Raw genomic sequence first — 60,948 nt, 5'->3', positions numbered from 1 at the left:
TTTCATCTGTTTCGGGGTCAAATCGCCTTCTGTTGCAGAAGAGAGAAATGATGACGGCATTGAGATTTTCGAAACCACAAGAACAGATTCAAAAATTATCCACCTCGAAGCTCGATCCATCTTGATTTCCGCGTACCTACTTCAATCCTTTCGCACAAAGAAGGTAAGGAACTCTCAATTTCTATTAGTAATTGTACATTGTGAAAATTGCATTTAGAATTTTATTAAAAATTTGTGATGTATTTCCAAAAATATAGAATTCAATTGGTTATTTCAAATTCACGTCAGAACTTGAATATTTGATATATTTTATTGTATTTTATAACAAATTATATGTGGGTAGGATATTTCATAGGATTATTTCCATCAGTTGGGTTCTGTGCACCGTTCCGTTTTAATCTAAATTTTGTATTTTTTCAATGTTATTAAAAAAAATGAATTTCATAGTTGAAAAAATAATTTAATATTCAGTGAACTTATATTAAGTTGATGAATATTATTTTCGAAAGATTGAGAACTACAAAAATTGGATAAAAGAAAAATGGGATGAAATGGTAAAATGTCAGAATCACACCCGAGGGGTGATGTTTGCATTTTACATCAAAAAATGGGATGTCATACCCCGTGTACGTGCCAAATTGGGCTCATGATCAGTTGGGATAATGGTGTGGTAGCAGTGCTACACATGATAGGCTCCACGAGCTGACACATGGTTGTGGGTAGGAAATACGGCTAATGAGTGATGTCTGCATTTTACATTGTGTGTTGTGTGTAGGTTGGTGAAGGGATATCCAGAGATAATAATTGATTGTATGTTTATTTAAATTCTGTTGGCGCAGTGGCTCCAAGTTCTGTTATTTATTTTAGGCCGGATGACCATAGTTGCATGTAGGAAATTGGATATCCATTCTTAATCTTATATTGTTAATTTCTCTTTTGTTTTCAAATGAAAATAATATATATATATATATATATATATATATATATATATATATATATATATATATATATATATGTAGCTATTTTGTGAGCTATTAGAGAGTTTGTAAATGCTTGAAAAGATAGTGTGTCAAATCATCCAGAGTGGTGTACTATCCTGGGATATACGGTAGGGACAACCAAACTCATATGTGGTATGAGACGTGTATGAGAGTAGAGTCACAATTAAAATCCGGGTTTATTCTTCTCTATCTTTACTAGTGAATTTGTAATGTAAATGAGGTCGTATACTAATGGATTGTATATTTGAGAATCACATGCACGCCTGATATGCATAGACGAAGATGATTAGTCAGTGATTACTAACAATCTATAGTAGTCGAATGTTCTGACACATCGAAAAGAGACCCATTGCTTATGGTCACGACAAACGGCCAGCCTGAGCAGAAAAAATGATTTCGCAAGTGTGGTAAATAGCGATCAGTCACAAAATCAGGAACTAATATTTTATTATGAAACATCTTGTCCCGACTATGAGCAATCTAATCGTGAATCCCAACTCTCTAATTCTACTACTCTACCATTGTGTATTATGTATATGTTGTTTTATTTTGATATGTAAAATGAAATGCACGTTTAATATTTTCATTTGGTCAATTAGATTTGTATAAAAAGAAAATGTTATAGTGAGTATTGTTTATGATATAATGTGAGTTTTAAAATGTTTAGTTACTCATCCTTGGTTATATGTATTAGTTAATCGTAGTTTATTTTGTAAAACTTTGAATATGTTAAAATCATTTCGTATGTTTATTTATTCATATTAGGAGAGGTTATTGGTAGAAATTATTTGCTTCTCTACTGAGTAACCATTATTACTCATTATTTCCTTATTTATTTTCTAGTTTTAAATTCGGAGCTTGGCGAGGCAGGTGTAGAACACGAGTGAAGACTATCTGGTAAGTCAGATAAACGACCAGAGTCTGTTACCTGGTGAATATTGGGGCTATACCCCCTAGTGGTATTAGTTCATCCAGGTAGTCTTATGGATTTTGTTTGGAGTGTTAGGACTTTTGTTAGTGTGATGGGTTTTGTATAATCTTGTATTTTGTTTGCCCTTCTGCACTCTGATCTATTGTACGTTATTAGATGTATATAGGCTTCTGTTAGTTATTCTATTTTGTATGTATATATACATGATATAGTGTATGTCGTTTATCAGGTGTAAGTATTAAACGCCTTCAAATGCTAACATAAACAGAGAAGACTATGCTGAAATTTTGAGATGCCACCTAGTGTCTCAAGATCTGACATGAGATTTTTGTATTAGCGTTTGGCGGGGCGTCACAGAATTCGTTCGGTCCCAAGGTTATCGTTTTATGCCCTAAAGTCATGTTTTCCTAGCGAAACAAAGTTTTTAAGTATTAATTTAGGCTCAAGGGTATTTTGATCATTTTGTTTATTTGAGTAAATGTTAGGGAGAGACTTCTTTTAGTCTTGATGTGATTATTTCTAAATTTCGAGGTCTCATTTTCCTAGCGTTGCAAGGTTTCTAAGGTTATTGAAATGAGTAGCGATCCTAACCGTTCGTACTTGCTAAATCGAGTGTAGAAGTGGTGGTGATCCTAAGCGTGTGTAATTTCTAAGTCAAGTGTGCCAAGAAAAGAGAAATAATGGAATCGTCGAAAATATTGGGAATTTGAGGAATATAAAGTAACTAAAAAAAATTGATGAAGGGCTCAAACAAGTATCTGAACTCTTGAATCATCTTGTTCTCATCCTTAGGAAACCACAACAATCGGGTGACAGATTGTCAGATCAGAAGGATGTAAAACGGGGTGTCTACACTGATCCTACAATATTAGCACTTTAGGCCACGGGTCAGGCTTGACATATGGTCTTATGATCAAACCTATGACGGTCTTATAAAAAAAAATATGTACAATGTAAAAAATACAAAGTACATAAATAAAATTTGTACATAAAAAATGACACCAACATATTAATAAATAATTTCATAATCTTATTCATTTTTTATAAATTACTCATAAAAAATTGTCACAAACACTTTAAACTTATCACTTCATCAATGTAAATTAAATATAAAAAAATTAAAATTACTATTTCATAAAATAATTGATTATAATTTAAGTAAATAAAAATTGATTAAGAGAATAGCGTTGCATTACAATTGGTTGAGTACATTATTAATATTTTAAAATATTACAGATTCTATAGGATAGTCAAATTATTCGATTACTCAAATGAATCACTTGTAACTTTGCAAGCATATTGACTGGTTTTTTGAGCGGGCCATGAGGGGCAGGCCAAAAAGGTGTGCTACAGGCCGGGGTTTCACCCGAAACAATTGGGCCAGTGGGCCAAATTTTTAAGCCTAGGTCCTCGAATTTTTTTAGTTATGAGGTTCATGCATGGTAGATTGTAACTAATATAGAGTTGGAAATCATGAGACCATTTAATTTAGTGTTCTCTTCTTCCTAAGGCGTGGTCTTGACTCTTGACCATCTCACTAACCCTAGGGGGTTTTGCGTATTTATAAACCTAGAAATGTGTCTTAATCTAAAACTTTCAAAGTGGCAATTGAATTGATAAACAAATTGCTTATAATCTTCATTGGTTATGTGTAATAGAGAATGAATAATTATTTAAGACGAAATTTTCTTATTGAATAAGTAGTTGAGATAGAGATAAAGAGAGAGAGAGAAATAGAGAGGTGTGAACTACCATCATACCAAAAAGAGAGATGTGAGAATTTAATTTTCATCACCATGACACCACACACTGAAAGATTGAGAGTGAGTTTCTTCTCTGGACTAAAATATATGTGGTACTGGCCTCATAAGACGGGAAGGAGAGAGGATGAGTGCTTAAATCACATAAATTACATTATACCAAAGATAGCGAGCAACGTCAAATATGATTTCAAAAGAGAGATATACCATCATATCTATGTGGGACTCACCTCAACGGGGCTAGGTTGCGGGTCGGGCCATGGGAGGATATTAAAGCCCGAGTCCGACCCTAAAATATTGGGACTCTTGACAGCGGTCGGGCTTGACATGCAAGCATATGAGGGGCTTATAAAAAACTTAAGTACAGTGTAAAAAATAGAATGTACATAAAAATTGATACCAACACATTAATTAAGAAATTTCATATTTTTATTCATTTTTGTAAATTGTATATAAAAAATGGCCACAAAACCTTTACACTTATCATTACATCAATGTAAATTGAATATAAAAAATTAAAATTACTATTTCATAAAAATAATTGATTATAATTTAATAACTGAAAACTAATTAAAGTACTAGAGTTGCATCTCAATAGGTTGAGTACAGTTTTAATATTTTAAAATATTAAAGATTCTATAGTCAAATTATTTAACAACTCAAATAAATCATATGTAGCTTTGCAAGTATACATATGGATTTTATGAGCGGGCTATGCAAGTAAGGTCTTTGAGCGAGCTTTGGGCCAGTTAAATCAAAGCCTAAGGTTGTCCAAGACTAGAACGGGTTTGGGTCGGGCTGGGCCGGGTTTTGACCCAAAACAATCGGGTCGAGCTGAGCTTCAGGAAGGTGGGCCAAATTTCAAGTCTAGGTCCATCGAATTTTTTTGGTTATTAAATGGAGGTTTCAGGCATGGTAGATTGTAACTAATAGGGAGTTCAAACCCATGAGACCATTTAATATAGTGTGCTCTTCTTGAGGCGTGATCTTGACTCTTGACAATCTCACCAAGCCTTGGGGGTTTTGCATATTTTCTAACATAGGATTGTGTCTTAACTTAACACTTTTAAAGTGAAAATTGAATTGATAAAGAGATTGCTTATGACCTTCAGTGGTTGTGTGTAATAGAGAATAGAATAATTAATAAAAACGACTTTCGTTTGTTGAATAAGTAGTTGAGACAAAGGTAGAGACAAAGAGTTGAAATAAAAATAAAGAGGTGTGAACAACCATCATACCAAAGAGAGAATTGTGAGCATTTAATTTTCATCTATCATGATACCACACCTTGAAAGATTGAGAGTGAGTTTCTTCTCTCGACAAAAATCCATGTGCGAGACTAGCCTCATAAGGCAGGGAAGAAGGAGAGAGGGTGAGTATTTAAAACACATAGATGCCATCATACCAATGAGAGGAAGCTACGTCAAATATGATTTTAAAAGAGAGATATGCCATCATATCCATGTGGGACTCACGTCAACAGTGCCAGGCCACATGCCAAAATAGTAACTGGTTGGGCTATGGGAGGATATTTAAACCTGAATTCAATCCTACAATATTCGGGCTCTGGATCATGGGTCGGGCTTGGAATTATAAAAATTTTAAGTACAATGTACATAAATAAAATTTGTACATAAAAATTGACACCAACACATTAATAAATAAATTTCATATTTTTATTTACTTTTGTAAATTGTACATAAAAAATGGTCACAATTACATCAATGCAAATTGAATTTAAAAAAAAATAAAAGTACTATTTATACAAATAATTGATTATAATTTAAGTAAATAAAAATTAATTAAAATAGTAGAGTTGCATCACAATAGGTTGAGTACATTTTTAATATTTTAAAATATTAAAGATTCTATAGAGTATACAAATTATTTGATTACTCAACTGAATCTCTTGTATTTTTGCAAGCATATGAACAAGTTTTTGAGTGGTCCTATGGGCGGGCCATGTGGAGCGGGCCTTTGAGTAGGCTGTGTGGGTGATCTTTGGGTCAACAAAATCAAATATTAAGGCCGTCCAAGACAAGAGCGGGTTTGGGTTGGGCCGGGCCAGGTTTTTGCCCGAAACGATCAAGTTGGGCTGAGCTTCAGACCAATGGACCAAATTTTCAAGCCTAGCTCCACCGAATTTCTTCGGTTATTAAATAGAGGTTTCAAACATGGTAGATTGTAATAAATATGGATTTGGAACTCATGAGACAATTTAATATAGTATGCGCTTCCTGAGGTGTGGTCTTGACTCTTGTCTATCTTACCAACCCTTAGGGGTTTTACATATTTCTGCTCAATCTGTCTATGATGTAAGTCATTTTAATAGGTAGAAAATGTGCAGATTTAGTAAGTCATCCACATCCCATCACTAGTTTTCGATAATCCATATATAAAATACATTATTATATGTTTCTATTTTTACTTTAGAATATGAAATGTTGCAACAATCCTATAGGTTTTCTATGTTCAGCCCTTACTTGTTGATAGGTCATACATCGATTCACATAGTAAGCAATGTGTTTCTTCATTTCTGCCCGCCTAATTTTTTTTTTCCATGTCCTAATACATCTTGGCACCATCTGGATGAATGGCAAAGTGTGACTTATGAGCTTCATTCATAATATCTATCTTTAATGAGGTGTTGCGAGGAACTCAAAATCTTTTCTTTATAAGAAGAATAATCGTCAAGTCTCTTTGTGAGAGCTTGGTAGGAATTTATATTAAATAAAAGAGTCCAATTACAAAAAAAGTTCTTACAAGTAAAAAATAAATAAAAGACTATCACTACTAATGGTGTGTTTGGTAATACTTCTGAAGTCTGAATAGAAGTAGTCCACCTTTAAAATTCAGACTTCAGAAGCTTTATTGCTGTTTGTTTCGTTTTAGATTTCAGTCTTAAGAACCAAAATTCAGAACTTTTGATTAAGTAATGGGGGATGTTGGATGAAACTTTTGAACTCTGAATTATTATTTTTTCTTGAAATACTCTCCTCAAAACATTGATTTCTTTCACTTATCTCTTCTTTATATAAATCCTAAAACCCTTATTGTTAACTTTTCTATTTTCCTTTCTTCTATCTCTTCTTCCTTTACAACTGTGCTGTCAATGTCTCTCTACTTTTCCTTTTGACTAAGTAGTTTACATCTCAATCCACTTTTCCTTTTGATTTTGTTTGTTAAATTTGTAGGTAGCACAACAAAATAAGGGGTTTTTAGAGGCTTTATTTTGGGTGATTTAGTGAAGCGTCACCTATACAGCAACATCAATGGTGGTTTTACATTAAGTGCCTTCCAACAGATTAAATCAGTGGCATTTGGTGAGAAACTCCTCCAAAGGAATGATTAGCAGAGGCAATTTTTGCGAAACTGTCGACGAAAACCCTAACCCTTGTTTTGCCTAACTCAAACCTTAAGCCTCTTCCTCTCTATTGCGATGACAACTCAGATTTCTTCTCTTCTTGCATCTTCTCTTCTATAAGCCCTAACCCCAAACCTTAGATTTGTTGTCTTCTCTATTCAACGACGACGACGGAAATGGCTTCACCTCATCTCCTCTCTTCTCTTTGTCTCGATCTCAAGCCCTAACAATTTTCATTTCTCCCATATTTGTCATTTTGATTTTGAGAAGTCAACTAGCTAAAGAGGACATACCTAAGGAAGAAGAATTGGAGCAGTCGATGGATCTCACCTTCTTTGACCGATTTATCAAACGATTGAAGTGAAAGAGAAGATATTGAAGGAAGATTTATTAAAGAATTTCAAATCTGTAAGACCTTAGACAGAAATCATAGTTTTCTTCAATCTCTTAATAATAAACTTTAACTCTTTGATTGAGTTTTGTTTGATTCGAAAGTTTGAATCCAAGAATATGTTTTTCAAATTATTTTTTATAGATAAACAACCTCTATGTTGGGTTGCAATGCATCAACAACTATTCCCTACCCAACTTACTTATTTGTAGTGATTTTCAGCATTTCAACAATTTTTTATTGTTATTCATAAGGTGTTTTTGACTTTTTTCAAAAGTACTGGGGAGATCGAAGTCTTGGTTTCTAGTATCAATGATGTCTCGATGTTTTTCGTACCCTCTTCCCTAGTTCGAGAGGATGAATGGTGTACCTGAAGAGGCCCGATCAAATCAAGTAAGGTTTGTTGAGCATTTGATTTTGCGTTTATGATTGAATGCTTTCTTTGGTTCACAAACATTGATTGGAATCAATTTTGGAACATGTAACATCAACTGGATTGTTTATGTAAAAAAAAAAAATAGTTGAACCCATTATGTAGCTAAGATGAGTAGGAAATTTCCAAATTAAGGTAAAATGTTATGTGATGGCTATATATGTTTGAAGAAAAACTTAATTTGTTATTGTTGTTCTAGATTGAAGTAACTCTTGTTTTTCCTTTCTAGTACGAGTAGGAATAACTTTTGTACTTCTGTTTCTTATATTTCTAGTTGGATTGTTCATTGCTAGCATTTGTAATAATTAAGCGATAGAATGTTCAAACTGATGAGTCCTGAAATTTTGAATGAATCCAATTCACCCCTTGATAGTTCATTCACTTTAAAGTAGACGGATATGTCTAAATAATCACAAAAAAAAAAAAAAAAAGGAATTGAAAAAAGCTTTGAAGATAAATGCATCTAAGGATCTAATCCAATCCTCGCACTCAAATGTAGCAACACATCAAAGAAAATGAACACAACCCAATAAATGCAGCACCCAACTGAAAAAACAAGAATGAATTCGTAATTTATTTTATTTCAATTATTATGTGTAGCTGATTTAGTGAAATTTGAAGTAAACCATAGATCATTTGGTAGTGTAGTTTTTGAATAATGAAAATCTATTGAGAATAGTGTCTCGGATTAAAAAGCTGACATTTAGATGACAACTTTGTTTCCAACACATCTTGTAAATATTTGTGAGTATTCTAAATGGCATTCTTAGCATGCTCTTTCGTTATATTTTATTTTTTGGTAAATATCATTAAATTCTTTCCCTTAATTGCAAGAATCTTTGCTCCATAGTTTCTGATTTACTGGGAACTTTTTTCCCAAGTTGATATGTAACCCATTTCTCAAATATTTGGAAAGTGACAAACCCATTGTAAGAAAGAACTTGCAATTACACATACTATTTGTTTGTTAGCATCAACGAAGTATGATTACTTAGTTATTTGTATATCACACCTAATTTTTATGTTTTTTAAAGCATATTAGCTGGATTGGACATATTTGTAATTTATTCATTCATAGTTAAACTCATGAAACCTGTATATAATTGAAATTACAAGATCAGAGAATGATGCGGACTCCAGATTATCCCGAATTTGACAAGTGGCACAATTGGGCAGTGTACAAAAATTAGGTATGGTTTTTTGCTTATGCTACTTCAATTTTTCTCTGCATATACATCATATGGTACAGTGGTTGTAACTTCAATAATGGCTTCAAATTCTCCAATTCAAAACTTTCGTGTCTTCATTTATTATTATTTTTGCACACAAAATCAAATTGTAGGTCCTATCAAATACTTTATTTGATCACCCTGTTTTAGAAGTTGAGGTAGCTGGCACATTGGATTAAGTACACTACTAGAAAAGGACTTATACCGACAGATAGATCCATCGCTAAATTAGTTAATTAAAACCAATCGTGCCAGCTTGGTATCGGGCATCTCCTTTTAAATCTTGTAGAGATGACGTCACCACGCTTATGGGGGAAATATCAAGTGAGTTACTCCTGAAAGTTGGGGCCATCGAAGGAGTAATCGTTAGTGATTCAATTGGGAAAAACCAATGAGAATCCCTCCTTTGCATGCTATCATCGACAATCCCCAACAAGGCTTTTATTTCTTATATTTTTTATTTTGTGAGGCCCTTTTTTATTTCCTTTTTTTATTTTTAGAATATTAATTATTTCTATTGAGTATATTCCAAAGGACATTCCTTCATGTGTCATTTATGGTTGTATTTTGCACATGTCCTCTACCAAGATTGATATTTGGGAAGATAGAAAAGTTTTTGGTTCTAGGGGAAAAAAATCTCAAGAAAGAGCTTATGAGAAGGAATTTGGAGGACACGAAGAAAAATGAGAAAAGTTCAGGCTCCAAACTGGTGAGAAACCTTATTCTGTGGGCAGATGTGTATATTTCCATATTTTTGTATTTGTCTGTGTGGCATGATTCAAGTTCAACGATTTTAATTCCTTCCCTACTTTTTTTGTCATCACCCATAATCAGTCTGTTAGAAATATACTGGAAAAAATTGTTTGAAGTTATGAAGTTGTGTATAATGGCCACGTGGATGAAGATTCTCTATTTAGCAAACGCAAGACAACTATTGGCTTTGTTGATAAAGTAGAAAAGAAAGTTGGTAGTGATTATAACTCAGGTATGGAATAAACTGGTTAATTTAATTTATCTTTTTAAAAATCACACAAACTCTTTCTTCAAAAGTCGGAATTGCTAAATAATAACAAGAACTAAATAACACGTGACATTTTCGAGATTGCAGATGTATCTCATATATTTGTTTTGTTATTCAATGCCCATCACTCTAATTTGTATAATTATTCATCAACGTTCCTTGCATTTTTTATTACAACATATAATGAATTGAACTATCAAATCTGTTACATTGAGTACATTTATGTGATTTTGGTGAATGCAATGTATAATACTAATAAGACCAACTCGTCTTAGTAGTGATTTTCGTGGTATCCACATTTTTCCCCTGTTTTGTTCTAGTTTATCATTTCCTACATAGAACATGCAGAAGACTTACTAATTTGGTTGTTATTAGAATGTTTTAGTGGAACTATTATGTGTGCTCGATTCTTATTTTTCAATAGGAATTTGTCATCTCGTATCTTATTTCATAAGTTGAGATTTCTACCCAACATCGAAGTGAGTTGACTTAGGTTTTGAACTGATGTTTTTTCATTGAAGCACTAACTCAAAAGTGTTTGAGATTGAAAAAAAAAAAACAAAAGAAAGAAAAGTGGGTGTTGTAGTAAACAACTCATTCAAACCCTCTTGAACCCAACTTCACTTGCTATCCATTAACAAGGTTTTGTTTCATTGTTTTATCTGGATTGCTTGGTATATTAGTAGCACATGTCGGCAAGACTGTCTTCCTGACAGGTATGCTATGTTTAGAATTTATGAGTTTACCATTGGCTTGATTTCTTTGTGTAAGCAATAAAATCCTTCACAAGTCATGGAATTATTGCTTTTAAGGAAGACAGATGAATGCTAAACTCTTGGGTAGCATAAGGATAAGAAACTCCAATTCAAATTTATCGCTTTTCAAATCTTAATCCTAGTCTTTATTTAAATCTCAATTAATAATACTACTATGTAACATGACCTATTCTAATATGGGAAACAGAGATCCATTACAAAGGTTTGGCTCAAATTATGATCTCAACATTACAAAACATTATAATACTTAGTTCTAACAATTTCAATAGTTGTTTACAATTATGATTAGGCTCATGTAAAATCCTAAACCCAAAAAATAGAAATATAGCAAAAACTAAAACGAGAGAGCTTCTATTGGCACCCCAACTTTTACTTATTATCAGACGTTCACTAATTTTCTTTACTTAAAATTAGGATTTAGGTTTGGAAAATCTAAGAGAATTTTGGGTTTGTCGAAAAAAAAAATTAGTGTTTATGTTTGGAAAATCTAAGAGAGGAGCAGGGAGAAATCACGGATAATAATTTCTTTCTTTGAGTAAGTGAATTACTTTTATCTCATAGATGCAACCACTGCTAAAGCACATAAATCTTGCTATGCAAAGTATTTTTTCTTTATAATTCATATTTCTTATTTTGTTCTTATCTCACATACATTATATGCTCAACTTTCATTTACACTCCATTTATCTCACTTGGTAAAACAGATTGAAAACATCTCCATCGTAAAAAAATGGATGTTAAAAATGCCTTTGTGCTTTTCTACCAACAATCCTCCGTAGTACCTCAAGAATACTCTTATGTTGATCCTGCATTAGTCATGTCAATTTTAAGTGTACATGTTATGTTTCATCATATCAACCTTATATCCATGTCATATGTGGGTATCATAGGCATCAAAGTGTAGCATTTTATTTTCTCACCATGATTCAGTGAGCACTAACGATTGATTATGTTCAATATTGGCAGTCTTTTGGAGTAGAATGTCCACCTCATGCAGAAAATAGTATACCCTTGTTTACTCCACCCCAAACCCAACCAATACTTCATGCGAGTTCACCGTATGATGATTTAGTTGTTGAGGCTTCTCTTCAAACTGGTGCTTCTAGTCTCAGGTACTATTTCATTATGATATTGGTGACCATATGGTCTTGGTTGTTGATGTAACCATCCAATCCATTGCAAGCTTCACTTCCATTCAATAATTTGTAGTGTTGGTTTCAAACCATTTAATTTGTTAATTGAACATTATTGGCCTCGGTAGAAGATTCTTCTACTTCCATTTATCCTAATGTAGAGTTGCTATCTTAGCATTTTTTCCCCATCTTTCTTTAATCTTGCAAATAAAAATTATTTTTAATTTCATGTAAATATATTGGAAGTATATCCTTAAACATTGATGGAAAGTTCATATTCGTGTAAGTTGATTTTCTGTACTATTTAATTATAATTTATTTATTTGTTTAATAATGTTATTGTTATTCGTAATAAAATAATACTATTGTCATCAAACGTGTATGAAGAAACTCAGGTCCGTCATCTTCGAAGAATTCTAAACATGTTTGGTAAAATATTCATTTACAGATTGTAGCATATTTTTATAAACATGTGATAAGTGAAATTTTGGGTGCCAATAACAGCTTTTTTTCTTTATATAATTGTATAATTTATTTTGGAATGAATATTTTATTAAATTTTTATTACAACATTAGAGGCGATTTTGAATTGCCTCTAATGTTGTTTTTTTAAAATTAAATTTATTATTAGGGGCAGTTTTTAAATTGCCTTTAAAATATAAGACCGCCCTTAAATCATATTCTTTAGAGGCGGTTTTCAAACAGCCATTAAATTATTATTATTAGAGACGGTTTTCAAATAGCCTCTAAAAATATAAAAAACACCTTTAAATCATTATTTAGAGGCGATTTTAGAACCGTCCTTAGTGGGCCACTAAAAGGAATCAGCGATGCCACTATAGTGGGCGATTTGACTAAACCGCCCTTAAATATATTGGAGGCGATTTAGTCAAAATTGGTGACAGTTTAAAACCGCCTCTAAATACCTCATATTTTGTAGTGTAGTTCACATTACTTTACGCGATCAGATTGCAATTGAACTAGAAAGTGCATGATTATTTATTATTTGAGTATTACCTTATTAGAATATAATTTTTTAAGTATGAAATCAATTTGAAAACAGTACTTTTGGGGTCTTTGATTTATTAGAAATTGAAATTAAATGTGTGGATGATTTCATTATGCATAACATGTTATGTTTTTCAATTAACAATTTATTAGAATTACAAAAGGGTAATATTGTCAAAATGGTCATTATGTTTTAAAATTCTATTTGTAACCAGAAGCTTTTAAAAATGATAAACAAATAACTTTTCCAGAATAAGACTTCAGATTCTAGATTTCAGAAAATAGAAATTAGACTATAGACTTTAGACTTGAGGAGTATGACTAAACATACCCTAAGTAATTATGACTAAAATAACACCTAACTAAATTATTCCAATACTCCCCCTCAAGCTAGGGGGAATATATCAACTAAACCCAACTTGACAAGATGAGAATTAGTGATACACGGACCAATAGACTTCATAAGCATATCGGCAAGCTAATATGAAGACGGAACGGAGACTATCTAAAGAAAACTAGATCAAACTTTCTCCTTGAGAAAGTGAATATCAATTTCAATATGTTTAGTTCTTTCGTGAATAATGGAGTCAGAAACAAACATAATAGTAGATTTTTTATCATAAAATAAAGTAAAAAGAATCAGAAATAGGAAAACTCAACTCTATTAGTAAAAATCGAAGTCAAATTAATTCACATGTATTAAGGGCCATAATACGATACTCAACTTCAGTAGAAAAATGAGATACCACATTTTGTTTCTTACTTTTTCATGAGATAAAATTATTATCATAAAAGGTACAAAAATTAGAGATAGATATCCTATGTGTAAGAGAACCAGCATAATCAACATCTGTAAAATAAGACAAATGCGGTTGAGTAGTGGAATAATAGAAAAACCCAAGACCAGGATGTGACTTCAAATAATGAAAAATGCGATAAACTACATCAAGATGAGAAGTATGCGGAGTATGCATGAACTGACTAACCACACTAACCGTAAAAAAACTAGTCTAGTATAGTGTTAGTCAACTAAATCAAACGACCTACAAGTTTCTAATAAGAAAAATGATCCGATAAAATATCGTCAAAATCAACTTGAAAATGATGATTCTGATCCATAAGAGAGGAAGTTGGACGACAACCAAGTATCCCAATGTCCTAAAGAAGATCTAATGTGTATTTACACTAAAATAGCAATATACCACGACGAGAACATGTCATTTTTATCTTCAAGAAGTACTTGAGTAGACCCAAGTCCTTAACCTCAAAATCACGACCCTATAACATTTTGACATTGTTAATCCACTATGCATCATCTTTAGTCACAATGACGTCAAGATTAATGTTGGAAACAACTGTTGCAAGGTTTTCTATTTCAGTCAACTAAGCTTGAATGAGTTTATTCTTTGATGAATATTACTCTTTGTGTTTGCGAGAATCTTTTGCTCGATGTCCAAATTTTGTGTTAGACATAACTATTCCCATTGAACCTTTTATAATCTTTACCTTTAGGACCTTGACTACCCTGATAGAAATTTTTTTTTTTGTTGTTGTGAGAGTTCGACTTAAGCCTTTATCTTCTACTACATTTTTCTTAGACTCCAAAAAGTTGTTTAGCTTTTTTCTCACTTATTTTATTGTCATTTTCAATTTGCAATCTTACAATCAAGTTTTTGAACTTCATCTCTTTACGTTTGCGCTTAAGTAGTTTTTGAAATCTTTTCATACTGGTGGTAATTTATCAATTATTGACACTACTTGAAAAGATTCACTAACTAACAAGCCTTCTGCATGAATTTCATGTAGGATAATATGAAGTTCTTGGACTTAGACTTATCACTATCTTGGAATCCAATATTTAATCTAAGAATCTTCCTACAATAAATTTTTTTAATTCGACATATTCTATTTTATACTTTTTTTTTTCTAAGGATTCTCATAATTCCTTTGAGGTCCTTTGTAGTAATGATTAGACTGTACACATTGTATAATGTGTTATCAAGTTCATTGAGGATATAATTCCTACACATGAATTTTGCATGTTTCCATGCTTCAATTGTGACAATAGTGATTGTATTAGATTCGTTCTCTTTGAGTACATGAGGATTCTCTTGGAGGAATTTCATTAAGTTCAATGTTGTTAAATAAAACAATATCTTTTGTTGCCATCTAAAGTTTGTACCGTCAAACTTCTTAGGCTTCTCTTGTAAAATATGCACTTTAGGATTCATTTTCTTTTTTAAAAATTAGATCACATAGAAATATTAAATTTATCTTAAGATTGTTAACTCTGTGTAGTTAAATTATAGAAAAATAAACAGAGAAGAAGTTGTAATAAAATAACAAAGAATTAAATAAGTTAGAAATACCGATTAGACTCAATAACTAACTTGAAGAGAACTAATTTCTTCTTTGTTTATTTTCTGTAATTTAACTACATAGAGTTAACAATCTTAAGACATATTTAACTAAAAAAAAAAATTAATTTGAAGAGAATGAGGCTTGTATTAGATACAATAGCCTTAAGACAAATTTCGCCCTTATGATGTGCTAGCAATTGATGGACGTCTGACTCCCAGAATACAACGCTCCACATGTGTACAAGGTAGTACTCCAAATGTACACGTACAATTAAACTTGTATTATGGCTGTATTCTTAAAGACTTATGAGAAAATGCAAGAAAAATCGAATGACACAATGCAAGTAAATTCAAAAATTCAATGATGCAAATGAGAGAAAAGATGAGAATTTACAGAGTTGGAAGTATTTTTCTAGACAGACACCATGATTGGTAAAAATGTCTTTCACTTAGTGACTATTTGGACAAACACTTTGAGAGGACTTTATAACAACCACCATTTGTGTCTCTTAGACCAAGTTCAAGTAGTAACTCGTTGAGTTCAACTCAATTGATAAAATAATTGAAGAAAAAAGCCTAACAAATTTTAACAAAAGTGAGTTTTTCACGCACAACCACGTGAGATTTAAATCCGATATTTGCACCCACCTATGTACGCATCCCCACACACGCACTAAGATTCTTTATACCAATGGGTCCAAATCCCTTTAGAATCCATGGGCCCTCATGCGCAAATGAACTTTATCTCTATTTCTTTCATATTCATTACATTATGTAAGAGCTTCCTTATAAGAGTTGCACTCTTTAGTTGTTTCTATTCGATAGGTGACTAAAACAATTACACCATAACTTAAAAATAGAACACTTAACACTTACACTTCCATTCAAACACAAAGGATAAATCCCATATTTTTCCAACATTTCTGACTCGACAATTTTCACTTGATCTATACTCGGCTAATGTAGTAAGGGCACATTACCAATGATCATTTTCCTTGTGTACCTCGAAGAAAGAGATATATGGTTCTGCGTACAAACCAAATAAAAAAATTTGAGTCAGGAAATACAACTCAATAAACAATGGATATACTCTTCTAAATGAACGTTAAAAGCGAACATTCGCATAAAGACATCCAACTTTCTTAAAAAGAGTGAATGAATCATATGCCGCACATGCTTTACACTTTTACTAAAGTGGAAACCCGACATAGCCCATCCAAAGTCTTTGGGACAAGGTGTTTTTTTATTGTTGTTATTGTATTTGGGGAAGTTCACTATGGTATGGTTCATATGCTTTTAAAAATAATATTAATCACATAATAAAACCGAGCAAGAGCCAGATCATTTGCACCCACCATTTGTGTTAACTATACGCATCTAAAGCACATTTTGGAGTGGGATGTGTAGAAGAAAGTGAGTATACTAAGCATAAATGATGGGTGCAAATAGAATAGCCCTAAGGGGAAAAAAAGTAGAACAGGGTTGTAGTGGACAAAATTCTATGTACTTTTTAAAAAAATTCCCAAAAAAAAAAAAACTTTATTTTTTACTGTTGAATTTTAATCTTGTTTTGCAAATTATTTATTTTTTTATTTGAGTTTTTTCATAAAATTTAGAGGTCATGGTGTTGGATTGCCAATATTGTGGTAATCCATTTGAGCAAAACGACTCTTAGTATGGCTTAATATCTTTACTAAGTTAGTAAGAAAAATATTTCTCTAAAAACAATTAAAATAAATAAATAAATAAATAATTGACTCCACCATTCTTCATAAATTTGGTTGATATTTTTAAAATATCAACCTCTTGAATCTCAAATGAACCAATTCAATGGAAGATTCACATTAACCGTCTTTTTCCAATATTTTTTTATTAAATCAGATCTAGGCCATTAATTTTGGAGGACCATGCAAGTGTTATCTCGTTTCAACGTGGCACTCTCTCAATAGTAGATAAAGTACTACAAGGAACTACAAGAAAAATATGCTACAAAGGATTTGCACCACAAAAAACAATAGTACCCATCTCCGTTGTCAAAAGCCCGCCTAGACCCCGCTTGGCCGCACTTCCCCCGCCTCCCTAGACCATTCAAGTGCTTGGGCCTTACTCATTTTAAATGGGATTTCAAAAATTGGCTTTAAATTGAAACTTTTATGAAATGATTTTATATAAATTATATTTTAAAGGGTATTTAATCAATTTTTAACTGTAAGGGAGTGTCTCAAATATTTAACTAAACTTGTGAGGTGTGTTTTAGATTAAAAAGAAAAAGAAAACAACGAGGTGGCATGTGCAAACACGCATGTATTACAAAATTTAGGATTTATGTATGATTAAAATTACTTAAATTTTTTTTTTTTAAATTTTAAATCGATAATCTTATGTTTCCAATTTTTTTATAATTTTATCATTAAATAAATTATAGAGGTCTTTTTGTAATTTAAAATATTAACTAAGGTTATTTCTAAGGTAACATAATAAAATGATATTTTAGAAAATTAAAAACTATCTAATGTTGTTATAGAGTTGTGGGATTATAATTTTATTCATTTTGACAAGGATATCCTTATAATAATAATAAGTTAGATATAAAGGTGGGGACATTTTTGATCTTTCAAATTTTGGTATCAATAAACACTTATTCAGCCTTATCTTATTATAACAAAAATTTGCGAGGGCCATCAAATTATTTCAATATTTGTGATTAAATTATTTTTATTTTTTGTTCATGGTAGTTGTGTTGATTCACAAGTTTGTTTAGTAACGGTAACTTAGTATTATTTTGATAATGTTGATTCACAACATTTATGTATATATTTTTTTTAATCTTTGCTATACATATAAAAAATTAAAGCATTAAATTTATTTTGTCGCTTGGGTCCCATCTTGGCCTTAAGGGGGTCCACATCTTAGGCCCTCGCATAGCGCTTTTGGCAACGTACCTTGGCACCCATTAATGAAGCAAAACAGATTAAGAACTTTATCCATTAAAGTAGAAGAACTAGCCTATCATTGTAGTTAAAAACGACTATTTGGAAGAAAAAATTCTTGATGAGATTGGAAATATTTTTCCGAAGAAGAAATTTTCTACTATTTTGAAATTTAAAACAGTAGAAATGCCATATTAAAATAAAATTCACACTTAAACTAGATTTTTGGAGAAACAATCAAACAGATGACAATTTTGATTTTACATGCGCAATTGAACACACTCTAACCTTTCATTGATGAAAAAAAATAATACCCATTTAAGAAACGAAAGATGGATTCTACCCATTAATTAGAGTTAAACATGAAATTACAAACAATCAAATTCCAACCCAAATACAAACTTTATTACCTCTAATATTATTAGTAATTTCTAAGAAGAAGAAGAAGAAGGGGCAGGTGACACATTAATAGGAGTTTTAGCTGATCCCAATGCTTCTTCATCTACAAACAGATCCTCAGTCTTCCTCAAAGCCGCATGAACCAAAACCACCACAACACCAATAAAAATCGACACTAGAATGTTAAGTGTCGCATCAGTCAGAAAAAGCAAAACAATCGTAACCACCGATAACACAATCAACACCACTAGATCATTGATCGTATGGAGGAGAATAACCAATGACTCATCTCGCAAGAAGTAGAGAAACAGCCAAGCAGCCATCATGATAATGAACACAATTAATGAGATCGGATGCCAAAGCAAGCTGAGGAAAAGAATCAGTAGTAAGATAATAACATAGTTCATTTGGAAATATGAGACGTTGGTTTTGATTCGAGAGATAGCTTCGTTTTTGTTGGATGGAAGGCCGAACGCGTGCATGTGGGCCATTTCTTTCCATGTCCTTCGCGTGCCGAGACCAGATATCATCCGTTCTTTTGCGCGAGAGATGAATTCTAGATTGGGAGATTCTGAGGGGGATGTAGGTATGGTACCGTAGGTGGTCATTTTTGTGTGGTGATTTGCAAGAAATTTGACTCAATGTTGGTGTTGGTGTTGGTGTTGAGATTTGAGACTTAAGAGAGCGGAGGAGAAAGGAAGAAGTGATAAGAGGGTGGTGGACTTTGATGCGTTGGGTTGATTATAATGGGGATTTTTTTTTCTATTTACGTCCTTCACCAGTATGAATTTATTAGAAATGCCTCCTTTTTAGTAAACAAATTAAAGTAGATCCTTGACTTTTGACTTTGACAAATAGAGTATTAATTATAAGCAAATTAACTTTTTAAAACTAAGAAAATAGTACTCTACCCAAACCCAATTGGTCAACCTTTTTCAAAGTAATGTAAAGATAAAAAATAAAAAAAATCACTTCATGGTATATGGGTTGCAAGATAAAGACATTGAGTGGATCAACCACATATTAGATTCGAGATAAAATGATTTGAATAAAAGCCTCTAAAATCATTTGTTGACGTGACATGTTCACAAAATCATAGATCTTTTTTCTTGGGATTGTTGGAAAATATAAGTATTGATTTCCTGTGGAAAGAAAAAGAAGAAGTTTGAATGAATTTCTGATTTCTAATTTGAATGTAACAGAAAATACTTAAACTATAAGAATGGTTAAGGCTTGCACAAAGCACTCTCTTAAAATGAATTATGCCCATGTTACGGTACCACAGTTTGTAAGAGTTCACTCTCTAAGATACAACAACCCACGTTTTAAGAGAGTATATTAATTGAAGCGTAACTTCAAACTTGAGGATATTGTGTACTCTCACAATGTAATAGGTCTATAGTAAAAATGAGCATTCGAGCGTGCCCACAAATCTTTTCGTTATGTACTGTTTAGAACAGACACCAATACAAATGTTGAAGTTAAAGCAAAAACGGGCCTTCATGTGTACTCATACTTACACAAATGCATTAAGGTTTTGAAATTGATGGATCCAAATCCCAATCGAAAACTTAGATTTTTCTCTTAAGCCCTCGTGTGTGTGGCTGAGCCCACTCATTACCTCTATCAACGTTAAAGCTAATAGAGGTACAACTATTTAAGAGTTGCAAATCAACTCTACTACTAGTCGATGTGGGATTAAAATTATACAAGGTAAAAAAAAAACACTAATAACTAAAGTTAAAAAAAAAAAAAAACATAAAGTAAAATGTGAATGCAAAATGTTTTCAAATACCCAATGAATATTAAAGTGTTTTCAAATTCAACCTTCTAAAATTCCAATAATCCCTTACATGAAAGCAAAAAACACAAAAAATATATAAAAATATAGAGAGCATTTTTGGCCAATTATGTTTAAGTGTAATAGGTGTTTTTTAGACTTGAATCTTACCTAATATAAATCTATCGAATTTACTAGTCGGTCAATGGACTTTTAAGTCCTGAACTGCCAACATTTAGTATAAATCAAAATAAAAAAGTATACTCATAGGTTAATCAATCAACTATCAAGTTCTACCGATTGTGTTCATTTTAATCTTGAACAAAACTTGGTATCCTGAGTTTTTTAGAGAGCTTAGTCCAAACTCACATAAAATCGACCTAATTCTACATTCATTTAGGCGTGCCTATGAGAAGTACTTTGCTATACTTCACTTTTACAAATATAGGTAATATTAAGAAGTTATACTTCAAACTTTCTTCTTTACAGGCAACATTAAATATTTCATAGGAATGGACTTGAAACAATATGTTCCATTAATGATTTCTTTTAAATCACATGTAACTGATTTTTTCATTAAACCTAGATTTTGGGATCTCCAATCAAGTAGGTTGGGTTTCCATCAAAATAACTTTTAATCAATAGGTTTTAGGCTCATTCCCGTTTAAGTATATGTAACTAACTCTCTAGATAATCCTTTAGCTAGGGGATCCATCAAATTTTCCTTAGACCTTACAAAATTAATTAAAATAATCTCATTATAGAATAATTGTATTTATAGAGTTGTGTCTCCATTTAATATGCCTTGACTTGTCATTGTACACATTGTTTTTGACCATCGCAATGGCAGCTTGGTTGTCACAATGAATAAATATAACAGATAATAACTTAGGCCAAATAGGAATGTTAACAAGAAAATTCTTAAGTCACTTAGGTGGTGTTTGATTGCGCTTAGATTTTCCAGCATTTGCATCAAAAAACGACGTTGATAATGCTTCCAAAATTTGCGTTTCGATATTTTAAACGTAGATTTGAAATAAAAACCAATGTTTTGAAAAGCGCATAACAACAGCTTCGCGCAATCGTGTTTTAAAATGTCAGAGTTAAATGACGAAATTACCCTTCGTTATATATCATATTTTCACGCACAGTCCGCGATAATAAAACCTCTACTGTCTTCATCCTTATCACTTTCTCTCTCTCATCGATTTCGACAACAGCGATGACCCACCTCAATGACGACAATCATATTTCCGATCGAAACCCATCAACGACGACGACGTTGTATTGAAACCTATCGATGACGAGGACATAAGCCTTGAACCTAAACCCATATTCTCCAAATTCAGCTCTTGAAACCCTAAAGACCCTAATTTTGGAGAACAACACCCATGAAGGGTCTTCACCGAATTTCATGGTCTTGCCCTTTAGGAAAGATAGATCTTTGGCCTGTTCTTTGGATTCTACCGAAAATTCCCCACCAGTTTGGAATCTGGGTTGGATCAATTTGGTTGATTTCAAGCATATTTTGGAGAATTCTGAATCTCATTTAAGTGCGGATTCATTCATCTACCTTAGATCAGAGTTGGAGAATGATACTGTTTATTGGGCGATCAATATGTCGGCCGATGGCGGTTCTGTTCCTAAATTGGATGAGAGATAGTTCTACTTTGTTGAACTGCGGACTTTAATGGTTGCCACCAATTGGACTGATGTTCGAGCAATGGGGGAATTGGAGATTGCCGGTCATGTAAGTGATGCTTTGTGTGAATTTTGGATTTTTAGTTGCATTGAGAGCATTAACAATTTTGAACAAAAATTAGAAAATTTGGGATTTTTAGTTGCATTGAGTGCATTAACAAATTTTAACAAAAATTTAGTATATATGAGATCGCCAAAGATATACTATTTTGATGAGGATGATTTTGTTTTTCTGTTCTATTATGAATTTCATCAATAGTTTTAATCAATAATGTCTAGGACATGATTCAGCAATTGATTTTTCAATATCTGATTCTCCGTAAATGAAGAATTTTAAGTTTCTACAAATATTTTTTTACAGGTAGTATTGTACTTAGATAGGCAAAGATGATGATCATTTAAATCATGTTTTATAAATCAGAACATAAGCCCAAAATTGAAGCCTGGCAAACTGATTTTACTCCCTATGGTGTCCAATCCACCAACTTATATTTGAGCATTTGTTGAAATCTTATAGGGATTTTGAGTTGAATTATGGTCACTTTAGAAGTAAGGGTGACACTACATAAGTATTGCAAATCCCATTTATAAAGTGCTAAGGTTTGTCAGTGTTGAAAGTTATGAATGGATTATCTTATTTTGGCATTAAATTAGGCTAGGGCTCTGCTAGAATGGCACAATATGTCACACTTTTGTGGGAATTGTGGAGAAAGAACAATCCCCATAGATGCTGGGAGAAGGAAGTAGTGCTCAAATGAATTATGCAAATAGAGACCTTATCCTCGTGCTGATCCAGTATGTTATGATGCTCACCGCTCTCCTTTGATTTTGATCGGTGTTTGTATTATTTATAGAGTTGAAGCTTTTTATGCTGCGTTGTTTGATGTTGCCCATGTGGGTAAAGAATTCTAACAGGTTGTAATTATGTTGGTCATCGATAAAGAAAATGACCGTGCACTTTTATGTGGAGTTGCCTTGCTGGTTTTATTAAGGTATTATTGTTATTTTCATAATATTTTTCCAATTAAATTGTCAACTTTAAATCTAACATCCGATCCAATACCCCCAAACTTGTAGTTGTTTTAGGCGATTGTGAGTTCTAACTAAACACCCTTTTGATTGGGTTTTTAATATATGTGTATCCACACTTCAATTTAATATTTCTAATTTGTTAAAAAATGGTTAGTAAAAGATTGCATCATTACCATTTAATAGAAGTTTGGGTTGGAGTATTGATATGTAACTTACACTTGTTTTTAGCGAGGAGAAAACTTGGAAGAGGCTGTGAGGAGAGAGACTACTGTTGAAGTGGGCGAAATTGTCTATCATAGAATTATAAACTTTTTAAAATTATAATAATTATTTTTATAAATTTTTAATATAAACTTATTATATTTATATATGTTTAATGTAATTATATATTTATAAGGGTATTTTGATAATTTTTTATGCATTCTAGGTACATTATGTTGGATTGCATATTATGCATGTATTTTTTTATCAAGAAAATTTCATACGTTTATTTTTAAGAGGATGTTGTCGAAATTTCTATAGAATTATAAATTTTTCTATATTTTTTTAGAATTATAAATATTTTAAAATTAATACAATTAATTTTTTAATTTTTTATATAATTTTATCATATTTATATATATTTAGTGTAATTATATATTTATAGGAGTATTTTGATAAGTTTTAATGCATTATGGGTGCACTATCAACCTTAAGGGTATTCTGGTCATTTTACCTTAATACAATAGATTCTAGAAACTGTATCAAACAGTAATTACCAGATTCTGATAAACAGCATAGCACCTTTACAAAGCTCTATTAAACAAGTTTTTCAGTGTTTCAGTTTCTGATAACAGATTTTGACAGTAGATTTTGACAGTAGAAGCTGACAATAGATTCAAGCAGTTGAATCAATCGGGGCCTTAGCTTCTTCACCAGACTTGTCCATGAAAATAAACTTAGATTTCATGGTGAAAAAAGTTATGCATATTTTTAGTGGATTTTCATGAGATTGCGGCATTTCCAAGTGTGAAAATATAGCTACTAGTGGATTTCGACTCTTCCGAGTGACATTCAATTGCATCACTGTATCCTTATAATATTAAAGGATACTTATTATATTGCAACCTATAACTCATTTTATACCTTAAGTATCTCATGATTCTCATCAAATCTTTTCAATGACCATGTCTTGAGTTGCTAATGTATCTACTTAGTCTATTTATTGAATACATAATATCTAATTTTGTACAATTCATAATATACATTAAATAACCAATAACTTGAGAATATTCTAATTGAGAAATATCTTTATCAACATTTTTCATCAATTTACATGTCAGATCAAAATGTGTTTTGTATGAATACAATCAAATAATTAAAACGTTTTAAAATATTTTCAATATAATGAGATTGATATAAACCAAATCCATTAACATTTCTAAAAAAATTTATTCTAAGAATTACATTAATAAGACCTAAGTCTTTCATGCCAAAATTTCTAGACAGTAATTTCTTAATTTGATTCATAACATTAATATTAGATCAAAGAATAAACATGTCATCTACATATAGACAAATAATAGCATAAGCATTAACTATAATTTTATAATAATGCATTTATCAGCTTCATTGATTCTAAATCCATTTGATATCATTACATTGTCAAATTTTTCATGCCATTGTTTTGGAGTTTATTTTAAATCATATAAGGATTTAATTAATCTACAAACTTTATTTTCATGTTCTTTCATTACAAATCCTTCTTATTAGTTTATCTATATATATATATATATATATATTTCCTCATTTAAAAAAATAATTTTTTTAAATATATTTGATGAATTTTTAAATTATAAATGGAAGTTATAACAATAAGAAGTCTAAAAGAAGTGATTCAACAACAGAAAAATAAATGTCGTAAAAATCTAAGCCTTCTTTTTGTTTGTACCTTTTAGCCACTAATTTGACTTTATATTTATCTATAGTTTTATTGGATTTTAAATTTCTTTTGAAAATTCATTTACAACCAATTATTTTATATTTAGGACGTACATTGACTAACGTTCAAGTGTTACTAATTATAATTGAATCTATTTTACTATTTATAGTTTCTTTTCAAAATGGAGTTTTGGTGTTGAAATTGCATTCTTAAAAGTTTAAGGATCTCTTTGTATGAGAAAACTAATAAAATCAGGTCCAAAGAATGTTATTGTTCTAGTTATCTTACTTCTCCTAGGTTCTATATCAGATTCTTATTCTATAAGTTCATTAACTTATACTTCATTGTGAAATCTTTTTAAAAGTCTAACAATTTTATCATTACAATGATAAACATCCTCAAAAAATTCAACATCTTTATTATACTGGTATATTGGGGAGAATAATGAGCAATTGTTTGGTTTATAATTCTATTTTCTTGACAAAATAGTTAAAGGATTAGATTCATATTCTCCTTATCGATTAGATTTTAAAATTTTAATTTTTTTTTCAAGTTGATTTTCAACTTTATATTTATAAATTTTAATCATTTCTAATACTTCATTTATACTACTTAAAAGATAAATCATACAAAATCTAGTGCAATTGTCAATAAAAGTTATAAAATATTTTTATTACCTCTAGATTGAATATATTTGAAATCATACAAATCAGAATGTATTAATTTTAAAGGTTTTGTAAATCTTTCAATATTTTTAAAAGATTTTTTAAGTAAATTTTGATTCAACACAAATTTCATATATTTTTTTAGATGTATTAATATGCATATGTAATTCCAATCATTCATATTGTTCGTCTTTAATCTTAAAATTTATCAACTTCAAGGGATACAATGTTTATGAAAATTTTACACAAAAATAAAATAAAATCAAGGGATATAATAGTTGAAGAGGGGAGAAAAATCAAGGGTTTATTGGTAGTCGAAGAGCAGGTATTTAGGTAATTTTTCAATAATTTAAAAGGGAAGAGTAAGGTCAAAGGGAGCACAGTCATCAATTTGATAACATAGGGTGCAATATTTGTCAAGGACTAGGTTTGAATCTCCACAAAAAAAAAAAAAAAAAAAAAGTGATTCAATGGTCAAAATCATCGAACTAAACAATGTTTAAAAAAACAAAAATTAAATAAATAAGAATCATGATAATCAGACTTAGGCACGTGGCATACTCAATCAACACCCTTGACATGACAAGCTCAGGGATCGTAGATCTGCATTCCTCGAGATACATAAACATACTCCTTTTATGGAAAGCGTGTTTTTGTATCCCGAAGAATATAGATCTACTATCCCCGAGCTTGTCATGGGAAGAGTGTTTTTGTATCGCAAGGAATGCAGATCTACTATCCTCGAGCTTGTCATGTCAGCGTGCCGATTGAGTATGCCACATGCCTAAGTCAAATTATCACGACTTAGGAAAAAAAAAAAAATCAAGGGAGTAGACTTTACCTTCTAAACCCAACAAGAAATATAAATATATGAAATTAATGAAGGAGGTGTCACGAATATAAATATATATAATGGACTAAAGTTCCATCAATGTCGTTGGGCCCCATGACATACACGTACGCCCATCAACTCTTTTGATCAAGATTATATCAGTGGGCCATCTTTAGATAATAACCCGAATAGTAGTTGCCATAAGAACGTGTATCCTAGTGTTTGTCTTCATTTTGATGACTAATATCTTCTAACAAAATGAGTCCAACTGATTTAGGGTTTTGATTGATGGGTTGTCGGAAAGATATGGTGGATGTAGTACGGTTTCTTCAGGTTGATAGGCCTTAGGTGTATGGTGTCAGTTTATTTTTAAAAAGGCCACAACACTCAACCACCAATCTTTCGAGACAAGCTGGCGATAAGACTTCACTAGGCCGATGTAGGGATGGACAGCTGACGGCAATAACGATCAAACAGATGGGACAGCAGGAAGAAAGCCGGCTACAATGCCACGTGGCAGTTTAGTATATATATGATTTCCTTATTATATTAATAATGATTGAAAAAGGAAATCTACAGTGGATCGAATCATACCCGAGATCCGATTCGAGAACTTAACATCTAAACCGAGTAAATGATTCGACTGGATTATCTATTGGACCATTTCACCTTATATATCCATTTGATGGATTCAAATAATATATGAGAGATTATTGTGAATTATATTAAGGGCATGGTTTTTAAATTCAGTATCACGTCTTATCTCGTTCAGATTTGATATCGAGCCGTCTTGGACGAGTTTTTCGATATGTTTGAGATGTCTCGTGAGATAACTCAAAAAATTGAACGTGAGACATAAGACTCGATCAAAAAATGACTTTGTGAGTTGGTCTTATTCAGTTCTGATATCGAGTTAACTCGGGCGATACGTCTTGATCTCGGACGAGTTTAAAAATCATGATTATGGGTGATGTTCCGATACCATAAAAAGAACCTAATATTGTGTCAAATATTTTTTCAATTTATAGGTTAAAATTTTCAGAATGGACTGATTTTTGATGTTCTAACCCTATCAATACTTCAACTTGTACATTAGGGTTAGAAATTTTGAAATGAACTGAGATCATCCGCACAAAAAATCAGCCCACTCTAAAACTTCTAACCCTATTTTGAAAAATGACTAGCTCTCTTTAGGGTCTCAGAATGAAACTTCCCTTATATAATATATCTTAATAGATGGCATGTATGTATTAAAAAACTAGGATTAAGTAAGATTAAGGGTTTGTTCGAAAATTGTGTGTTTGAAAAATGCAGCTAACGCAAGTCGCCAACTCTCTAACACACTAAAAATTCAAATTTTTTAACTTTCACCCTAAGATGTAAAAGTTTGCAGTTAGTGGTTCGGCTATTTTTTGAGTTGGTAAATCCTCTCTCTCCTCCTTTTTTTTTCTTCACCTTCTTCAATTCTTTTATTTTTCTTGATTGGAGGTGCACTTAGCGAAGGGGACGAAGAAGGTAGAATAGGGGCTTGGGGGACAAGCCTTGATAGTTGATTATAGTGGCCTAGTGGACTGCATCATTCTAGGGATTTTGCTTAATTTTTTGATTGGAATCAATTCCCTAGATCTTTGTCTAATTTTGGCAAAAAACAATCACACCAACATTTCTCCATTTTTTACTTCTTGCCCTATGCCTTGATTGTAGATTATTGCTTTGAATAGGGGTTGGATTGTAATTTTCAAATGTTTGTTTGGGATGAAATTTTAGCAACCAAACATTAAGCTATTTTTAATTCTCATAGTCAAGTTTCAAAAGTTGAACTTCTTAAAGTTCAAGTCTCAACTCTTGAATGTCTTATTCTCATACTCAATCGGAGGTTTCCAAACACACCCTAAGATTTTATATAATAGAATCAAATAATTATTTTAGAAAATTTCAATGGATAATATAATCTTATATTAGAGTAGGGCTGGAAACGGATTGGATCGGTACCGGATTAGTACCACTCCAACACTGATCTAAACGAAATATATGAACCGAATCCGATCCGTTTCCTTCACCCTTAATCCAAAACCGATTCGAACACATGCCTTATTTTCAAATGATCAATGATTAAAAAATTTTCAAAAATATAAAATCATATAAAATTTTAAAAAATATACTTTCCAACTACAAATATACAGGGAAACCAAAAAGACAACATTTTATTTATATGTATGGATATAAAATTAAGAATAATAATAAGATTATTAAAAATTGTTTAGATCGGATTTGTTTTGGAGCGGATTGGGGTAGATCTGAATCCGATCCGAAATTGTTTTGGATCTAATATTCCTATCAAAATTTTCATGTTTTTTGAATTGGGTCGACTCGAACTAGTTCGAACATCAGGTATATTTCGAATCATTGCCATCCCTATATTATAGCTTATAATTTAATATATTCTAAAGATTTTCTAATTTAAATAATTAATTAAAATGATCCTATATATTACTAGTAGGTGGTAACACATTACAAAAATTAAGATGTGTAAATGAATGAAAAATTTATAATTATTGTAAAAAATTATTTCAAAATTTTCCAATAAAATATCTTATCATTAACTATTTAGTAAGGACCTTTTTTATAATTTAAAATATTAGTACAATGATTTTAAAAATAACATAATAAAGAGATATATTTGTAATTTACAAAAAATAATTTACAGGATCCAAAGATTGTATGGCCTTTTTTGTAATTTAAAATATTATTTAATGAGATCTTGAATATAACAAAATATTTTTATAATTACATGGGATTTTTCGTTTTCAACTAAATTGACACATGGAGGCACTTTTCAGAGTCTAAATTTTGGTATCAGATCACACTCACTCTTCTTATAATAGTATTAAAGATAATATTAAAGATTAAAAAGGTTATTCTAGACAAGAAATTAACTAATCTGGCTATAGCCTTCCAGAAACCTAAAAGAACCTAAAATTCCACTTCAAAGAATTGAAAAAAAAAACCTATTTCCCTTGCATACATGGTGGCCATCCATGTGAATTTTTGGGAGAAAAATCAAGTTTTTTTGTTTGTTTGTTAGAGATTGAAGATGAGGGCATTTACATCTTTTTCACTAGTTTATAAAAGAAGACTAAGGTCAAAAGCATGTCATACATTTGAAAACATGAAATCAAATACCAACCGAAAGGTAACAGAGGTATGTCTCCATCACCCCAAAATTTATCCATATTTTGTTTTAAAAAAAATTGAATTTTATACCCAATTTAATTCTTATCAGATCAGATATGGACCCTAACATTTAGATTGAGTAGAAAACCCAATCTAACAATGACAAGAGAAGCAATCCCCACTGAATTTTAAATCTTTGTTGTGTTAATTAAGATGATTTTTCAAAAACATTATTTCCATCAAAGATACTTTGTAAATCTCTGCCATTGGTGTAAAGAAATGGATGACTGGCTATGTGTAAGAAATACATCATGGCCAGATGATAAAGATCTCATGATTTCTATAAATGATCTGAACCAATCCTTAGGATCTCCTAGTTTTTCTACAATGAACCCACTTTGAATCCTATTTAGTTTTATGATTGATGTGTTATTATAAGAAAAAAAGTAGTAAAGGCAATATATTTAGCAAAGCCGAAGAGAACGAATGTAGATATTTTTTCTTTTTCTTCCAATAAAGCTTCAATTGCAAAAACGTTATGATGTTAATGTTCTACTCCGATCATTTCTTAGACAACGGTGGCAGATTTTCCTTTTGTTTGGAAATATTGAGCATCACAAGTATTCAATGGTTCGAGAAAACAACTCACAGCATATCTACATTTGGTTCTGCCCGACTTTCACTGGTTGGGTGGGAGATGATCCTCCCTACGTGCTTTCCAAACGCCATAATAGAACTTTGGCTTCATGAGAGGCACCGCTTCCCCCGGGTGCTCTTCCCAGTATTTTTCCTGCTCAATATCACAAGGCAAAAAGAATTTAGTGGTGACATGATCATTGAAAAAAAAGTAAATTCATCAAACCAATTGACTGAAATCTCAGATACCAAGTTTGATTTCCCTCTTAACATTCCTTTACATTCATATGAGAGAATGCCTCCGAAAAAATGGAGGAAGTTATGTTAGAGTTGGCAATCTTCAGCTTCAAGGGTTTGCTTCTTAGATGGAATCGTGCTTGTAATAAGCGGTTGTAGTTTCTAAACATCTTATTAAAAAGCCCTTGGACTAAAAGTAGGGTTTTATTTTGCATTGATTCCGTCTCTAGTCTCCTCAACTAATACTAAGTCATTTGTACTAATACTAAGTCATTTGTAAATAACACAGATCAAGAAACTTGTTTATGAGTTCGTGACTAAGAATAGTTACTTCATCTATAACTTGAGCAAACAAATATGAACTCGAAGCCAATCTCTGCTGTAAACCAATTGTAACTGGGAACTTCTTTGTCTCCTTACCATTTGTTTACAAACTAGACAAACCTTTGAATCCTCTCTTGCATACCACTAGCTGTATCAATATATCCATTTGGACTCCTTTTCACTCACCCATTAACCTCAGCATCATCGACTGTGCCAAGCTCAATCAATTAACATGTTATTGATCGTCCAACAATCAGCTCCATAAAGAAAGATGGTGTTACTTGATTGGTATTGCTTCAGTTATAAATCACTTCAGAAGCACACCTTCACGTTAGCCATCCAGTTATATTCTACGGGCAAAAATGGTTGCTTTTGAGATATTTCTTGACCATCATTATTTTAATAGAAATAAAGATTTATTAAAAGAAACGAGAAACATAAGAGGTTGAGGAGACCTACTTCATACATTGCAAAGAGAAACCAAGCAAGAAAAACAATTAACTCACCACCCTACAAATCAGCCCCCACTTAAAATAAAATCATCATAATAAGCCCTTAAAAAATGTAAAAGATTTAGTCCAAAAGGAGAGGGCCCAAAATGCTAATGATGACCACCGGGAATGAGCACTCCTTACCAACAAAAACTTCATTCCCAAACAGAACTATGAAATTATGACATCTTCACTTTGTATGAAATAGATTAGAGATTTGAAAACTGTTCTTTTAAAGGACAAGTGTCATTGACACCAAGCTCCTTACCCTCTAACACACAACTATTCCTTTCTTTCCAAAATCCCAAGCAGATTGCCAACAGGAGTCTCCATATACATATAAGGGAGATGAAGTAACACCAGATTAACCATACCAAAGGTCAGTGAATAAACCAATGGTTTACTGAAAATAAAAACCCATCAGTTATTTTCGATGAAGGTTTCAGAGGTGCGCGGGATTCTCCACTCAGAGTTTTGATCAAATCATTAGTGTTTCCTAAAACCCTAGTTATCTCCTTTATGGTTGGAATTGAATTGAAGTGCTATAATGTCGAGAGTTTATGTTAGGAACTTGGATCCAAGAGTTACAGAGAGAACTCGAAGATGAATTTTGAGAATATGGTGTTCTTTGGAGTGTTTGGGTTGAACGAAGGCCACTAGGTTAGGTGTTTGTTGAATTCGATGATCATAGAGACGCATTAGATACCATGCATTGGTTGGAAAGAATGGTTGGCGTATGGAGCTTTCTCATAATTCTAAGCGCGGTGGTAGCCGTGGTGGTGGTGGTGGACATGGGCGTGGTGGAGATGAGGATTTAAAGTGTTATGAATGTGGTGAACCTTGTCATTTTGCTCGTGAATGTCGCTTACATATTGGTTCACGAGGCATGGGAAGTGGATGACATCGAAGCCCCAGTCCTTGGCGCTGTAGGAGCCCAAGTTAGGGACATCTCAGTGTTTCATCTCACGGTGGCCGCAGCTACGGCATGTCACCACCTTATCTCAATGCTCGTCGTGATTCACCATTTGCCATTGATTCTTTTGCTAGAGATTGAATTCGAAGCAGGAGCTGAAGAAATATCGACAATATTCTAGTACTCATAGGATTTGATTCGATGGATGGGAATCTTGTTATTCTGTTTGCTGCTTGGAGCTTGGGTTTGTTAGACCATTGGCTTTGCATGGATTCTGTGAAGTGCTTTAGCTGCCAAAAGGTGTGGTTTGGACTCCTCACTTTTGCGTGGACATACTCTCCTCAGCTTTGAACTTGGATAGGTTAATTACCTACTTTATATTACCATCTTTCTGCTATCTATACTTATTTATGACAAACGATTTACTGATTCGCTATTGGAGCAAGAGAGTACTGGCTCACTGCTGTTGATGTAGGTGTTCCCATGAAACAAACCGGTGCCCCATGGAGCAAGGATATTGGCTGGAGTGGTTCTCATGATATCCCGTAGTGCTCTACTATAGTTCCAGCTAGATGAATCATCCATTCCCTCTGTTGGTTATGCCCAAGCACCATCCACTTGTGAATAGATATTACCTGCCTCCAGTAATAGTTTCAACATTAACTAAGTTTCCTTTCAATTATCCCATCTTATAATCAGGAAGACATGGTGGTTGTTGATGGCCATGTTTCCATTATGGCCCTCTTACCTTTTTCCCCATGAATAGCTCGGTTTATGTGCGTATTAATCATGGCCCCTAATTGACCGGTCACGCTGGTCAGCGGCATTCATTCAGTTGTCCTGCTCAGATGGATGAGAGTTCAACTTGAAGTATGTGTCTAGTCTAGCTTTGAGACAAAAAACTGCAACCGGGGAAGGCGGGGAACCTTTGCTTTGTTATTAAAGGAACTCCGAGAAGCATTGGATGGTGCTGGCCCGAGCCCCTTAGTGGAGAGGGCTGCTCAATTCCTTAAGGGGTGGGGCTCGGCTCGTCCGTGACACAGAAGGCCAAAAAGCCTTTCGATGAGAAAGCGCTCGTCGGGGTCATGGACTCCTTTTTTAGGATCCCCTTTCTTCCATTTATTATTGAGCCTGGTGTGGAATCACCATCATTACACATTCATTGTTGGTCTGGCTGCAGGAAGTGCTCTTCCTTCCATTTATTATTGAGCCTGGTGTGGAATCACCATCATTACACATTCATTGTTGGTCTGGCTGCAGGAAGTGCTCTTCCTTCCTAGCCTTTGCAAAGAGAGAAAAATCAACTAAAAGAAAAAACCATGGGAAATGACATGAACCTAAGTTAGAATTTTGTTGAGAGTAGTGGACCAAATGAACACAAACTCCATAGAAAGGCACTTTCAATCTCCATAACCATTTTAATAAGCAAGCTATATTCATTCACCTAGACAAACTAGTCTTCATACCACCTCCCTCCTTGGCAACAAAATATATATATATATATATATATGTTCATTTATCATCATCATACATTGAAGAATAAATTCAAAGGAATATTTTAAAAATAAAAAATAAAAGATAAAAAATAAAAATTAATAGGTATTATCTTAAACAGATGAATGAAATCTCTAATTAAGGATTCAAAGTCAAGCAAAGATCTAAATACCTTATAGAGTTGCTCTGTTATAGCAGCTCCAATAACCCCAGTATAGAATGCAGCGACATATACAGCGACAATTGGCGTGAAAGTTTTGGGACGTCTGTAAGGTTCAATCATATCCCAAAGGAACGTTTTTTCCCACTTTGTCCAGAGATAGTCTGCGTACCTCTTCCATAGATAGCTCGCCATGTCTCTGTTATCTAGAAGTCAAAGCTCTTGATGAACTAGAAACATAGAAATGGAGACTTAAATTGATCCGAATTTTCAGATGTTCAGGATCAACTTAGAAGATGAACATTTAAATAAGAAAATATGACACAAAAAACCCAATAAGTAATTCGATCAAAACCGGATTCAATAATTTGCAAAAGTCAGACTGATAACAAAATATATCAAGGAAGGAAAACTGAGAGAGAGGTTGAATGGTTGGGGGAAACTTACCTGGATTGGTCATGAACGAGTAAAGGGAATGGGCCAGGTCAATCCAATTCAATCAACATAATACTAGTTGATGTCATAATTATTTTTGTATAAAATTTTAATAATTCTACTAAAAATGAAAAATCAAGAAAAGATCCACATGAAGATTACAGAAAAGTATAAAGGCCTCCCTTACAACAGAAATTTTGTGTAGATGAATTCCAAAGTCCAAACCAACCAGATTGTAAAGAGGAAGCAGGAATGATTGGTTCACCAAGTTAAAAAACAAAAAATAAAAATAAAAAATTCCAGGGGTCTGTAGCAGTAGAGCTCCTCGGAAACGTCATATACATGTTGATATAATTGAACCCAATAGGGCTACAAGACATCTTTCAAAATAAGCTTCAAAAGAACCTTGGACATCAACTTTTTAGTAAGTGCGTTTTATGACACACAAATAGTGAACACAAGCGATCAATAATACTAACTGAAGGCAAAAACAAAGAAAGACAAGCAACAAGAAAGGAAACATAAAATGAACAAATCAAAACTGACTATTTCCTATTAATAATGGAATACCAACAGAGCCTAAATCCTCATAAATCAAACCTCTGCATTCCCAGAATGTTGATGACCAATTACCGATAAAAAAAACCGAAAGTTGATGACCAATATAACATAAAACACTTAACGTTGAGAATGATCTATGAAGATTCACCTTGCCAGCAAAAGCCTACAATTATGTTCTTTCCAAATTCCATGTTGTATAATTCTCCCACTTTCATCGAGAACACAAAAATATACTAACCTTTGAACAAGTCAATGAACCAAGTAACACCCAAACACTGAAAAGAAGAAAGAAAGAGACTCAAATAAAGTGAACCTTTGGGATTTAGACCCATGGCCCAGTTGGTTTGACACATTGCAAAGCAACTTTAAGGTTGTGGGTTCAAGTCCAGCTTACACAAAAAATAAAAAAGTCAACAATTGGCAATGTAATAACAAATGATTGGTTATTTCCAGATTGCATTTCCAAAAGGAAACATAATCCAGGACAATCAATTTTCTAATTTGAGATTTTGAATCATCGGTCATTTCTAGATTACATTTACAAAAGAAAACATAATCCAAGACAATCAATTTCCTAAATTGAAGATTGAAGATTGTAGATTGATAAAATTTTGTAAAAGGAATCAGTCCATAGAAATAAAGCTAACTTCGATGGAATCCTAGGACCTAGATACCACATAAAATGAACTGCACAACAGTTACTTGGATTCCTTCCCATTGCCCCATAGAAGGATTGGAAAATGGATTTCCACCCTCATCTATCGATTTCGCTTTCTATTATTTTTTTTGAGTATTTTTCAGATGATATCAAATACAAATTTTGATCTTTCCATCTTACCCATTTTCCCATGGATTGTGAATTCCATTGAAAATGAATTTCCATGCAATCAAACCAACCCATAGGGTGTCCCCCACCTCCTTTGGAAATAGGACTAATCCCTTTGAGTACACCAACCACCGTCGGTTTGAAGTCTAATTAACCTCGTAATGAATTCCTAATGAACTATCACATCACAGTATGATATTTTTCTGCAAACACTCCCATATTCCATTCTAGGACAGCCACTCTCCCACCAAGAACCACTACAACCATATTTAGCTCCAATGACTTTCCTCCAGAGTGGTTTTGGATCTTCTCCCAACCTCCAAAACCATTTTCCAAGAGAACCAATTTGTCTCTTTAGTCACCCTTTGTTCTATCAACTTGGTTACCACCATTTTCTCTCTCATTTCCAATGTAATCAAGGGTACAAGAACAATAGAGCTTTGAAGTAAAGTATCAGCAAAAATAATGTTTTGAAACCATAAATCAAATTACAAAAAAGTAATGTTTCATTATATAAAACTCAAATTATACATACAAGAGATGGAATTGAGGGCGTACTTAACATGCCGCAAAGTGTTGCAGGGTGTAAACTAGGGGCTGATTAGATGCTGTTGTGTGGTTGATCTTCGCGAGGAGCTGATCAAAGGTTGTCTTCGGGTAAAAGTACCCACAGCCGTTTGTCCTCAAGAAGAAGATGGCTTTAGGTTAGGGTTTTGTTTTGGTTTTGGGGAAATAGGTCTGTTGTCAAGAAGACGATGGTTCTAGGTTAGGGTTTTTTCTACTGTGGTGTGACGATGAGGAGGAGCTGCTGCTGCGGCGTGATGAGGAGGAGGAGCTGCTGTTGCTGATGGAAGAGGTCTATCCAACGGTTGTGGATAGTGGTTGGAATTTAGAAATTCACAAGGGTATTTTCGTCATGTGAACCACAATTTCGACGGGATTTAGTGCTCCCTATAGGCACAATTTTTACCTCCATTGCTACTTCGTGAAAAAGCACTAAAATTACTCCAAACTTAGAAGTACTTATCTCCAGGAGTCATTTATCCACACCCCCTTAGAGTGCTTCTGACTCCCCGTAAGAGTCAGAAGCACTTAAAAAAGTCAATCCACACACATCCTAGGTCTCGGGTGGATACAGGAGCTAGAAATACTTAGAACATAAGTACTCCCAGAAGTACTTTTCGAAGTACTGTCTGGAGTAGTTCTAACAAAGTTTTGTGTTTGGATGTAGGTTCTGAAAAGTACTTCTGACAGAGCTTTGTGTTTGTGAACTATTCCGAATTCTATTAAAATGACCAGAATGCTCTTCTATATAACAATTACTGTTTTTAACATTATAACTCAACAACTTATGATCCAAAAAAGTAACAGTTACTATTTTAATACAATAAAACATTATAACATCAATTTAAACTCAAAATATACTTCTTTTTTTTTTTTTTTTTTTTTTTATATTTGAAAAAATCCCCCTTAAATATTAGACATATGAAAAATAAAACCTGTATAAAAATATGACAACTATCATATAATAAAATTTGTATTATCATACATAAAACTATATAAAGAAAAAATCAGCATCCATAACTGATCATTGCCTAAGAAAAATCTAAATAAATAAATAAATAACATAACTTCGTAGAAGCAAAAATGGACTCATACTGAAGCACTATTAATATCACTAATGGGGAAAAAAGTGTAAATATCATGAATACCTTACAAACTTTTTTCACTTTCCACACAAGCCTCAACCATTTTCGGAACCCTCATCTATAGGTCAATCTCAATGTGTAAGCCTCAAAAGCTTGTTGAAACAGTGACACAACTTAAGAGAATTGTCTCTTATGAAGATATTGGCTTGAAACTATTTATCTAAACTACTCATGAGCTTTAAAAAATGTTTCTACATTTTAGTCCCCAAACATGAGAAATTCCATAGTAAATTATATTTCATAAAAATAAGAAGTAAATGACAATTTGATTCCACTAGTAAATAATCACAATCACATATGGTTGTGATGGATCAACTACAATTTTATTCAAGAAGGAACCATAACATTCCGCTCCATAACTAGTATGATGGTCTAAACTTTCTGTATTTTAAAAACTTTCATCTCGGTGAAGGATGAGATTAGATAGTCATAAATACATAATCACATAAAGAAATTAAACATAATCCTTTGCACATACCCAGTAAGAGTAAAATATAGATTTAACAAGTGTTTTGGGGTGTTGAGATGATTATCAGAAGAGAGAATACTTGTTGCCTAGAACTTGATGGAGTTCAATTAAGAGGTTCTCAGACTAATACATGTTTTGCTTATACTTAAGTAGTTTAACCAAATCAACATGCATATAAATACCCTTCTGCTATTGTCAGTTAAGGAAATTTAACATTCAAGGAATGTCTATGTTTTACCAAGGATAAGAAAACAAACTTCTACCAAATTCAGACAAGGGAAACAAACTAACAGATTAAAAAAATTATAATAAGGTGATAAAATTTGTTAAACAATATAGGAATCATCCAAGTTGAGGAACAATCAGCACTCAAGAAGCATCATCCAAGTAAAGATTCAAGAACAGCAATTAACGATGAAGTATATTTGGGGTTTCCTCTATCTCCAATTTCTGCAAATACATGTGAAAGATTGAGGAAACCCCCAAAGAAACCCTGAAAGCTCACGGTTAGATAAACTAACCTCCGGGGAAATCGTCCCTTGAATCAATTGAAGAAGTGAAAGATTTCGTCGCCGCTGCAATCCGAAATTTTCGATGAATAAAATCGATTTCTACTGCTGCAATCGTTGATGGGTATGAGTTAGGGTTCGAACAAAACGAAGAAGATCGTTGATGGGTGTGAGTTAGGGTTCGAACAAAACGAAGGTAAGGCACCAAACGACTGAAATGTAGAAGAGATGATTTCGAGAGATCGAATTCGAAGACTGGAAGCGTATAAGACTGTCCGTGAGTAAAGCTTGGGAGGAGAAGATGGTCTCGCAAGACCTAATTTGATGAGAGCGGAGAAGGAAGAGAGAAAGAGTAGGAGCAGAGAGAAGAGGAGAAATGGATGGGTATGGGTCAGGGTTCGTCTACAACGAAGAAGATAATAGGTAAGAAATTAATTTTCAATTTTTTTTAGGGGCATACCTGAAAATAAACCGTTAAAATGACAGGAATTTTGGTGCACCGGCAAAAGCAAATTTGAGAAGGAGAGGTTGATGTACTTCTTTAAAAAAGTACTAAAATAACTCCTCATCAAAATTGCTTTTCTAATTATTTCTTAATCCAAACATAAGCATAAGTGCCAAATGCACTTGAAAAAGTCAATCCAAACAGGCTCCTAGGATTTCACCAAAGTATAAATGGAAAAGAAAGAATTAAAGATTCTCTTTCATTCTTCTTTTATTTATTTATTTTTTTCAAATTGTAGTTATAGTAATATTATATAATATATAAGGATGTGGTTTGGTTTGATTCTAGGATTACCTTGAATCGAGAACCGAACCGAATCAATCTATTTTTTGAAAAAGCAACCCAGAACCGAACCGATGACCTTAAAAATCAAACAAAACCAACCCGAATTGACTTGGTTCAGTTCGATTCTTGGTTTGAACCGATCCAACGTGCACCCCTACTTAGTTGTAGGTTCTAATGAATAAGAGGAAAACCAAAAAGGATGTGGATCGGGGGTAGTGAGGGTGGATATTGGGATAAATGAATTATCAAAGGACATGACTTTAGACATAATTCAATGGAGGAACAAGGCTTTGATGATGAAGATAATTTAGGTATTGCTATTAGTTTGATAGAATTATACCACACCTTTATGCTAAGTGCGTGAGTAATTATGTTAGTATGGATAGTTAAAGGAAAATTATATTAAGACTTTCTTCAAGAGGGTTGTTAGAATGCCATTATTTTCAATGTGTAACATTTTCTTGCTGTAAAAAGGTGTGCAATTTGGTCAGTTGATGCAAAGGAACCTCATACATCTTATGACTAAAGTTCCTACATTTTTATGCTAAGTAAAGGGTGGACAATTTTTTTGATTTGAATGTCATTAATTTGTGGAGATGGAAGTGTAATAATATGTTGCTGAATGGCAGTAAACTTTTCTTTTTTTCTTTTGAATGAAATTATATCTTCTTCCTTTGTTGCTGACTTCCTTTGGATCAAGATCACTGACTTTCTTTAGACCCATAGCTCAGTTGGTTTGACACATTCCAAAACAAATTTGAGGTCGTGGGTTCAAGTCCAGCTTACCCATAATAAAAAAGATCACCACAGAAAGTTTAGGAGCCTGTCAATATGTTACCAGGACACTTCAAAGTAGACACCTTACTCATGTTGGGCACTTCAAGTGTAAACGATGTGTCCATTACGTGTCCTAGTTGTGTCTCTTTTGTAACTGAGTAGCATAGCCCGTAATGAAATGACTATCAACTTCTGATCAAACTACACAGCAACTTAAGTTAATATAAAGGATCAGTGAGTTGGTAGGTGAATCCTCCTGGCTATTTGCAACATCAATGTGTCATATGTTGAAGAAAAATGCAGGCCACGATTATCACAAGATATTTGAATCAATAAATTGTGTGCGGAAATATTCTTCTGATCAGATTTTTCTTATTTGGTGAAAATGTTTGGGCTTATTGCCTTGGATGAGCATATATAGTGATGCTCTTTGATTGTATATCTGCTGAATGTGGTTGAAAGCTTTGTTTTGCCCAAGATGGCTCAGTCGAGACTTCTTGATACAGTAAGGTACCGGCACAATGCTTAGGGGAATGTAATATGTTTTACAGGGAAATTAATTTAATTAATTGAACACTGGAAATAGCTGATATATTACATCATTTCATGGTTCAAAGCAGTATTATTTCATCGGACAATGTTATTTGGCTCGGTTAAGTATTCACAATGGTTTATTGATCAGTAACATATTCTTTGTACATTGCATTCCGAGATGTAATGCCATTTTCTATATCATCTGTCTAGTTCAGGATGCCTCATTCCATCAGCTTATGTAGACAATGACAATACTGAATTTAAACCCTGATCATGTAAAGGAGATAACATTTGTAGATTGGATATTTTGTGATTGATAGTTCAACGTTCAGCTGTGTTGACATGGATTTGACTAGCTAGCTATGCTCAAGAATGTCATTTCTGCTTGGTCGATTGTCTCTCACTGCATTTGGTTGGACAAAACACGCCCAACTTATATTCTATGTCATCAGGTTATGATAGCCATTCTATGTTCATATATGGAGCATGGTCAGATTCTCACGATGTTGATGACACTGATACTCTCTATTTCATAAAAGCAAATGGAGGAGAGATAACAATAATTACAAAGAGGCAGTTGAAAGTGTCTGTTCCAATTATAGGATTGGTTGTGCAGGGCCCCAATGCTAAGACTTCTTGCTTGTAAGTGTTCGCTTTCTATCAACACTCCATCCTGTCACCCCCCTCAAATACAAATATCCTTTATGTGGCATGTTTATACATTTACTTCACACTTGTAGAATCATCGATTTAATTGTTTAATTTTATTTGTGTTTAAAATGGTGTAAGATTTTGTTCCTGTTTAAGTGGCTGGAATTTTCCACAGGTGTAGCTTTAGTATTCTTACATCAGATGGCTTGCTTCTTTATATTGAGGTCGGTCAAGAGTCAAGTATGCCTGTTTCCACCATGCCCAATTCAAATAGTTGCCAGACTGTAAAGAAACAGTTCCCGCAGAATGTTTCATGCCTGGATTACCATCCAGAATTTTGTTTGCTAGTTGTAGTTAGTATTGCAGTTAGCATCTCAGAGAAATCCGGTGATAGTTCAGGTATGATTTTCTACTCAGTTGATCTTATTACGATCTTAATTAATTTTATAATTACTATTTATCTCTTTGTGGAAAACATGGTACTTTTTACTCCGAAGATGTGCTTTCGATATGGTGTTTGACAAGGTAATGTTTCTGATGTAGGCTGTTTTTTTTTTTGTGTTCTTTCAGGATTTTATTGCCTTTCTCTATGGCGTATAACTAGGGACTTAGATCTAGAACCAGTGTTCTGCAGCCCTTAGTTTGAAGGTTTATTTTCCTCACCAAAAAGCTACATTAGCCCACTAACGGCTCTAAAAGTGGTAATCTTGCCGCAAAGCAAGCGTGTTGCTGTTCTTGATTTGACAGGTGGATTGGATGCTTTTAACCTCGATGATGAGCGTTGTTCTCTTTCCATCACTTCTTTTGGTGAGAGTTCTCACTCTCAAATGGTTGATAGTTTATTAAGTGAAAGAAGAAAATTTTTAGTTGACATTGCAGATTTCACTTGGTGGTCTGATTGTATTCTCATTCTTGCAAAGATGAGTGGTGCTGTCACCATGTTTGATGTTTTTAGTGGTCGAAAACTGCTGGAGAATGATCTAGTATTTTCCATGCCGGTTTTAGAAAGAGTACAACAGATCCAAGTATGTGTTTTTCCTTTTAGAGAGCACAATATCTGAGGAAAGACGTTTACATGTTACATCTATTCTTGGAGAAACTGTTGATGTGCAGGAAAAATTGGGTTGGCGCTTGATGTCATTTTCAAAGAGGTCTATTTCAGAAATGTATGATATGCTAATTAGTAATTGACAATATCAGGATGCCATCGACTTTGCCAATCATCATGGGCTGGACAGAGACGAAGTCTCGAAATCACAATGGAGGAGAGAAAAGACAATAGAGTTGGATGGGGGAGAAAAGTAAAGGCAATAAAGTGGGGTTGTGTGGACCTCACTCCTTTCTCTCAATCTTTATACCCCACAAAACAGTAACTGAGTGGGGTCCACCGTTGTGTTTTATTATATAGATATGTCTTTCACTTGCATTTGCCGTGTTAGTTTTGAAATCTCCTATGGACTGAATTCTGCACCATTTGAATCCGCAAAACATAGGAATTCACTTATTTCTATATTAATCATATAAATGTTCATCAAATACATTCTTGTGTGGCTACCCATAGTCTATGACTAGAGCACATCAGTGTTATTGTATTTCTAAAATTCTATATATTATGTGCCTCAATGCATTCAGAGTTTTAAAGGCCAGATGTGCAAGGTAAGGCTCACTAACTCAGGCATTTGAGGTGCAAGCTTATGTCTAACTCTTGTACCTTTTTATTTTCTTTTTCATTTCAATGAACACCTAAGATGTTAATGTTAGTGGAGCCACGGGTGGAGTTAGTAAGGAGCTGGTGGGGGCAATTGCCCCCACAGAACTTTGAGATGCCCCTATATTTTCAACTAATTACATGCCCCATTTGTCCCCACTCCCTCACCTCTCTCCCCATTTACCCCCACACCCTCATCTCCCTCCAATTTTTGCCCCCACACCCTCATCTCCCTCCAATTTTTGCCCCCACACCCTCATCTCCCTCCATTCAAGTTCTTCAACTATACAACTAATCATCATCTGCCCCCCACTACAAGAAAATCCTGGCTCCGCCCCTGAGTGGAGCTGACCCAATTTACCCTCCATTTATCCAGTGTTCTTCAATGAGGAAACACATTAAGGTCTATATGATTCAATATTAAAATCAGTGGTTTGTTTGATCGAGAGCCTCAAACATCATTTGAGGCTTATATTTCCCTGTATGAAATTTACCAAACTCAGTCATAGTTGTTAATTTTGGTAGTTTGTGATTTGTAGATCTCCTTGGCCTCTTTTATTTCTGTTACTCTTGAATAAAATATAATACCTATAAAAAGTGGAAATGTTAGAGCCATATAAGTTTACAGCTATGATTAAACATGATTTGTTTAGCCAACCCAATCTTTGGGATAAGGTTTTGAGGAGATTGATGACGATGAGCCATCTAAACTTAGCTATACAACAGAAGGGGGTGTCATCATGCCAACTGTTTGGATCCCTCTCCATATGTGGCCCTATGTCTATTTGTGAGGTGCTCACTATGTGGCCCCAACATGTGACATGCGTATCACATGATTTGTGCCTTAAATGATGGGCATAATGCACAGTTCGGGCCTAATGAATTCTCCTTTTCTTTTTTTCTTATAATTTTATCAGTATGCCTTTTTTTAATGAGACCAGTAACTTGGTGATGGCAGGAATTGAACCTTAATCTAGGGTATCAAGACCCATAGACTTTACCAACTAAATGAGTTGGCGTCTTCTAATAAATACTTCAATTTTATTTATCTGATATTTTCACAACTTAATACATGCATTTGATGATACCATTTCTTCCCACCATGAATGTCCATTTGACAAGTAATTCTATGGCTTTGAAAATCATATGAAATACTCTCATCAATTTTATCTTTTGTAATGCGTCCTTCCTGATTTATCACTGGATGTTGCTTTTACAGTTGTATTTGTCAAGGTATGTATTTGTCGATACAAATTGGTGCAGGCTTTTTGTGCACGAATACAACAAATTCCGGATCGTTCCTCTCAATGAAGCTGCTGTAAGTCTTGCTGAAAGTGGGAAAATTGGGTCACTAAACCTGCTTTTCAAGCGTCATCCATATTCATTGGCACCTTTTATGTTAGACATTTTAGCAGCTATTCCTGAAACTGTTCCCATTCAGACTTACAGACAACTCCTTCTTGGGAGATCTCCTCCAACAACCATTGTTCTGAGGGACCAAGATTGGGTTGAATGTGAAAAAATGGTGGCTCATATCGACAGATTGCCTAAGAATCAAAATATCAATATCTGTATAAGAACTGAATCCATCGTGAAACAATGCTTGGGATTTGTTTGGCCATCTGTTGATGATCTTTCCTTGTGGTACAAAAATAGAGCTAGGAATATAGATAGTTTTAGTGGGCAACTGGACAATTGCCTCTGTATGGTAGAATTTGCCTGACGCAAGGGAATTGTGGAATTGCAGCCATTCCATGAGTTGTCATACTCGTACCAATTGATTTATTCTAATGAAACTGATGAGGAAATCAATGTTACCATGAGTTTTGTTGTGTGGGAAGAACTATCTGACTATGAGAAGTCCAAAATGATGCTTAATCGAGTCAAAAGAGGATCAGATAGTGGAAAGATTACGTGAGAAAGCCATCCCTTTTATGCTAAATAAGTCTCCTGCTATGGTCTCATCTTCTGAAAGTCAGGTAACTGATTCGTTTCTGGTTAGGTGGCTGAAGGAGATTGCTTCAGATAATAAGTTGGACTTATGCTTGACGGTAATTGAGGAAGGGTGCAGGGATTTCCATACTGATGGTATTTTTAGGGATGAAGTTGAAGCTGTTGACTGTGCCCTGCAGTGCGTATATTTGTGCACTCTTACAGATAGGCGGAATACAATGGCTTCCATTTTGTCCAAACTTCCACATATTAAAGGTAAATCTTACCTGGCTGATATGGTTGTCTGAGTCCTCATCATGGGACATGTGGTTTTGCATAGTCCCACCAGATTCTCTATTGAGAAAACTAGTAAGAAGTGAAGTTCATGGTTGGACAGACTTAGGACCAACGTATATTGAAATATACAATTTCATATATTATGGAATTTCTGTATGGGAATGTAATGAAGGATATCTGGACCTAACAGATACCAGCATGCATGTTGAGAGCCTAGAGAAAAGAGTTAAAGTTGCAGAAGGCCAGGTGGAAGAAGGGAGGCTTTTGGCATATTACCAGGTTCGTATATTCTCTTTCTGTCCTTTTTTTTTTTTTTTTTTTCCTTTATTTGTAATTGTAATTATTAAAGAAAAAGATGAAATACAATGTAACCGCTTAATAGCTCGAGGTGACCAACTACAGCCTGAAAAGTGAAAAAATGAAGGGGTCCATCAATTACAACCTCTATCCATCTATCCAAATTAAAATTTCTCACTTAAAATATGAACTCCTCAAAGAAGAAATCCTTCAACTCTTTGTGGATCTTTGATGAAAGGGACACACTTTTACAGTCATTATGAAGTCATGAACGTTATTCTCCTTCCCCGCAAAGTTTCTTGTACTCCTTTCTTTCTACTGCACCAACACAACGCAAACTGTAGCAATCTCTGGAGGATACTCCCTTAGCATTAAGCTTATGAATAAATTAACTACTGAACAGATTTTCCACTGATAAGGGATGGGTTCAACACATGAAATAGGAAGAAAAGTGAGACCAAATCGTACTAGCCCAATGTGGGATATGAACAGATTTGCCACTGTAATGTTTTTTTATGCTAAGAAATTTAACTGTCAATCAGGGATATTGTAGGATTTATGCTCTTTGTGATGTAGACACAGGTAGGTACGGAGGGCTATGGATTTTTTAGATATTATTGCATTTTTTATAAGTATCAGATGTCATTGTATCATATGCTTGGCATGTTAGGATGTGATAAAGGTTTTTGCTGATGTGACATAACCTAACTATCCGAGCTTTGGACAAGCAATTTGTGTAAAGATACACCACTATACAGGCAGGCTTAGATATCATTGCATTTCATGATGACTGTGCTTCACAGTTTAGAACAATTTTTTAATATAATTGAGTCATTAACGGTGGACTTGAGTTTCTAGTTTTACTTGTTTATTTTCAGGTCTCAAAACCAATGACCATTTTTCTAGATGCCCATTCAGATGAAAAGGGTGTAAAACAGATTCTTCGTCTTATTCTCTCAAAATTCGGTCGTCGGCATCCTGTTAGATTAGATTGGATAATGTTTGGGTGAACATGTGGTGTGATATGCAATTATTTCAAGAAAAGGCATTTCCTTTTCTGGACATAGAATATATGTTGATGGAATTTTGTAGAGGATTGTTAAAAGCTGGGAAGTTTTCTCTTGCAAGGAACTATTTTAAGGGAACAGGAACAATTTCTTTGGCAACAGAAAAGGCAGAAAATCTTGTTATTCAAGCTGCAAGTGAGTATTTCTTCTCAGCTTCAAGTCTTGCTTGCTCTGAAGTGAGTTTTCATACTTTTCATCTGTCATCAAATTATATTCTATTCATACATGACACCATGATCATGTAAGAATTGGTTGATAAATTTATGCTAGTGTAGCATATTATCAGTTGGATACTGAACCTTATTGGCTTCTATATCTAAAATTTATTTATTTAATTTTCCATAAGTGGCTTCTATAGCTTGGATCCATGTTACTAGTTTGACAGTAATTCACACCAGCTGTCAACCTGTTGGAATCCTCCTTTATCTGGGCTTGGGACCAGCAATGCAAGCCTGATGCTCACATAAGGAGGTTTTATTATTTGTAGGAATATTTTGAGTGTAACTAAATTTCTGCAGCTCATCAAAGTTAGAATTTTTTTTTTTTTTTTGACAGGTAGTGAGATTCTTTTTTCAATGTCCCACGCCCTTTCTCCCAGGGGCAGAGCCAGGATTTTGTTCTCGTGGGGGCAACCAAGAGCAAATTTTATTTTTTGTTTTTTGTTTTTTTTGTGGGGGCAATAGCGGCGGATTTTCTTATCCACCGCTGTTATCTATTGCAATAACTCATGTATCCTCATATACTTCGAAAATTCTTGTGGGTCTAGTGCCCACAATGTAAACCTGCCTCTGCTTTCTCCTCCCTCACACACACAAAGAAGAAAAAAAAAAGGAAAGGGAAAAAAAAGGAGTCTATTCATTTATAGTAAGGGAACTGGTAATCTCATGGTTATGATGCAGCATGCCAATGAACGAGCCAAATGTGAAAATAAATTAATATCAAGCAAGAACGACATGACTCTTATCTATTTTGGTGAAGTGAGTTCACACCTAGAGGTTTTTAGTGCTAAGTCAATTAGAGTATTAGTATGCATCAAAAGTTGAAGGTTTGTTGCCCTCCAATTTTTCTAATGAGTTGTGGATGCAATTCATCTGACAAACAAATGGGAAGCTATGTTGTATGGACATGGGTACATATGTCGGTGTTTGACACATACAGTGTGTTAAATATGACAAACTCTCAAAAATAGATTTGTGGATTTGGCGTCATATTTTACATAATCTAGAAAAAAAGAAAACATTTTATAAGTAAAAGATAATGTGATGGGATATTTTATTTTATTTTTGATAGGTGTGATGGGATATTTTGTGTATCATATAATTAAAGATATATAGAAGACATATGTTTTTCTTATATGTTCTATACAGAGGATTGCAATCAAAGCTAGTAGAAATCAGAATCTGTGAAAAATGCTAATCAATATATTCCTATAACGAAAATAACAAAATCAAACATGCTGCACAAGAATCTGAGGATTGTTAGAATCCGACACGTTTCTGACATGGGTTCTTCGCCTCTGGAAGAACCCATGCTGCATAAATGGGAAGATATGCTAAATTAATGAAATTTGGAATACACATACTAAGGAATCATTATTATAAATATAATATGATGTTTTTTTTGATAAGTATAAATTTATTAAATAAAAAGTATAAATATAATACAAAATATTTTTCTTGTATTGTATTTTTTGCAGTTTGTTCGAGCGGTAGATGATGATAAAATAAAGAACAAAAGAAAACCTTAGCAAGCAAGGGTCGAACCACAGAGACAACGTTAATCCAAAGAATTTTTTTACTTCCAATCCAATTCAGGTTTATGGAAATGATTTAAAAACAGTTTGCAAGAGATGATTTATCTAAAATAAATTTAGAAATATGAGAGAAAAGTGTTTTTGGATCCAATTCAAGCTTTATTTGTGAAGATGGATCCAATTTAGAAATATGAGAGAAAAGTGTTTTTGGATCCAATTGGATCCATCTTCACAAGCTTTATTTGTGAATTCTGGTTTTCTATTTATCTTGATCCATTAAACAAAACTAATGTTTATAGATCGAAAAATCAAGTAGTTAAAATATAAACGAGATCAAAAGTATGCAATAATTTAGGTCGAGATTATTAGGTAAACATTAACTATTTTCTGTAGGATATGGTTCTTCTTCAACTTATTAAAGAAAGAGACCATCAAAACTTTGAAAACAATTAATATTCAACCTAATAATAAATACCTACGCTATCACAATAAAACTATTAAATCATTACGAGAACAGTAAAACATTGACAAATCTTTTTCAGGCTTCCTCAGTCGATCTACCGAAGATTTAGCTAATAGTCATCATAAGAACAATAAAGCAAAAATAAAATAAAGAAAACATAGAGAGAAAAGAAAGATGAGAGAAAGAAGTTATCTTTATTACTTGACTTGAAACTGGCAGAGCTTCCTTACAACTTTCATAAAACTTAGAAAGAAAGAAAATAAAAACTAAACTAATTCTCTAAAATCCAGCCTCCTTAGCTCTTGGTCTGGTCTTCTATTTATAGAGAAACCAGATTAGGATTTTCTATGAAAATTAAGGTTTCGGAGACATTCCGTGCTTACAAAAAATACTAAAACTAGTCTATTGCGAATGGTATCTAGCCGTCAAGCTTCAGTACGAAATTCAAGGCTTGATCTTCTTAGTTGACCGCGTCGTCATCGTTGACCCTGGTGCCACGGTAAAGTTTTGGTCAATTGACTTGAATTTTGGTCCACGATTTTCTTTTGGATCCTGAATCACAGTGATAACTTCTGATTTTTCCGATTCACTTTGAAACTTCGCGAATAATTCTTGTTACACGTAAATAACAACAATTAGTTTTAAAATGTATAATTAAATTGAAATCAATGATAAATATGGACTAACCATGCATTATATCTAATGAGGGGATTTAATGTGCAATTTATTGATAAAGTCTATGTAATTAGGGCTCTAGAAACGACTTTCTAGACCTTGATCACAATTCTTGACTTCCCAATTATTTTGTTTCAGTGGTGTTCATTTGCCGTATTTTTCTCTCTTTTAGGACCTTAAATTAGTTTGAGTTCTTCGAATGCTACATATTTTGTTTAAAATAAATGTATGTAATACTTTGTTTTTTTGTTTTTGTTTTTGTTTTTTTCTTTCTGTAAGTATATTTGCTATCAAAAAGGAGGTTGAGAGGACCTACTTAAGTACAAAGCAACACAGCACAAAATAATTCTCGACTCTTGTTTCTGATCTGGAAAGCAAAGGAGTGTTTGAACCTCTTCCCTAATAGCAAAAATGTTAAAGCAGAGGTCGATATCATCGATGCACTCACTATTAAACTTCCAAACCTTGGAGTAACTCTACTACCCATGTAATTCAGGCAAATAAGATATCCAATGGAGATTATTAATATGGTAATTACAAGTCAAATTGGCACTTATACCAATGTGAATGAACTCATTGAAATTACTAAGGCCCTGTTCTTTTCAGCTTCAGGAGCCAGGTTTTTTTGCTTTTAAGTCAAAAAAGCCAGATAAATGATGTTCGTTTGGGCTTTTTTGGCTCTCGTGGATTTCAATTGAAGCTCAAAAGTAGCTCTTAAAAGAAGTCGTCCAAGAGAGGCTTCTTCAAATGACTTTTGTGGGAAGCCAAAAATGTAAAACGGTTCAAGTATAGTTACCAAAATACCCTTCATCTTTAATTAAATTTCCAACTAAACTTAACCTTAAAAATGAAATGAGATTACTAAAATACCCTTCATATTTACCAAAATACCTTTCTTCTTCCAAAAATACCCTTTATTTTTATCAAAATACCCTTAATCTTTAATCAAATTTTCAACCAAACTTTACCTTAAAAAACAAAAAGGAATTATCAAAATACCCTTTGACTTTACCAAAATACCTTTTATCTTTAATCAAATTTTTAACTAAACTAACTTTAAAACATAAAAGGAAATTACCAAAATACCCTTCATCTTCCAAAATACCTTTCATTTTTAATCAAATTTTCAACCAAACTTAACCTTAAAAAATAAAATAAAATTATCAAAATGCCCTTCATCTTTATCAATTACCAAAATACTTTTCATTTTTAATCAAATTTCCAACCAAACTTAACTTTAAAAATAAAAAAAATTACCAAAATGCCCTTCATCTTCCAAGATACCCTTCATCTTTAATCAAATTTCTAACAAAACTTAACCTTAAAAAATAAAAAGAAATTATCAAAATACCCTTCATCTTTAATCAAATTTATAATAAACTTAACCTTAAAAAATAAAAAGGAATTATCAAAATACCCTTCATTTTTATTACCAAGATCAAAAGCAATTCATCATCATTATTTTATTATCAAAACACCCTTCATCTTTATGTGAATGTTAGATTGTATAATATGCAGGTATTTTCTTTGTCATATATTCATTTTAAGAGGAGATGCTATCGAAATTTCAATAGAATTATGAAATTTATAAATTTATTAAATTGAAAATAATTATTTTTATAATTTTTTAATATAAATTATATATATTCAGTGTAATTATATATTTATTAAAGTATTTTGCTCATTTTTTGTGCATTCTAGGTATATTATCAACATTAAGGGTATTCTGATCATTTTATAAGAATCCAACAATAAAAAGCTGTTAAACTAACATCAATTTCTGGCTTATGTGCTTCTATAATGGACAAGCTTCTGCTGAACGTGGCTTTTTAAGCTTTGTGCTTCTGTTTCTTCCAAAAGCCAGCTTCTGGAGCTGGAGCTGGCTTCTGTAAAGAACAGGCCCTAAACTTCTTGGTTTAAGTTCCCAAGATGACATAGTAGCTGTGCAAGAAGCTGTTGCAAGAGGAGCTGCAGTTGCTGGTGACTTACAGCTGCTTTTGACCTTTGTCTTATTTTAGCTAAAAAAGGACATGGATCCATTTGGGACTTATGTGCTGGCATAGCGAGGGGTCCCCTTCTTGATAATATGAATATAAGTTCTCAAAAGCAGCGGTTAGGTTTTGCTTTGAGCCATTGTGATGAGGAATCCATTGGTGAGATGTTACATGCATGGAAAGATCTAGATATACAAAGTCAATGTGAGACTCTAATGATGTTGACGGGGACAAATCCTCCTAATGTCTCTGTTTAATGTCCTTCAATTATCTCACTTCAAGCCCACGATATCCAAGATTTAATGAGCTTAATTGATTGTTCAGGCATGGATGATGGGGTTAGTAATGATGATCAAGAGCTTCATTTTAGAAATATCAAAAATGTAATTCCCACTATTGCAAAAGACATATCCATCAAGAATGGGATTCTCTTTTGAGAGAAAATGAAAAAGTACTGTCTTTTGCTGCTTTACAATTTCCATGGCTGCTTGAATTGAGTAGGAAAGAGGAGTATAGGTAAAAGACGATCCTTGGCACATAAGCTCCTATTGGAAAGCAATGCATAAATGTGAGAGCACAAGCGGTGGTAACTATTCTGTCCTGGTTGGCTAGGAATGATATTCCTCCCAGCGATGAATTAATTTCTTCTCTGGCAAAATCAATAATGGAAGCAACAGTTACCGAAGAGGAAGACATCTTCGGGTGCTCCTTTTTGTTAAATCTTGTGGATGCTTTTCATGGAGTGAAAATAATAGAGGATCTATTAAAAGCAAGTTAAGGGTACCATGAAATCTGCAACATCATGAACATGGGGATAGCATATAGTTCATTGCACAACTCGGGCGTTGGTTGTGGGAATCCAACTAAGAGAAGGGAGCTGCTGCTGCAAAAATTTCAAAAGAAGCAGACCCCATTCAGTTCAGGTATATGCACTTCAAGAATTGAACTCTCAAAGACGAGCATATTTTTCTTGTTTTCAGTCTGTTAAACTCTCACCTCTGTTTTTTTTTTTTAAACTTCTTTTTTACAATCATTTACATGTCAGATGCACTAGAAAAAATGGACAAAGCACAATCCACGTTTTGGAGAGAATGGAAGTCAAAATTAGAAGAGCAGAAGCTTTTAACAGAGCAGTCAAGAGCACTCGAGAAAATAATGCCGGGGATGGACACTGCTCGTTTTCTGTCTGGTGATTACAAATACATTGAGAATGTTTTTTTCTCCTTAATTGATTCTGTTAAGCAAAAGAAGAGGCCTAGTTTGATGGAAGTGTTGAAGTTAGCTGACACCTATTGCTTGAATCACATTGAGGTCTCTCTCTCTCAGACACACACACACACACACGCACACAAACACACATATGTATGTGTGTTTAAATATATGCAGTCTTGTCCACAAGCAAACACTCATCTATGTATGTATGCATTTATGTACATGCAGTCATGTCCACAACACAAGCATTCAGAGCTATTCCTATCAGTTGATAAACTACTTTTCTAGTTGCTGCTATGATACCTTAATTCTGCCCTTGTTTCTGGGGTTTGGGAAAATGATGATATTGTAGCTAAAATTTTAGATCATAAAGAAGAACTACTTGGCAATGCTGCTGGAGTCATTAGTACCATTTCCTCAATTATCTACCCTGAGATTGATGGGCACAATAAGCTAAGCCTCGCTTGTGTATTTAGCATTCTTTCGGACTGTTACTTGCATTTGAAAGGAACCAAAGGGCCACTGATCCAATCCAATCCATTGCACATGCATTCTCTGGAGTTACCTCGGTTTTACAAGATTCTTGATCAAGAATGCAGAAGGGTTTCCTTTATCAAGAACTTGAACTTCAAAAACATTGCTGGACTAGACGGTTTGAATGCTGAGTGCTTTAGTGATTAAGTTTATAATCACATTGATGAGTTTAGTGTTGAAGCTCTGGCAGAAATGGTTCAGACCCTTGTCGGCATCCACAATGATCCCATGGCGAATGGCAGGTTGTTTACAAACACTATGTTCTAAGCTCGTTGACAAGTTTGGTCACTAGAAGTAGACAAAATATCCATTATGTTGATCCAGAGAACTTTTAGGGGTTTATAGCTGAAGTTGAGCAGAAGTATGATTGTGTCAGGATATATATTAAGGCCATGTCACAAGAAGATGTTTTAGACATTGTAAAGCCTCCCACTTGATGTTTCTTCTGGGAGTCCACCAGGTGAATTAGCATGCTTGGATTGCCTCATATTTCTTTTGAAGTTTTGGATCAGACTGATTGATGATATTCAGGAGATTGATAGTTCTGAAGAACTCATCAAGTTCGATCTGGAAAGTTGATCAAAATGCCTCAAGGTTTTCATAAATTTGGTAATGGAGGAGAAAATCTCGGTGAATCAAGGATGGGACACTGTATCAGACTTCATTAAACATGATCTGGGAAGTTGTACTGCTGTATTTTTCAGTTTTTGTAGAGCTATGATATTCTCTGGTTGTGGGTTTGAATCCATTACCCAAGTATTTTCCGAAGAACTATCACAGAATCCAACCAACTTAAATTCGGGTATTGATAGTGAGGGAAATCTAGACAGTTCTCTGAATCTTCCCAATCTATATGTAAAAATATTAGACTTAGTTTTGCTAGACTTAGCCAGCGGATCTGATGATCACCAGAATTTGTATGATTTACTTTCAACTCTTAGTAACTTGGAGGGTAATTTGGAGGATTTGAAGAGGGTGAGAGATGCAATTTGGGAAAGATTGAGCACGCTTTCTCATAACATGCGACTGTAGAGTCATGTTCGAGTTTATGCTTTAGAGTTTATGCAATCCATCACAAGTAGAAATATCAGGGGTCTTCCTGCCGAGCTTCTTTCCAATGTTCAACCATGGGAAGGGTGGGATGAGTTAGACTGTACTTCTGCCGGTAGTGAGATTGCCAATCAGGCTACACCAAATCAATCAGATGCATTGAGCGATTTTACAAGTACTTGCCCTTTGATCAACTAGATTGGCGTCTGTCATCTCACCAAGCCAGGGCGGAGCCAGGATTTTGCTCATGTGAGGGCAACCAAGAGTAGAAAAAAATTGTGGGGACAATTAATAGTGAAAAAAATAGCTGTGGGGGGCAACTAAGAGTGAAAAAAAATAGTTGTGAGGATAATAGTGGTAAATTTCTTTATCCGCTGTTAAAATCTGTCGCAATGAAATTCTTATAGGGGCAAGTGCCCCCACAACTCCCACTTAGGGGCGGAGCTAGTAAGGAGCTGGTGGGGGCAATTGCGCTCACGGAACTTTGAGACACCCTTACATTTTCAACTAATTACATGTCCCATTTGATCCCACTCCCGCACCTTTCTCCCCATTTGCCCCCACACCCTCAATTTTTTGTTGATGACATTGCCTCTTGACCGGACCTTCTTATATACTACTTGGAATGACCTAAATATCCTTTTATTCAATTTCAAACCAAAAACCTTTGAATGTCTCCCTACAACCATTCATGTTCAAGTTCTTCAACTATACAACTAACCATAGTTTGCCCCCACTACAAGAAAATCCTGACTCCGCCCCTGCACCAAGCATCTTAATTATTCCAGATGATCTCATGACCATTGATTCGGTAGTATCTTGCTTCTTGAATTTATCTGGTGCTGGCCACAGTGAAGAACATTTTGATGCTCTGCAAGCCATTTTAGAAGAGTGGGAAGGACTTTTTACAAGTGGAAGAGAAGAGGAGGATTCAGGCAAAGCATCTGATACTGGAACAATTTGGGTGGTCGAGAAAGAAGGATCTGTTTCCATTCATCTTCTTCACACATGTTGGATGGAGATCATAAAAAAATAAAACTTATTGCTCTGTCTCGATTTGCAGATTTATTGAAGTTGATTGATCGATCCTTATCGAAATCTAATTCCGTCTTGTTAGATGAGAATGATGCTCGGAGCTTAAGTCAGCTTGTAATTGGGCTAGATTGCATTACAGCTCTAAAAATGATGCTATTATTGCCTTACCAGGCCATTCAGTTGCAGTGCTTGGATGCTGTTGCGGCTAAATTGAAACAAGGAGGCCTCTCGAGTTCTATAAGGGGGGACGGTGAAATTTTTACCCTTCTTGTATCATCAGAGATGAAATCAACCCTTGCAGCCAACACTGCGTATGGCTCTACTTTCTCTTGTTTCTGCTATTCGGTTGGACATTTCTCTCATCTTTTGTCAGGAAATTCAGTTATATGAGCTCAAAAGTATAGGGAAGGAGGGAAGTAGAATCGATGAAGATGGGTTCTTCATTGTTTCAGAACAATTCTCTTCCCTTGTTTTATATCAGAACTTGTGAACGCCAAACAGCTGCTTTTAGCGGGATTTCTTGTTTCTCGGTTCATGCAGACACATGCTTCACTTATAGTCTGTTTGGATTGAGAGAAGAGAAGATAAAATATGTAATTTTCTCTCTTTTCTTTTAAGTGGGGGAGAGAAGAGAAGAAAAATGGAGGGAAGAGAAGGGAAAAAATATCAAAATGGAGAGACGAGGAGGGAAGAGAAGAGAATGAAGTTTTACATTTCAAACTTGTTCTGATTATTTTCAAAATTTTCAAAAATAGATAATATTGACAGGTCAATTATTACTATTTACACTCCAAGTGAACAAACATCCGACAGGTCATTGGGTAGGCAATGAAGGGTAAATTAGTTATTTGACAATAATAATTTCTCTTATCTTTTCTTATAAATCCTAATCAAACAGGAGAAATTTGGTTCTTTTTCTACTCTTCTTTCAATCCAAATAGGGTGAGGAGAAACTAGTCTTCTCTTCTCTTAATGAATTTCTCTTCTCTCCGCTAGTCTCAGAAGGTATTTAGAAGGCCAAATTCAGATTCAACAGGGCTACGAGCCCAACTTTGTGAAAATGGGTATGTGTAAATACTTAGAAAACACTATTTTTGATTTGAGGGATAAGTTGGGAAGTTTAGTACAATCTGCTTTGTCAACTCTTGCAAATAATGTAAAATGAGTGGTGGTTGAAATACGGATGTAGTTGTATATTTGAAAGCCCATATCTTCAATTGTATCAAAACCAGGATTAAGAGAAGCCATTCCTCTCAATTAAATAAGCAAGATGAGTCATTGGAGAATGTAATAAATAATTAACAAGAGCGACATTAAATCATATTCGACCAGTTTTTGATTCAGATCTATTCTAAGGATTCAAGCCCGCTAAATTAGATTTTTGGATCACTTGGAATTTGGGTCAGGTACTGAGAAGCAAGAAGAAGAAACAGTTGAAACAGTTTGACAATAGTCACAGCTATGTAATCTTAGTCAAATCCAATCTGTTAGAGTTTGTTATAACTGTAAAGTCAGTTGGTTATTTTGTTATGAGAGTTGTTGTAACAGTTGACTAATTGGTTGTAAGGTTACTGTTATATATATAAATACAAGTTCTTCTCTATCTCTAGTTAAGAGATTAGAGCTTCAGAAAACACATTCTTAGTTTTCTATCTTGGTATCAGAGCTCAACAATGGCGTCCATTCCTGCTGTTCAGATGCTTAATCATACCTTACCAGTGAAGCTCGATCGATCGAACTATGTGCTGTGGAGATCACAGATTGACAATGTTATCTTTGCCAATGGTTTTGAAGACTTCATTGAAGGAACCTCAATTTGTCCAGAAAAGAAATTGAATTCTGGAGAGATCAACCCTGCCTTTGTTGCTTGGAGGAGACAAGATCGCACCATCCTCAGCTGGATTTATTCTTCTCTAACACCAGGTATCATGGCTCAGATCATTGGCCACACTTCTTCTCACTCTGCCTGGGTAGCTTTAGAGAAGATTTTCTCCTCTTCTTCAAGAGCACGAATTATGCAACTTAGGCTTGAATTACAAACCACGAAGAAGGGATCTATGTCTATGATAGACTATATCATGCAAATTAAAGGAGCTGCAGATAGCTTAGCAGCAATTGGTGAACCTGTATCTGATCAAGATCAGATTATGAATCTCTTAGGAGTTCTTGGAGCAGACTATAATGCTGTTGTTACTGCCCTCAATACAAGAGATGACATGATCTCTCTTGAAGCAGTCCATAGCATGCTGCTATCCTTTGAAAATCGCCTCGAGCAACAAAGCACAATTGAAAATGTTTCTGGAATGACTGCTAGTTTTGCATCCTCTTCTAATAACAGAGGAGGTGGAAAATTCCAGAAGAGTTACTATGGTGGCCGTAGTCAAGGAACTACTCAAGGCACTAACACCAGTTCCTATTACAATAAAGGTCGAGGCCGAGGAAGCAAAAATGGACCAAATGGAAGAGGAAATTCTAGCTCGAATGATCGACCTCAGTGCCAATTATGTGGTAAATTTGGTCATACTGTTCATATATGTTATTATAGATTTGATATTTCATTTCAAGGAGGACAGACCAACAATCCTCCATTCCCTGAAAGTCAGAGTACTATTCCTGCCATGATTGCTTCAACTAATACTCCTCTAGAAGAAAGCTGGTTTTTGGACTCAGGTGCTAGCCATCATCTCACTCAAAATGCTGCTAGTCTTAACAATGTCACCAACTATACAGGAGCAGATCGCGTGACCATTGGAAATGGTAAGAGACTATCTATTTCGAGTTTTGGTTCTAAAGAATTAGTCACTAATTCTCATTCTTTTCAGCTTAGAAAGGTTTTTCATGTTCCCTTCATCTCAGCGAATCTGATAAGTGTGGCTAAGTTTTGTTCAGATAATAATGCTTTGATGGAGTTTTATCCTCATTGGTTCTTTGTGAATGATCAACTTACGAAGAAGGTTCTTGCTCAAGGCACGCTTGAAAATGGTCTCTACCGGTTCCCTACTTTTAGTTCAAAGACATCATATGTTGCTGTTAATAATTGTCAAGAACAGATATCTGATCTTTCTTCTTCTATTAGAAATAATCAGCTTTGGCATCAAAGATTAGGCCATGCTCATTCTGATATTGTAACCAGAATCATGAATGATTATAACATTTCTTGTTCTAATGATAAGACACAGATTTGTTCATCCTGTCAATTAGCAAAAAGTCACAGATTACCATTGCAATTATCTTCTTCTCGTGCTTCTAAGCCTCTAGAGTTGATATACACTGATATATGGGGACCAACTCCTATTAAGTCTACCTTTGGGAATAAATATTTCATTCTCTTTGTTGATGATTATTCAAGATATACATGGTTCTATCCTTTACAAACAAAGGATCAGGCTCTGCCTATTTTCAAGCAATTTAAGGTGCAGGTGGAAAATCAATTTGAAGCAAAGATTAAATGTCTTCAATCTGATAATGGGGGAGAGTTTCGTGCTTTTCTTTCTTTCCTAAGAACTGTTGGTATTCAACACAGGTTCTCATGTCCTTATACTTCAGCACAGAATGGTAGAGTTGAGCGCAAACATCGACACGTTGTAGAGACTGGATTAGCTCTACTTGCTCATGCTTTCATGCCCTTAAAGTATTGGCAATATGCCTTTCAAACAGTAGTCTATCTTATCAACAGGATGCCGAGTAAGGTCTTACACTTCGATTCTCCCTACTTACTCCTTTTTTCAAAACAGCCACACTACAAGTCTCTTCGCATATTTGGTTGTTTATGCTACCCTTTTATTCGTCCTTACAACAATCACAAACTTCAGTATAGATCAGTTCAATGCCTCTTCCTTGGTTATAGTCCAATTCACAAATGGTATTTGTGTCTTGATTACACATCTGGCAGAGTCTATATTACTCCTCATGTCGTTTTTGATGAAACTGTGTACCCTTTAAAATCCTCATCCTTAACTGCTAAACAGACTGAAGTCGAGTCTCAGAATTATCCTCCAGCTATTATATCTTTTCCATCCCAGACTTGCCATGCTACGCATTTAGTTACAAACATTACTCAGGCCCCAACCAATGATCCTTCACCCTCTATAGATGATTCTGCAACATCAGTTCCCACTCTTGTTTCACCATCTCAACCTCCTGTTCCTGCACCATCTCCAGTTTCAAGAATGACAACTAGGGCCATGAGAGGTATAACAAAGAAGAAGACGATTCTTGATCTAACAGCAGTCAAGACCACAGAACCTTCTACTTTGAAACAAGCACTCACGGATCCCAAATGGATTGCAGCGATGCAAGATGAGTTAACTGCTCTTCACAAAAACAATACCTGAAACCTAGTTGATATCCCTTTTGGTTCTACTGTCATAGGTTGTACATGGGTTTATAAACTTAAGTATAAACCTGATGGAAGTATAGAGCGCTACAAAGCTAGATTAGTAGCAAAGGGGTTTAACCAAACACATGGGATTGACTACTTTGAAACATTCAGCCCTGTTGTCAAACCAGCCACCATTCGTATTGTTCTAACAGTAGCTCTCAGTTATAATTGGATAATAAGGCAATTAGATGTTCACAATGCCTTCTTGAATGGAGACCTTGAGGAAAAGGTCTTCATGGCCCAACCACCAGGTTTCACAAATTCTCAACATCCAACCAAAGTATGCAGACTAAACAAAGCTTTGTATGGCCTAAAACAAGCACCAAGGGCTTGGTTCACAAAATTAAGCTCCGCTATCTTATAATGGGGATTTAACTCTTCTCGAACAGATAGCTCAATGTTCACTCACTTTGGTAAAAATTCTACTCTTGTTGTTCTAGTTTATGTGGACGATATAATCATAACTGTCAGCTCATCCACTATGGTTTACAACCTAATAGAAAAGCTCAATTCATCCTTTGCCTTGAGAGACTTGGGGAATCTGTCCTATTTTCTCGGAGTAGAGGTCTCTTATGATAAAGGATCAATGCACCTCAGTCAAAGTAAGTATGTCTCTGATCTACTTCATAGAATTGATCTGTTTGACACAAAACCAGCCAAGACACCAGGAGCAATTGGGAAACCCTTATCCAAATTTGATGGAGAGCTGATGGAGGATGTTACAATGTATCGAAGTATAGTAGGTGCCTTGCAATATGTAACAATGACGCGTCCTTACATTGCCTTTGCTGTCAACAAAGCCTGCCAGTTTATGCAGCAGCCCACAACAGCACATTGGCTTGCTGTCAAAAGAATTCTTCGATATTTGCGAGGTACACTGACTGATGGTTTACTCATACAGCCATCCTCATGTCTCTCTATTGAAGCATACTCAGATGCGGACTGGGGAGCACAACCTGATGATAGACGCAGCTCTAGTGGTTACCTTGTCTATCTTGGACAGAACTTAATTTCTTGGTCAGCTACTAAACAGCGAGTTGTTTCTCGAAGCAGTGCTGAATCTGAGTACAGAGGGCTGGCCATTGCTACTTCAGAACTAGTGTGGATTCAGGCATTGTTAAGAGAGTTGTGTGTCCAAGTTGCACAAATTCCACTCCTATGGTATGACAACGTAAGTGCTTATCATATGGCCA

The 60,948-nt window shown here is 34.0% G+C and overlaps 1 protein-coding gene and 4 pseudogenes across 5 annotated transcripts; 3 read left to right on the top strand and 2 right to left on the bottom strand.

Annotated features, from left to right (window-relative positions):
- Window positions 1-18,656: 18,656 nt before the first annotated feature.
- Window positions 18,657-19,434, bottom strand: LOC147410583 (PRA1 family protein F3 pseudogene; annotated as a pseudogene).
- Window positions 19,435-20,924: 1,490 nt separating this feature from the next.
- On the top strand, window positions 20,925-23,129 carry LOC147410582 (nudix hydrolase 19, chloroplastic pseudogene; annotated as a pseudogene).
- Window positions 23,130-30,328: 7,199 nt separating this feature from the next.
- On the bottom strand, window positions 30,329-38,759 carry EMB2752 (embryo defective 2752). Of its 4 annotated transcripts, none has more exons than XM_086437097.1 (3): window positions 38,618-38,759; window positions 34,109-34,326; window positions 30,329-30,631 (listed from the first exon to the last, which is right to left on the bottom strand). In XM_086437097.1, exons 2-3 carry the CDS (start codon window positions 34,289-34,291, stop codon window positions 30,521-30,523), a joined length of 294 nt encoding a protein of 97 aa, XP_086293223.1. In that variant the 5' UTR covers window positions 34,292-34,326; window positions 38,618-38,759; the 3' UTR covers window positions 30,329-30,520. The 4 variants fall into 4 exon arrangements, with proteins under 4 accessions (XP_086293223.1, XP_086293243.1, XP_086293215.1 ...); XM_086437117.1 differs by having other exon boundaries at window positions 34,109-34,295; XM_086437089.1 differs by having other exon boundaries at window positions 34,109-34,384; window positions 38,618-38,758.
- On the top strand, window positions 32,077-32,583 carry LOC147410581 (serine/arginine-rich splicing factor RSZ21 pseudogene; annotated as a pseudogene).
- Window positions 38,760-41,148: 2,389 nt separating the features above from the next.
- On the top strand, window positions 41,149-55,947 carry LOC147410579 (MAG2-interacting protein 2-like; annotated as a pseudogene). The gene is made up of 11 exons (XR_015177286.1): window positions 41,149-41,348; window positions 41,533-41,756; window positions 41,928-42,658; window positions 44,239-45,273; window positions 45,485-45,573; window positions 46,470-46,833; window positions 49,914-50,144; window positions 51,444-52,466; window positions 52,598-52,854; window positions 53,044-54,588; window positions 55,111-55,947. The product of XR_015177286.1 is annotated as an MAG2-interacting protein 2-like (transcript).
- Window positions 55,948-60,948: the final 5,001 nt, after the last annotated feature.

Source organism: Akebia trifoliata, chromosome 1 (assembly GCF_017979445.1).
Source record: "Akebia trifoliata isolate Shusen 1 chromosome 1, ASM1797944v1, whole genome shotgun sequence".
NCBI lineage: Eukaryota > Viridiplantae > Streptophyta > Magnoliopsida > Ranunculales > Lardizabalaceae > Akebia > Akebia trifoliata.
Note: the sequence above shows the minus strand (reverse complement) of the source record. Positions and strands in the feature narration are given on the sequence as shown.

Excerpts from the sequence above, each read along its gene's own strand:
- EMB2752 (XM_086437097.1), bottom strand. The coding sequence starts at position 34,291 with ATGGCGAGCTATCTATGGAAGAGGTACGCAGACTATCTCTGGACAAAG. Across the intron at positions 30,632-34,108 it reads TAACAGAGCAACTCTATAAG|GAAAAATACTGGGAAGAGCA; the intron begins GTATTTAGATCT and ends GATATTGAGCAG.